This window comes from Sciurus carolinensis, chromosome 9, assembly GCF_902686445.1.
Source record: "Sciurus carolinensis chromosome 9, mSciCar1.2, whole genome shotgun sequence".
Classification (NCBI taxonomy): domain Eukaryota; kingdom Metazoa; phylum Chordata; class Mammalia; order Rodentia; family Sciuridae; genus Sciurus; species Sciurus carolinensis.
In genome coordinates this window covers 138,845,697-138,915,183 of record NC_062221.1, presented here as the reverse complement: position 1 = coordinate 138,915,183, position 69,487 = coordinate 138,845,697, and the positions used below count along the sequence as shown (strand labels likewise).

At 53.4% G+C, this 69,487-nt stretch overlaps 2 protein-coding genes across 5 annotated transcripts; one reads left to right on the top strand and one right to left on the bottom strand.

Moving 5' to 3' along the window:
* Positions 1-31,679: 31,679 nt before the first annotated feature.
* On the bottom strand, positions 31,680-46,949 carry Cryaa (crystallin alpha A). Its single transcript, XM_047564743.1, has 4 exons — positions 46,833-46,949; positions 34,807-35,097; positions 33,418-33,540; positions 31,680-32,396 (listed from the first exon to the last, which is right to left on the bottom strand). The coding sequence occupies exons 1-4, from the start codon at positions 46,944-46,946 to the stop codon at positions 32,187-32,189; spliced, it is 738 nt and encodes a 245-aa protein (XP_047420699.1). The 5' UTR covers positions 46,947-46,949; the 3' UTR covers positions 31,680-32,186.
* An 8,169-nt stretch (positions 46,950-55,118) lies between these two features.
* U2af1 (U2 small nuclear RNA auxiliary factor 1) lies at positions 55,119-67,425 on the top strand. 4 transcript variants are annotated; one of them, XM_047564607.1, is made up of 8 exons: positions 55,119-55,265; positions 58,181-58,268; positions 61,901-61,967; positions 65,200-65,249; positions 65,380-65,478; positions 65,998-66,131; positions 66,229-66,321; positions 67,142-67,425. In XM_047564607.1, the coding sequence occupies exons 1-8, from the start codon at positions 55,222-55,224 to the stop codon at positions 67,281-67,283; spliced, it is 717 nt and encodes a 238-aa protein (XP_047420563.1). In that variant the 5' UTR covers positions 55,119-55,221; the 3' UTR covers positions 67,284-67,425. The 4 variants fall into 4 exon arrangements, with proteins under 4 accessions (XP_047420563.1, XP_047420564.1, XP_047420566.1 ...); XM_047564608.1 differs by lacking the exon at positions 61,901-61,967 and adding an exon at positions 61,005-61,071; XM_047564609.1 differs by lacking the exon at positions 55,119-55,265 and adding an exon at positions 61,005-61,071 and having other exon boundaries at positions 58,216-58,268.
* Positions 67,426-69,487: the final 2,062 nt, after the last annotated feature.

The window sequence follows — 69,487 nt, the reverse complement described above, 5'->3', positions numbered from 1 at the left end:
GCTGGCTGCTGGGCGCTGAGGACAGGAAGGCCAGGGAGCCATGGAGGAAAATGGGCGAGGTAGGAATAGGGCGGCAGGTGCCGGAACGGGAGAAATGTGGCACCCTGAGGAGAGCCGGGAGGCTCTGTGTCCTTCGGCCAGGGCCTGGCCTCTGTCCAGGTCGGAAGCAGACCGGCAGACCCAGGCTGAGGCAGGCAGAGGCTATGGAGGAGGGTGCTACCTGCTAGACGAGGGGTGACCAGGCCCAAGTTCAAGTGGCAAGCGGGCACAGATGGGACAACTGTGGCCAGAACAGGAGCCTGGTCAGAGAGAACGGCGCACAGTGGCTGGGTGTTCACCCTGGCCACCCAGGCCGACGCCTCTCCACGGAGGAGTTTAACATCGAAAGAGGCGCAGACCTGCTCAAGCGCACCTGAACTTCTGGGCATCCTGGAAGAACAGCAGCTTTCAACAGGGTCCGTGGGGGCAGCCATAAGCTCAGGGCTTGGAGGTACAGTGGGGCGGGGGACACAGAGGAAGGTCGCTGCCTCTAGGCAGAAGTCAGGCCCGGCGGCCGTGGGGACTGGTCGAGGGGGCCCAGCCTGGGCCGCGTGAGGCCTCTCTGCCTGTCGCCTCGAGGGGACGTCTTTTTTGCTTTTGAGCTCCACGTTGCCTCTTTAGACATTAAAACCTTCCACAAAGGAAAAGGGAAGGATGGGTTGTTGGTGCAAACACAGCCCTGGTGAGGGGGAACCTGAGACGGGTGTGTGCGCCATCAAGGGACTCCCCACCTCCTGAGCATTGCAGACCTCCTAGGACTAAGTTCACCCCTTCCGCTCAGTTTTCCTGAAGGCATGTTCGTGAGGCGTGTGGGGTTCCAGGGCCTTGAGTCTGTTCCAGACACGACTTTCCACTGCTCCCTGCAGTAGGCTGGCAGCTGGGCCGCTGGCTCCAGACTTGGGTGCATCTCAAAGCTGAGCCCCATGCAGAAGCTCTGCCCGGCTCTGATCCTCTGAACTTGGGGCTTTCTGGTGGAGGGGATGTGGCCTGCTTTGGGCCCATCCTCGGGCGTCCTCGGCTTTGCTGGTAAACGTAGCAGGAATGCCCTCAGACCCGCGGGTTGAGGGGGCTGCGTGGGCTCCCTCCCTCCTGATTTTCTGTCCACTCCTGCTGTCGATGGGAGAGGCGTGTGTCAGTGTCGCACTGAGCGCTGGTGCCTGGCTTCCCCGTTCTTACTATGTTCTTCGTGACTGTGACGGCTCACCGCTGGTGTTCCGGGGGGGACCTAAAAAAAGCTCTACTTGCTGAGTTGGCTGGGAAGCCACACGCCGGCAATTCCGACCTGTCCCTCACTGGTTTCGCTCTACATGACGCCTCTTGCGTGGGTGGAGGGTGGCGGTGGCCTGCGTGGCTCACCAGGAACCACCACTTTTGCTGAGAACGCTGACTCTTCCCTGGGTGGAGAGGCTTGGCCTCTTGTCTTCACTGTCTGTCTCCTTCGCTGCCTCCACCTTGAGGTCAGTTTGACTCAGCTCTGAATCGCTGAGAAGCATTTTCTATGCTAACTTGACCAGGCTGCCTCGTGTGTCCCCGCTTCTCTCCCGGCCCTGCACCTACCAGCTACCATGACCAGAACATCAGCACATGCATGGTGAGGAGAGTCCCTTGAAGATCTCTGCCTACTCCCAGAAAGGACATGAACATTCCTCCCTGTCACTGTGTCACTCCCGTTGTCCCTGCCCCTCATTTGTGACCCTCCATGCCGGGGGCAGATTCCGACTTTGAGCAGAACTCCCTCTTCTCCATTCTTTGGCCACTGAATAAAGCCTTTCTCCCTCCCAGCTTGTCTCCGAATCGGTGCTTTTCTCCCGGGCTGGGCTGCTGGACCAGGGATTGGTCACAGGGCGTGTATATAAATTTAGAGTTGTCACTTCTTCTTGGTAAATCGACTTGTTCTTCACCTCAGTGAGAGGGCCCCTTTGCCTCTGGCAACATCACCCCTTTCCTAAGCCTGTTTTGCTTGGTGGATGCAGCCAGTGTGGCTCTCATGAAAAGTGTCTGCATGGGAATCATTTCTCATCCTTCACTTTGAATTTCTCTGTCTTCTATTTAAATTTCATTTCCTATAATTAGCATAAAATTGGATCTTGCTTTTTAAATGAAATCTGACAATCTCTGATTTTAATTAGAGTGTTTAAACCATTTACGTTTGATGTAATTATCGGTTTGGCTGGGCTAAAATCTACCAAGTGGCTATTTGTTTTCTATTTAGCTCATGTGTTCTTCCCTCTTATTTCTCTTTTCCTGGCTTATTTTAGGTTAAATTTCAATTTTATTTCCACTATTGACTTTTTAACAACACTTATTTTCCTGTTTTCTTAGCAACTGCCCTTGGGTTTACAGTAGGTTTCTAACTTATCACAGCCTACCCTGCAGACTATTAAACCATTCCACACATGATGTCCTTGGCACTATCCTTACGTATACTTGATTTCTATGTAAATATGTTATAAACCCACAATACTTTATTATTACTTTTGCTTTAAAGTGTTTATTAAGGATATTTTTAAAGAAAAAGAAGTCCTCAATATTTGCCATTTTTCTAGTGCTCTTCTCTACTTTCTAAAGTAATTTCTGGAATCACCATCCTTTGGCCTGAAGTCCTTCTAATATTTATTGAAGTACAGGTACACTGGTGAAAAGTTCTTTCAATGGGTGTGTTTGCTGGAAAATCTTTGTTTTAGCTTCCTTATTGAAAAACCATTTTTGTTTTATCTGATGCTTTTGTTTGCTGTCTTTTTCTCTCGGCATTTTAAAACTTCTCCCCCACTGTCCTCCAACTATCACTGTCCTGATGAGAAGTCTGCAGTGATCCTGTTGCTGTTTCCCTGAGTGTAATGTCTCTTCCTCTCTGGCTGCTCCTAAATTTTTCTCTTTTTCAGAGGTTTTCAGCAATTTGATTATGATGTGCTTCAATGTGCTTCTGTTAATGTCTATCCTGTATGAGATTTGTTTCACCTCTTAAATCTGTAGTTTTATACTTTCTGTCAAATGTGGAAGCTTTAAGACCATTATTTTTCTAAAGTTTTTTTCAACTACTGCCTCTCTCTCCCATCTTTCTTTTTTAAGATCCAGTCATGTGCATGTTTGACAACATTCCTGAGGTTCTATTTGGGTTTTTCAGTCTTTATTCTCTATTTCCATCTTGACAAGTTTTATCTCCCTCTTTGAATTTACTGATCTTCTCTTCTGCAGTGTTCAATCTGATGTTCATCGATCAGTGAATTTTTCATTTTGTAAAATTACTTTTCATTCATAGACATTCCATTTGGTTATTTTTAACACCTTGTTTTCTTTCCCCTTTATGTTTGTATGTTCTTTTACAGTCATGAACAGATATGCGACATTTATAATAGTCATTTAAAATTCATCATTCACTGATTCTGTCATTTCTGTCATTTCTGGTTCTGTTTTTATTAATCTTCTGGTTCTGAGACACCACCTCTACTTCTTCATCTGTATTGTAATTTTTTATTGGATGCCAGGCATTTTAAAGGTAACATTAGTAAATGCATAGACTTTTCCTTTCTGCCTTCCTTTAAAGAGTGTTGACATTCATTCCAATGGACGGTAAATTACTCGTCAATGAGGTTGGTCCCTTTGAGGCTTGTTTTCAAGTTTTCCTAAGGTGAATCTGAAGTAGCATTTACTCTGGGGCTGATCTGTCCCTACTGCTAAAGCATGATCCCTTGGGTTCTTTGTTGATTGCCTCCAGAGCTCCAAGAGTTCTCTTGCTGGATAGATGGAATGCGAATGTCTCCTGGCCTGGCGTGAGTTCTGGGACTTATTCAGCTTGCACCTCACTGTTCCTGGTCCAGCTCCTGAGGTTTCCCCACACATGCACAGATCAATACTAAGGAAAGACCGCGTGGGACCTCGCGCTGGGATTTGAATGTCCTCATTTGGATATCTTGCTCTGTCTGGCGCTGCGCCCGCCTCAGCCTCCTGAGGCCCAGTGCTTCCTCCCTGCTCCGGAACATCTGCGTTCTCTGCCTGCACCCCCGCCCTGACTGGAAGTAAAGAAATTGCCTCTGGGAGGAAAACTGTGTTGAATGTACAGCCTGTTTTAGTTGTTTCCTTTCTCTTTGGATCACAGCCCTGCACAGCCTGTCATCCTGATGTCCAAATCCAGTTGTGTCTTATACTTGTTCAATTTTCTAGTTCCTTTGGAAAGGAAAAAAAAATTAACTATCATGAGTTCTGTTCCAGTTACTCCTTCATGGTTGACTGCAAAAATTCTGAAAACTATTTTCTGTGTTTTCACTCCACTTCCCTTCTTTGAGATTCCTTGGAATTGTAACTTGAGCAAGCTCGAACGGATGACTATGCGTTGACTGTAACAGACTCACACTAAGCTCCTGCCAATTCCTGACCCTGAGAAGATTGAGCAGGATAAGTGAGCATGCTGGGCCTGGGGAAGGGGCGGCACAGCTGCAGGTGGTCACCCGGGAGGGGAGGCTGAGCTGGGCTCCAGAGCAGAAAAAACAAGGTGCAGTGTTCCTTGGAATTCTGACTCATTAACATTTACTCCTTCTTTCAAAAACACTGAAAGTAAAATGCTGAATCTGCAAACACAGGACTTTACTTAAAGAGGGTGATGCAGAGTTTCTGGTTGACAACACTTCTGAGCAGAATGATCCGGCCCATGATCAACCAAACATCCACCGCAGTGCATTGCAATCCCAGGGTTAAAGAATTTTCTTCTGCCTTCTTAGGTCCTTGTGAAGCAAATTTCTGTGAAGTTGATTAGATCTGAAGGTAACTATGTTAGTGATTTGCCTATAGCTACAGCCCTTTGTAAAGACAGCTATCCAGCCCACAAACCCTGCCAAGTGAGCAGACCTTGGTTGCTATGTTCTACACCCATCAAGTCCAGCCATCTCAGGCGACTGGACCGTATGGACGTTAGACATGAGCAGCTAATCCATGTGCTTGCCTGGGACCACAGAGAGACCTTTGAAGGGAAGTCCCTTTCCTTAAAGAAATAAACCAATAGACACTACACAAACAAGACATTCAGCAGGTAGAACTGAAACACAAAGATAGGTAAAGGAATAAGTCGTGAGCTCAATGTGGGTCACTGAAGGGACGGGAATGAGAGGTCGCTACAAGTCAGTGAAACCCATGAAGACTGGGAAGAAGCAATCCACAGGTGAGAGAAGGGGAGGTGGTCCAGAGCCTTGCTGCTAGGCCCTTGAGCTCTGAGAGCCAGGCAAGCACCAGAGCACCTCACTGTCGGGGTTCCTATTCGGATTTCTCTGTTTGTTATCTTGTAAGCAAGCCTCACCCCCACCTCTTGAGTCAATGAAGGTCTCTGCTATTTGCAGCCAAAGAAACTTCACACGAAACAAAACGATCACCATCATTTTGCAGTATCTAAGTCTCCACGTGGGTGAACTTACAAAATATGAATCAATTGTCAACACTTGGCAAAGTAAAGGGCCAGGAAGGCTTTGGCAGGAGGCTCAAACTGGTGGCTAAAGGGCTGTATCTGACTTACATGTGTGTTTTGATTAACTTGTGTGGCATTTTTTTAAAAATAGAAGCTAGTAAATCCCAGTATCTTGCTCCTCTTGAAAAATCTAGAAGACGTGGTAAGGCTAGGTTTGCATTTCCCTAACATCAGTCATCTGGAGCTGAGCAGCAGCCCCCCTCCTATGGGATAAGGTCTCTGCAGTGCACACACATCTCCATCAGCCATGGACTGGAACACACACCCATTCACTCCCCAGTGGCTCAATTGTTCTGGCTGCAAAATAACCAGACTGATCCCATGCACTGAAAGTGAGAGAACTTGTGCCCCCCCCCCCCCCCCCCGGGCTCTCCCCAGCTTGCTGAGTGACCTTCAGCAAGTCACCCGACCTCTGTGCCTCAGTGGGAGAAAACCCCCATGCTTCTTGGTCAGGAATAGCTTCTTGCAAGGAGACACCTTCACCACAAGATGTATGTAGATCCACAAATGGCCTGCAACCTCCTGGGACAAAGCTAGACCCAAGCCACCCTGTCCCATTCTTTGCTGCCTGTGCTCACGGATCAATGGAAACAAAATCCTCCATAACCAAACTTGGGTTAAATTTCTCTGTCCTTCCCTGGACCCTGAAATGTGTCCCCCACCCCCAGCCTGAGTCCACAGAGAGTCGCTCAGAAGAAGAGGCCTGAATCACCGCCAAACCTTCCCTCCCTCCTGTCCCAACTCACCCTCACTTCCCACTTCCCAGGCTCCCCAAGGGAGAAAAGGCCCTGCCCTGACCTTTCAGAGCAGGCCTGGCTGCCCCCTCCCTCCTACAGGGGGCTCCGCCCACTTGCAATGACCCTTCCAATACAGTCTCTCCTCACTGAAATCCTGACCTGGTTTGTATGTGACACCTGCTGAGGGCTTCTCTCATCCATGAGACCCTGATCAAGGAGGTGCAAGGCCACAGCGGCCTTGCCCTCCCCACTTCCGTCTTTCTGCAAGCCCTCCGGCCCTCAGCCAGAACGCCTGCCCGCAGGGGCCGCCTCCAGCACACACCTCCCCTGGGCCCCCGACATCCTGCTTTGCTAGTGTTCTCCGCACAAAAGGAGTCCCCTGCCCTTCCCTTGACACACAGCCAGGGATTTGGCAGTGACCAGCGTGTACTTGAACTTCTGATGAAGTCACGCCCACTTGCCCAATCTCCAGTTGCTGACTGTCCCTGTGTTCTGGGCACTAGCCCCCGCTAGCTTCATGCTTGGAGGCTAAACCAAGGCTTGACCCTGTGTGGACCCAAGGGGGAAGATTCCAGAGCTGTCTGCCCGGAGGTCTGGCCACCAGAAATCCCAACTCGCCCCAAGACAAGCGGCCATGGCCCAGAGCTGCGTTTCAAGGTGCTCTTTGGTGTCCGGCCCTGACAAGGCGTGCGAGATACGGTGGCCAGGAGCCTGTTCCAGGGGCTGCATCCCCACCTTGCCCTAAAACCAGATGCTGCTGCCCTCAGGGAGGGAGGGAAACACCAAGTCACAGCCACATGCTGCGGGGTAAACACAGAGGGAACAGTGACCAGAGCGCGGCCCAGGGCCTCTGGCTGGCTGAGGCCAGGAAGCATGCCTGAGCTGTGCAAAGGCACGCCCGTGACAGCCCTCGCCCACTGCTCAGGCCAGGCGCACCGGCACCATGCCCGCACCTGCCACCCGTGCCCCCGGGGAGGCCAGCCTCTGCAAGGAGCAGACCAGAGGGTGTCCCTGTTCTTTCATCCCCTCTATCGAGGGGGCACCCCTGAAGTCCCCCACAGCCACCAGCCACTGTCTGCACTGGGACCTGGGTGTCCCTCACAGTCACGTGCAGCAAGACCTGTGGCTAGTGGGATCCTTTCACTCAACCAAAAGCCAGGGGCTGGGCCTGAGGGGCTAGGAGTGAGGTCCAGGGTGAAGTAGGATCAACGTCACCTCTGTGCTTGGTGCGTCCCTGGCTCTGTCCATGCTGCAGGGCGGGCCACCTCTGCAGGACCCTTCTTGTGGGGAAGGCCCACCCTGTCCTTCTGCCTGATTCCACACACAGGAAGCACACACCCCTTCTGCCTGCTTCAGGGGTCCCTGGGTTCCAGTCGTTTGAGAAGGGGCAACCTTGGATCACCCTGAGGGGTCCAGGGACAGAGGAGGCCCTTTCCAGGGGTCAGGTAGAAGCCAGCACTGCCCTTGGGTGAGGAGGGGTATCATCTGCGAGGACACGCCTACCTCCCGATCTGCAGCATCTGAAAGACTGAGCAGGAGGGCTCTCCCTGGGGAGCAGGAGCCGGGGGACCCCAAGGGCTGTGGGGTGTGGAGAGGCCTGGGCCTGGGGCAGGCTGCACGGTGTGGCCCTGTGTGGCCCTGTGTGCCTGGCGGTTCCTTGGGGCCAGATGGTTCTGAGGTTTGCTGCCGGGAGGGAGAGAAGCCAAGCACAGGGAGCCCGAGACCGCAGCCCTTCCGGGGAGAACTCCACCGCCCAGGGCCTGGCTCGAGGGCAGCTGGACGAGGGGGAGCGAGGCCCCTGGGCCCTTGCTGAAGGCAGGCGGCATGTGTACCCCAGGCCCCTTGTTGTAGTCCTGCCCTCCAGCGTGGCTGGATGTGGAGATGGCCTGTGAGGAGGATGAGGTCACCTGAGCCCCTGAGGGTGGCCCCTCCCCTGCAGCGCCAGCGCCCTCCAAGAGAAGGAGGAGACTTGGGGTGCACATGCTCTTGCTCTTGCCCCATGTGGGGTCCGAGTGAGGAGGTGGCCAGCTGCGAGCCAGGAGAGGCATCCCCAGGGACCAAGTCCGCTGGCTCCTCTGCTGTGGCTCCGGCCTCCACATTGTGAGAAGTACATGTCTGCCACACACTGAAGCCACCAGGCGCGGTCACTTGTTATCACAGCAGGACAGACTGACACTGCAGGTGGGGGCCACGGTGAGGGACCCAGACGCCCAGCAGGACGTGCCCAGGCCACCTCCAGGAGGTGGCCCACCCTGAGGGCAGGCTCTCAGGCGGGGAGGGGACAGGTCCCTCCAAGCCATGCAGAAGGCTCTGCATGTGGCCCAGATGTATGACTGTAAGTGTGTCTGGCGTGTGCTGAGTGTGTGTGAGAACGTGAGCGTGTGTTAGGGTGAGTGTGTGAGTGTGTTGTGAATGTATGTGTTAGTGTGAGAGTGAGTGTGTGGTGTGATGCACAGCTTATGAGTTTGTGTGAGTGTATGAGTGTGTGTGTGTGAGGTGTGTGTGTGTATTTTGTGTGTTTGTGAGTGTGTGAGATTGTGTGTGAATGTGAATGTGAATGAGTGTTACATGTGTGAGTGTGGTTCTGGGTGTGGGGGCGTGAGTTTGAGTAAGTGCACATATGAGTGTGAGTTGTGTGTGTGTGAATTTGTGAGTGTGTGTATGTGCGCAAGTGTGAGTGCGTTTGCACGAGTGTGTGTTAGTGTGTGCATGAGAGTGTGTGTTAGAGTGGGAGTGGAGGGGTGTCAGGTGTGTGTTGGTGTGCGTGAGGGGAGGGCTGTGTCACTGTGCCTGTGGGAGGGAGTGTTGGAGCCAGCGCGCGACCCGGCCTGCTTTCCTTCTCCTCAGAGCAAGACAAAGCCCGCCTGCTGTCTCCGGACAGGGCGGTAGGGGCGTCTGCCCACCCACCCCCCCCCCGCCTCGCCTCCCACTCTGCCCTTCCTGGCAGGGGCTCCACAGCGAGGGGTGCGCTCCCATCCGCAGCCCTCCTCTGCCTGCCTTTGCTGCAGACCCGGTGGAGGCATGGCAGCAGCGGCTCTGGGCTGGCGGCTGCAGGTCCCTGCCCTGCGGGGCAGAATGACTGATGGACAAGGGACCCTGGAGAGACCACAGGGGGAGGACCACTCCAGAGAGCAAAGACGAACACACCCCGCCAGCTGTCTGGCTTGACTCCTTTGCACAAAATCGAGTTGGGTGGCAACTTCACCCCTACGCTGACGGCTGACGCGTTGGTGCGTCCACATGAGCATAGCGCTAATCAGCACTGGGAGGACTGACGCTAAGGACTGGAAGGTGCGAAAGCAAGCGCCGAAGGTGCTGCCAGCACTTTGCAAACATGCAGCTCACTCCCCACCCTGCTTGAGTGCAGCAGAGCCAGGAGGTGGGGAGAGGCGTCTCCTGTCATGGACAGTGGTCCAGGCGGCCATCCCTCCCCAGTCCCAGCACACGTCCTCCTCTGCTGGCCACCCACCCCCTCCACCCGCCTCCTTCCCACCTCCCACCTGCCCCCCTTTCATACGGCGTGACTCCCGTGAAATCAGGGTTCCTGCCAAATCCCTCTCCCTCATCCTTCATGGATCCTGAGCAGGTAAATTCTACTTCAAGCAAAATGACATCAGAAAATTCACGTTTCAAAGAAAAAATCCTTCCATTCACTGCAAGGTCTGGTTAGGAGTCTGGAGCTCCCGTGTCTCAGTTCAGATGCAATTTGATTAAATAGAGTGGGGCAGGGCTCTGGATCTTGCCCATGCACCCCACAGTGGTATCTTGGGTAACACAGGAGTGTGGTCATTGCACTTTATGGGTTGTGGATATTTGTATCCCCTCGGGAACCAGCTCAGCTAGGGCAGGGGACACCTTCAGGTGCAGTGACCCCAGAAGAAAGCAACGAACCCCTGCCCCTCCTTCTGTAGTGGGGGTAAGAGCCCAGCCCAGACCTCTACTGGGAGGATGCAGGGGGAAGGTCCAGACCAGGAATGACCCGGGGCTCAGACATCCATGGGGAGGGGCCGGGCGCCGCGGCAGCCACGCCAGGGCCACGCTGGCATGCGAGTGTTCACAAGAGCGACACCTGGGGCCAGGTAGGGCTGCTCTGCCAGAACGTCCCGGGAGGCAAAACATCCCTAGGGAGAACCGTCTATATAAAGAATGCCTAGAAGTCAAAAGAAGAAAACAAAGATAGAACCACGGGTGAGACTTCATGAGAGAGAACAGGAGAAGCAGGCTGAGCCCCACAAGAATCAGGAAGAGCAGCTCACAAGCTCCACAGCCTTCACACTCATCAGCCACCGGGACAGGCTGAGAGTCCGAGCGGCTGCTGGGAAGCCATCCACAAAGAACTGGTGCTCCAGCTGAGCGTGTGCTACCCTGGAGACCCTGGAAGACACCGCACAAATGCTTAGAGTAGTGTTTCCTTTAATAGCCAAAACCCAGAAACAACCACAGCACCAGCAGGATGGACAGACAGGTGAAGGCACAGTCATACAGTGGAACGTGACACAGGACCCAAAGCCACGCACCTCCCCAGGAGGGCTCTCCTCAGCAAGACCAGGGAGACAGTGCCACTAAGATGCAGCAGGCACATCCCGTGTTCCCAAGCTGCAAAACTGAGCGTCAGGTGGCTTCAGGATGCACCTGGATGTGGAAACACCAAGTAAAGCAGAGGACTTCATCAGGAGAAGCCAGGTGCCTCTCACCTGCAGGGAAGGTCAGGCAGGAGTCCTCGTCTGCTTTGCTGGCTGCCGAATCCCAACACTTAGAGTGTGCCTGGCACAGAGCAAGGACTCACTGCCAACATGTCAAGAGAGTGGGTAGTGAGGAGTGAGTGGGCGGTGAGTGAGTGGGTGAGTGGGTGAGTAGGAGAGTGGGTGGGAGAGTGGGTGAGTGAGTGAGTGAGTGGGTGAGTGGGTGAGTGGGTGAGTGAGTGGGTGAGTGGGTGGGTGAGTGGGTGAGTGAGTGGGTGAGTGGGTGAGTGGGTGGGTGAGTGAGGGGTAAGCGGGTGAATGGGTGAGTGGGTGCGTGTGTAGGAGGGTGGGTGAGTGAGTGGACCTGAACTATGGCAGGCGGGTGGCCTTCCAGGTCCTGAGCACAGACCTATGCTCTAGTGCACAGAGGCTGGACATTGTTTAAGAGGACACTTGTGTTATTTATGCTGTTCTCTATTATGTAGTTTCACAATAAGAAGGCATAATTGTTTTAAACCTCGAAAATGTTTAGAAAACAAAGGTTGGGGTCGTGGCTCAGTGGTAGATTGCTCACCTAGCATGCATGAAGCCCTGGGTTCAATTCTTAGCACCACATAAAAATAAAGGTATTGTGAACATCTACAGCTAAAACAAAAGAAAAAGTATTTAAAAACCAATAGTGAGGGGGGAACGTGTGTGTATACAGTATAGTTTAGAATCACTAAAACATTGTAATTCTAAAGCAAAATAGACAAATAAGTCAGAAGAATATGTGTCGATCAAGAATCATTATTTTCTTTTCTGAAACCCAAAGAGCCCCAGCAGCTGAGCTGGACTCTTGGCCCTATGGAGAGATGGCACAGGCGTGCCAGGTGACTGGCACATGCGCCCTCCACCTGGGGCCAGGCCCTCCGACCTGGCGGTGGCTGGGAGCTTTGCCCCCAAGGGGCTCCCTGCAAGGCAAGACTCCCGCAGGGGCACAGAGCGCTGTGCTCATTAGCACGATCACCAAGGAGGGGGCGCCCAGTAACACTGCTGCTTCGGAAGGAGAGAGGAGGGGACAGAGGGGAGAGCCACTGGAGGGGCCTGCCGCCAGGAACTCCAGTGCACAGGCCAGGACACAGCACGCCCGGTGTCCAAGGGGTCTCTCCCGCCAGTCCTGGTCAGAGTCGTAAACCAGAGCCTGTCAGTTCCCCTGGGGCCCCAGAAGGCAGCCTGGTGGGCAGACACTGCCCTTGACCCAGAGCTGTGCACAGGCTGGGGAGGTGCACCCATGGCCGGAGGCAGGAAACCAAATGGGCAGGAAAGTCACTTTCATTTCCTGGCGGTCGAGGCCTCCCTGTCCTTGTCCCTGCGTCATCCTACCCTTCTGACCAGTCTGCTTCACTTCCACTCCATCCATCCCTTCTGAAAACACGCGGTGGGCACCACCGATTCCACGGCTGATGATGGAGTCGCCCACACCTGAAAGATCACTGCGGCACGGGTTGGCCTGCTCGGAGCCTGCGTCCCTGGGTGAGCGCCTGCGAGCACGGTGCGTGGGTGCAGCTCTGCACGTTTGTGCGCTCGTGTTTATTGCCACACGTGCGTGCGCTGCGCCTGCTTTCCTGGAAATGAGTCCATGTCTCCCGGTCATGTTCTCGGAGGCATCCTTGATCCTCTGACCCCACCTCAGGCCTTTACAACACAGATAAGGAAACCAAGGGCTGAACCGAGGCAGAGCCCCCACCTCCCAGGTCCCGCCCGGGGCGAGGGCGCGGCCCTGTGGCTCAGGAAGCCGCCATCCTTGCCAGTGCACGCAGGAACTGCAGTGGCCGCCTCGTGACCCAGCACGGAAGCGGCCTGTTTGGTTTCCCCTAGAAACCTGCTCTCTGTGTACACACTGCCCAGCAGGACGGTCCCCAGGCTCTGGCCTCCGTGCACTGCAAAGGGCCCCGGGCAGCAGCCCCACGCAGGGTCCTGGCCAGCATGAAAGCACAGAGGAGCTGAGCCCGGGGCTGCTGTGTTCACTGCTCACCCAGCAACTGTGCCAGCGTTGAAGGCCCAGCGGCAGGATGCAGAGCCACCCCCAGAGGGCCGGGAATGGAGCCGCAGGACTGTGACACTCAGGCCTAGGCCAGTGAATGAGTTCTGGGACTTGTCCAGAGCCAGGACACAGGTGCAAGGACCCCGGCTTGGGGCAGTTCACAAAGCATGTACATATGCTTCAACAGACCTTTCACGGAGAACAGAGCTGGCCACCTGATCCCTGAGTGTCGGGTTGCTGGGAGGCTGACCAGTGCCCAGCAGGAGGCAGAGCCCAGGGCCAGCCCAGTCCCCGTAGTTCCAGCTCTCAAAACAGAAGCCGTTTGCTGCGGGTGGAGTGGTGCCAAGGACACCTGCCCCACATGGCACCGCCCCAGCCATGCTCAGGGTCAATAGTTGTGACCCTTGGCCCTCCACCCCCCACACACTGGACACCAGCCAGCGATACAGGAGGATCCCAGAAGGTAGCAGCAGGTTCCAGAGCCCAGAACAGTCCCCCTGCATGTGACTGACCCGACCCGTTTGCTCGACCTTACTGGGCTGCACGGTGGGAGACACCAGGCACCTAAGGTCCTGCGTCACGAGCAGAGCCATAGCCACCACTGCTGGTGCAGCGGGTGCTACTCTCCTGCAGCTGAGCACCAGTCTGACCTTCTGATGCGAGCTACCTCTGCTCCTCTCGGGACTGCAGCACCTTCCCCACCCAGAGATCACCTCGCCGAAGCCAGAGAGTGTGCCCTTGAGCACGTCCCTCTCACTCTGAGGGCAAGGTACTGACAGCCGCCTCTCACTGTAAGCAACACCTGCCACTCAAGTCCTTATTCTCTGCCCAAAAATGACTTCTTCTGAGAGTGACCAGTTGGGTGGACATTGGTGGACTTTTCAGGAATGTCCCGCTCACTGCCAGGTGGTTCTCTCACGCCTCCAGTAGAATGCAGAACAAAAAGTCTCACACAGCACCTTTCCAGTCTGTGTGACTCATTTGTCCTCTTTTTCGATGTCCTTATTCTCTTGACATTGGCTAAAGTTTTTATAAGACTCCTTTATTACATCTACTTTGGAAGTTATATATTTTTTTTTATTATAGCACATACCCGTAACTTAAAATCAAAATATTTTTATCCCCAGAATAACACAAGTACCTGGTCCACTTGAAATTCCACTTGGCCCATATTTCAAATCCACCGTTTTTAAAACCATCTAAAGAAATCCTTAGGAAGAGTCTGCTCGATAAACTCTTGATTTCATGTATCTTAAATGTCTTTATTTTGCTAGCACTCTCAGCTAGTATTTAGGTTGATGGTTTTTCTCTCCACAATTTAAACATAGTGTGTTTCTGTCTTCTGCCTGTATAATTGACAGCAACTATTTCAGCACATAGGTTTTCTTCCATCCCGGGGATTGTAAAAAAAAAAAAAAAAAAAAAAAAAAATCCACAGCCCCCACCCTCCCGGTTCCCCTACTTTAGTAGGACATGAACGGCAAACATGGTCTTCTCAGCACTGGCCAGATGCCAGAATCTCTGCACAGCTCTCCAGTCTTCCAGCAGTGGCTTTCCCAGGGGTTTCTGGAATCTTATCCTGCATGTGCATATTTTAGGGACAAGCCAAGGATTTCAGGGGAGTTTGTGCTAGATCCAGGGGTTCCCCTAGCTACATCTCCCTTTTTTCTGGATTTTCTCCCTAAATTTCCAGATATTCTGGTACCCTGACCTCTGACCTCTCCACCCAAGACTGTTGTGTTGTTTGTGCCACAACCTCCTTGGGCAGCCTCAGGAGGGCCCTGGGAAGAAAGTCCGGTGAACTTATCTCATAGGTCAAGCCCCCAAGGTTTTGTTTGGGTTTTGGGGGTAGTGGGGGGAGTTTCATGGTTTATGTCACTTTCCAATCAATGCCTTTAAATAATTGTTGTTTCTATTTTGTTCAGTTTATAATCAGCAGTTGGTGAAAAATCTGGGGGAAACAAGTGCTTGGTCAAGTTCATTAAACCCAAATGGAACCACTTGGTACATTCAGGCCACAACGAAGGCCTTCCTCTGACACCTTTCTGCCAGTTCTCAGTTGCTTCCCTCTCATTGACCAATGGCTGAAGAGAAGAGTTCATTACCCAGGAAATGAGGAAACAGCATTTGATGTAAAGAAAGCAAGACCACGAGACACAGAACTGCTAAGGTGTATTCCCACTTGACACCACTGGAAGCTTCCAGCACCACCCCTGCCCCGCCCCCAGAGACATGGCGGCTGGCCACACGTGTACAGAACCACAGGAGCCCGGAGCCAGCAGCCGTGGGCCTCAGGTGCAAAGGCAAGTCTGTTCTCTGAAGCAGCAGACGATGGCATTGCTGTGCTGGCTTCTCCTTCCTCTTCGTCCAGGACTTGAGGTCGCGTCTACCCAGGCTCCCAAGCTGTCAAGTTGTCTCTGGCTGTTTGAAGGCTGCGACCTTCCCGTCTGAGCAGGGCCTTGGAGGACAGCTAGCAACGGCAGGCTCTTGAAGCAGGACACACACCTCGGCAGGGAGGAGTCTGCGGCTGGTGTTGCCACTGCTCCAACCTCTACCCACGTGCTGCAGGACCAGACGCAGAAGATGGCCAGATTGTCCAGGGGTACTTGTTAACTAATGACACTGATTTTTGTGTAAGTTTCCACCTGTAAGTTCCATCCCAGGAAAGTAGGTTTCTTGAACTCAGTTACAAGCCTCCACCAGCAAGATGGTTCGCCTTGTCGATGCCCCAGCCCAGCCCGCGGCAGGCACCCAGGTGCAGGCCCAGGCCCACAGGGCTCGCCATCTGTGCCTTCCCAGAGGGACCTGTTCTGGAGGCCCAGCCAACGCAGGCGCGCACACCCATGGACTCCCGGGAAGAGCTGTGAGTCACAGAACCTAGCTCAGTTCTGAAATCAGAGGCACTCATAGTGACGCCACTGTGTGCAGACTGGCCACTGTCCAGCCAGGCCTCCAGACATCGGGACACCTCCCTGAGGCTCAGTCCTTCATAAAGCACAGCCGAAGCTCCTCCAGGACCCAGGTACCAGGGCTTGCAAACAGCAACCTTGAGAGAAAGGAGTAGAAGGAACTGTTGAAACTCAGCAAGGCCTGGAAGAAAATCCTTCTTCTGGCAGAGGAGTCAAGGAAGATGCAGGAGGAGCCCAGGGGAAGGCCAGGCAGTCATGTGCAAGGAGCGCCCTGGGCGGGCAGTCCTCGCCTGACCCACCGCAGCCGCCATCTGCTCTTCCCACCGGACCTGCCTTTGACTTGACTGCACTGTAGTCATAACCCTGGGCAAGGAGATGAAGGCCTGTGCCCGAGGCCAGCTCCACTCACATGCCTGGCCTCATGGCTCCGTGGCTTCTTTCCCAGTTCACCCCACCCATGTGGTCTGTCATGGTCACTGACACCACAGCACCACCCAGGTGCCATTCATAGCTGTAAGACATCACCAACCAGTGCCAGACAGAGCCCGAGGACTGCTCCTTCAAGATGGTGACGGTGATACTGATTCAGGGCCTTCATGGCTTCGTGGCAAGTTCAGCCAAATTGGGCCACCCCTGCCCACTTAAGACATTAGGGTTCTATATCCTTTCTAGGCCAGTCCGAGGCTGCCCAGGGACATCCCCAGCCTTAGATAGACAAACCGTCCAACTTGGTACCCACCCAGTGGTGGGGAAAGCAGCAGGGAAGAATCTATCTTCTCCTGGCTCTTTTAGGCAGGCTCAGAAAACTAGAAGATGTAGCTGAAATGATTCCCCTTTCGAAACCACACTCACGGAGAGCCCACTGACGAAACCTGACTGCCTGGATAATGAGCCGGGCGACGCGCTCCCCTTCCCGCGGAGCCTCACCTCCACCCGCGGGCCTGCTCATTTGCGAAAGCGCCAACTGTATTTGCATGTTTTCCATCTAATTTAGCCTGATCACAATTTAGGGCAGGTGCAACTCCAGCAGGCAGCTTGAGCAGTCAGCCAGGCCCAGCGGGCTGCGTGGGAACCCACTTAAAGGGCCTCTGCCTACCTGCGGTCGGCCCGGAGACACTGAAAACCCAGCTCACACAGGAGGAGCCAGACATGCACTGCGTGGCTGTCCCCCAGGCCTTGTCCATTCAGTGGCCTGGGACCCCCAAGGAGCTAGAAAGGTGCCAAGGGATGCCCTCTGTCCTCTGTGTGCTCAGATTTAGGCACCCGGATGCTGCTGCTGGCCACTAAACTATGGACCCTAAGTGCTGGCTGCCCAGGGCCCTGATCTGGCCCCAGAGCAACCACCGCTCCCTGGGAGCTGTCAGCAGCCTGACACAGCCCTTGGTAGCCTGTGCCCGCTAGTATCAGCACTGACGCAGGCGGGGCGAGCTGAAGTTCAGTGAGCTCCTTGAAGCCCTGAAGAGCCACAGTCAAACAGCATTGGCACCTGCAAACCACCCCAGGACAGCTGCACAACACTCCCACCTGCCCTGTGCCTAACCTTGGAGGCATGGTCCAGGCTGCTGGGGTCACAGCAATCAGAACATCGGAACCAATGGGCCACAGGTGGAAACATCTTCATAGAAGAGGGAAAGGAAAGGGGGGGGACCCGGGGGGACCCACCCTGCCTCGAGAGCAAGTCCCGAGGCACGCATGGGCCACTTCCAGCTCTCAGCTGGTGTTGCAGATGCTCACAGTGAGCAGAGCAAAAGCAGGCCCCCCACCGACAGCCACTGACCCGAGAGTGGACTGACAGGGCCTCTGGGCCCTTGTGGATTCCTTGCCTGGCCAGCCCCTCATTCATTCTTTAGCAAACACACATCACAGGGCAGGTGCCAGGCTGGTCCTGCCCCCGGGATGCCTGCAGTCTAGCCACACACCTCACATGGCCAAGTGCTGTGTGGGGAGCCTGGCAGGAGCCAGGGGCCTCCACTTTATGAAGGTCAGGGAGGCCAGACAGGAAGCAGGAACTGGCCAAGAGAGGAATACGGGAGGGATTCACAGACAAAGCAGGAGTGCCTCTAGAGGGCAAAGCCTGGCACACAGGGGCATAGAGGGCAAAGCCTGGCACACAGGGGCATCCTAAAAGCTTGTCAGTGGGACTGTGGCGAGGGGCTCAGACGGGCAGCTGACACTGGAGAGAAGCAAGGCCAGTACTGCGAGGCCTGGTGGCTGAATGGTGGTGGACACCCCGCAGCCTCCTGGCCTGGCTGCCTGCCTGTGGAGGCCTCTCTAATTGGTCTACAGGTGACCCAGGTTGTGGGGCATTACAGGGTTTGGAGGAACACCCACCCTCAGGGGACCCCAGGGCTCTCACCCAGCCCAGGTGGCCACACCTGATGGAGGCCCCAAGCCATACACCACCCCAACACCTCCAAGGCCCCCTTCCCTAGGTATAGGGACACCAAGGTCAAGAGCGCTAGAAAGGCGGGCCTAGGGCTGGGACCTATGGGCAGGCAATGGGACATTCCATTTCACAGCTCTGAGGGAGGTTCCAGACCCAGGCGGCCCGGGTCAGGAGGGTGGGGCGGGGGTCCTTGTGAGTGCCTGTGCGCAGACACATGTGGGCCGGAGCCCGTTTCTGGGTGTGTGAGGTTTCTGAGAGGGCGAGCTCACTTACGTGAGCGTGTGTGCTTGTCAACGTGCATGTTATGCGTGTGAGTGCAAAAGCGTGTGAGTGAGCACGTGGGCAGGTAGGCCTTGGCCCTGGGCAGCCCTACCTGAGAGGAAGTGGGGGGTGAGTACAGGAGGAGACGCTTCTCTCTGACGCTCACTGAGGACTCTGCCAGCAGGCGGCACTTGCTGCTCAGCAAGGTGCTTCCTTGCACGATCCCTTGTCCTGAAGCAGCTCTGGGGCAGAGGGTCTCCTGGAATGCTGGGCCTTGGGTGTCCCCTCAGCCATCCCCATTCACAGAGGAGCCGACTTGGGGGGTTTAGTGACAGCTTGGTGGAGCCAATCGTGGTGGACCTCTGGACCTTCTGACCGACCCTTGAGGGGAGCACCTGGCCACAGGCTCCCCACTCACTGGCCCAGGACCTCAGGCCCAAGCGTCTGCTCTTCCCCAGCTCTTCTGCGCAGGGTCTCGGGGATGTTGGTTCCACGTGGAGGAGGTGGTTTTTCAGGGAGGCCCAGTCCAGGGAGGACAGGCTGCCAGCCAAGGCCTGATGCTGTCCAGGGCCATCCTGAGAGAAGGGCCCTGAGGCCAAAGACAGAGCTCCCTCCCACACTCAGAAGGAGGCTGCAGCTGGCCCATAGCTCCCCTCTGCCACCTATGGAAACCTCAGGAGCCCCGAGCAAAGAACTCGGGTCACATTTCCCTTAGCAAAACTCACCAGGAGCTGGTTGCACGGCTCACACAACCCATCTTCAAAACCTCCCTGTGCCTCAGGACCCCTCTCTGAATGTCAGAGGTACTCGCCTCCAAGGGTGGTGGGAAACTTGAATAAGGCAACACTGTTGCCCAGGACCCTGCACCATACCAGACAGGAGCAGGGCTCAGCAGCTGCCGAGTCCTCCTTCCTTCACGCACAGAAATGCACGAAGGTTCAGGGGGACCCAGGAGCTGTGGATGCTCCATGTGAAAACCACGCTAAGCCACTCTCAGCACAAAGTTTGCACATTCTGCACTGCTGCCCGTGGGCTGTGTGCACACGTGTGTGCTCATAGGTGCAGAGATGCAGGTGGTGCACACTCGTGCATAAACACGTATATGTTCAGAGTGACACACGTGTACATGCACACGTTCAGGATCCCCGTCACCAGGGACTGTACCACCGTAGCCAGCAGGTGCATGTGTCCATGGCCTGTGGGTCCCTTTCATCCCCTGCTTCATTGAGCCAAAGGCAGATCCGTGACGACTCTGCGGAGCAACACTGCAAGGACCTTGGTGACCGGGGCTTGGGTGAATGGGATGACCTCTCTCTCTCTGCACAGAGCCCTCCTCCTTTTCATCTGCAGCACGCACTGCGCACAGGCACAGGGCAGGGTGTGCGCCTTGTCTGGCTCTGCTGGCAGGAGGTGGAGGACAGGCACAGGTGGAAAGATGGAGTCTGCAGGACCTGTCGGAAGCGGGTCCCAACCCAGCACTCCCTCTTGGGCCTTGGATTATGGGCATCTACACCTGGGGCTGACGGGGAGGCGGTGGGGGGCAGGGGGTCCTAGAACAAGTGCAGGACAGAACAGGAAAGGCCACCCTCTGAGAGGTGAGGACACAGTCCCAGGAGATCCAAGCCTGGTCCCTAGAGTGACCCCTTGTCTGCCTGCACTCTCCCCTTTCCTCTTCTGGGAGGACACAAGAACACACGTTCCCCCCCCACCCATCTTAATTGATCACTCGCAGCCTGCTGAGTCCCATCTGGTCCCCAGCAGCCCTATGATTGGGTACTGTAGCTCCTGCTACACAGACAAGAAACAGAGCATCTAGGCAACTTGGCCTTGTCCCAGCAGGGGAGCGGGAGGAGGGATGAAGTCACCCATCCTTGAACCACAGTTATTCATGTCGGTGTCACATGACATTCAACAGCACACGTTTGAGTCACAGCGTGGGCACCGACGAGCTGTCGGTGTGGTGGGGAGCGCCCTTTCTCCAGGGTGAGGTCATGACCTTAGCCAGGAGGGGGACCAGGCAAAACCGGGAAGGGGCTGTCTCCCGCCTGGCGGTGACAGGAGGCCTCCAAGAGCGGGAAGGTTGCAGAGATGCCGGGGACAGGGCAGCCGCGGGGAGGCTCTAGATATCGGGCGTCGCGCTGAGGAGCCCTGGATGCGGGGATTCGGACCGGGCTGGGCTCCCCAGGGCGGTGCCATCATCGCGAGAGCTGCCAGGCGGTCGCACCCTGCTACCCTGCCCTCCGCTCCCCTCCCCACCGCTCCCGGGCTGCAGGATGGGTCTGTCGTGGGCCCCGGCGCCTCCCCGGCCGCAGCCCACCTTCGTGCGCAAGCCCCAGCTCCGCTGACGCCCGCCGGCCCGCCCGCGCACCCGGCGGGGAGGAGGGAGTGGGAGCCCGCCTGGCTCGCGAGGGGACCGGGGCAGGAGGGTAGAAGGCGCCCGCTCTCGGCGGCGCGAAGTAGGGCGGCGGTGCAACCTTGGGCAGCGGCGACCTTGGCGTTGCCGGGAGCCTGCAGGCAGCGCGGGGCCTCCCGAACCTCCCAGTGCCCACCCGCCCCGACCTCGGGGCGGGGCCCAGGGAAAGGCGGGTCCGAGGCCCCGCGGAGGTGAGGGCGGCCCCGCCCCGCCCCTTTGCTGGCCGCCCCGCCCTCCCTCGGCCCGCGCGGCGGGTTCGCCTCTGAGCCTCTGCTTACCCGGCTGGGAAATGGCAAGGGGTGCACTTTACATCCTGCTTCCCAGAGCTGGCTGAGGTTAGGTAAGCCCCGCAAGGGTGGACGCCTGGAATCCCGGCGACTGGAGAGGCCGAGGCAGATCTCCAGGTCCAGCCAGTACTGGGGATGTGCTGTGTGGTAGAGCGCCCCGCGGTTGAAGCTGGGTCTCACTGGGACTAGCACGTTCCCTCCCCGGCTCCTGACATTGCTTCTGCCATGGGTACAGAGCCTTCTGTCCTGGTCTGGTCTGCCCCAGCTCAGCTTCCAGGTGCCCTGTAACCCCCCGCCCCTATAACGGTAACCCCGAGTCTGCACCCTTCGGGCCTCCATTCCAGCCCAGGCTTTGCTGTGCTGGCCTGGCCTCCCAGGGGAGACCAGGACCCTGAAGCCCTCTGCTGAGAACAGGGAGGACAAGGAGCAGATCTCACTGGCTGGGAGGCCCATGCATGGGTGCTTTCTCCTCAGAGTCAGACAGGCCAGAAAGGGCGACCGGCCCAGGCTAGGGAGGACTCTGGTTCCTTTAATAGACCTGCCCAGCATTTGTAGGTGCTGAGAGTTCTCCTGCACCCAGATCTGGATTGGGATCTTCTAGCCATGATGGGTTCTGGGGCTTCACCCTGGTCTCTGAAGTGGAACCTTGCTAGTTCTTGAGGACCACTCCATCCCTGGGTGAAGGATGCTCTTCAAGGTCAGTGGTCAGCCACCATTTTACAGATGTGGAAACAGGTCACATGCCCAAAGCTCCAAGCTCCTGGGACTCTGCCCAGGCCCCTGAAGGCCACCACACTTCCCAGGAGGGACCCTGGCTCTCCTGCTTCCCTGTGCCTTCACTGTGGAGTCCATTGCTGCCTCCAGACCCCACCTCTTCTGCTGAATGGCCGACAACACAGACTGACCCAGCCACCCACCATTCCTGATCCACTCAGGGGCAATGAGGAGCCCAGGGCAGCCTCCACGTGGAGCTGCTGACTAAGGGTCCCCATTCCCCGCCACGAGGTACAAAGTTCAGTTGCATGGACATGAGGTCAGGGGGCTGAGGAGGAAGGTGAGTCTGGAGTGTGCAGCTGCCTGCCACAGGAAATGTGCTGGCTGCCTGTGGCGGTCCTCTCCCAGGTCAGGAAGGTCATGGAAACCACGCTTTCTGGCAGCTTCCCTCTTGGATCCCCTTCTGGGACAGGCATTGGAGAGGAAGACGCTGGAGGAGGGATGAAGCAAAGCCCCCTGCCCTGCACCAGTCCCTCCAGCTCCAGGGAGTCCTTGGACTGTTCCTAACTGGCAGCCTTGGGGCACTTGGGGCCATTCCTCACTGTGGGCAAGTAGCTCCCACATGCAAACCGGCCTGCCACCCCACGGGAAGGGCCTCAGGGATTTCTCTCCAAGGCCAGGCTGAGACCATCCAGTAGCACCAAGTTCAAAGAGGGTAAGACCCACACGGGAGGCTGGGCCCAGGGACAGGGAGTCAGAAAGAACATCATGGTCTTCAGCCCAGGAGCAGAAATGGGCACAAGGCGACAAGTGCTGGAGGCAGGCAGGGGAGACCAAGTTAGCCTGTCCCTCCACGAGCCTGGGTCTGCCTGGTAAACCAGCCAGCCTAGCAGAACAGTCCTAGCTACCTCTGCGTCACCCATGGCGGTGTGTCCCCAGGAGTCACCAGCCACTCCCCACGAGCCTACAGTCAGGGAAGACGCTCGTGACTCACACAGAGGGCAGGCCCAGGCAGTGCAGCGAGGAAGGGAGCAGACAGGAAGAGGGAGCTGCAGGCGGGAGCACTGCAGGCCCCGGTCAGCGCGTGGCCTGCGCTTGGTGGCTATGTCCAGGCCTCTCTGGTCCCTCAGAGAGGCAGGTCCCTCCCCAGGCCCTAATCCTTCTGGCACAGTGGGGACAGCCACAGGGGAGGTGTGGCCGTGGTAGCCATGGAGCTGCCCGCCGTCTGTGCCGGCCTTGCCCAGCTGTCACAGCTGTCCCGCACAGAGGGCATGTGCTGGGGGTGCTGCGAGGCCTGCATTGGCCCCCTGTCTCCATGCCCAGCTCTGTTCATCTCCCACCCAGGACACCTTGGGGGCTTGGGCTGTATTTTCTCATTCTTGTCACCTGCAAAACTCAAGGACACCTGTCCCCATCCTAGAGGTAGGGGTCTGTGTCCCTGCTCTGCCAGTGGGGTCGAGGCTGGTGGGGCCTCAGGTGGAAGGCTCGGGCGTCCCTCTGTCGTGTGCTGTGGGGACCCTGCTCAGCTGCCGCCCCCCGCTGCAGGGAGCCTGTGCTCCCTCCACTCACTCTCCCCACTGGCCGCCCACCCGCCCGCCAGCAGCTTCCCCGTGAAGGAAGCGAGGCTCTGGTTGACGATGTGCACACTTGTGTATTAGCTGGAAATCCTCCTCCATTAGCCTCCAACTCTGGGGACCAGTTAGTTGGCCCTGAATTGCCTTCTTGAGTGAGAGAGGTGTTCCAGCAGGTGTCCTTCGGACAGGGGAGGGGCTGGGCCTGGAGCTTAGCAAGTAGGGCCCTGGGCAATTTTGAGGAAAGAGACCGCTCTGCCCAGTGGGGTATGGGCCCTGGGTGTAGACAGGCTGTGATCTGGCACCCCATCCTCCAGCACAGTCCTCACATCACAGAACACCTCCTGGCCCCTCACAGACCCACTCCCCACCTCACCAGGCCAGGCCAGTCAATCCTGGTCTTGGGTGGGACCCAGGCCCCACCTTGCAGTGGTTCAGGGTGCTAGCAGTGCAGAGCCAGGGGTGGGAGAGCAAGAGGGGAACGGAGCCCAGGGAACAGAGGTGGTCCTGACCCTCACCGCAGGAGGCTGTGGGGACTCAGTCTGGGTCTCCCCACCTCCACTGGCAGTCACAGCTCGCCATCATGGCCACTGGGCTGCTGTGGCCCTGCCCCCAGAGTTTTCTGCCACAGCTTGTTACAAGGACTGTTCCTGAGGTGCCCGTCACCCCATCAGTGAATCCCCCCACCCTGTGCCCTGCGGAAGTGGATTTGAGGGGCTCCTGTGCCTGGTTCAGGCAGATCCGCCCCACACCCCCTAACTGTGGACTGCGCATATGTCCCTGGACACACCAGCTCACCCAGGAACCACACCCTGTGGGCCCCGGCCCACCTCCTTCTCCATTCTCCCCTCCAGCCCCAGTCCTTCTCTCACACTCTCCCTCCTCCTGGTGCCCAGCGCCTGCCCAAGGCTTCTCTGCACATGGCCTTGGGGCAGAGGCCCTGTGCAAGGTTCCAGGTCCTGACGTCTTCCTGGAAGGGCCAGGCCCGACCCATGACGCAGCACCTCTGTCCCCCAGAGGCCCCCGCACCATTTCCTGGTTCCGGGCATAAGTGTTTGGGGCCCTGAGGGTGGCAGCACCCTGGCCCAGGTCAGTGGCTGCCCCCGGAGTCTGTTAATAGGTGACTCATTGGTGGACACTAGCAGGGGTCATCTGTGGGCGGGCACTGTGGATTTCCATAGAAACATCTAGAACAAAAACAGACTTTTGAACATTAGAATGCAGGCTCAGCTCTCAGGAGTCAGAGGGGTGGCCCCTGCATGACAGCCTCAAGAGCTGTGTCCACACCCAGCTCTTAAAGGGAGTGCGGGAGGGCAGGCTGTAGGGGTTCTGTGGGTTTTTTTCCCCATCGAATGCTTTATAAGCCACTCACTTTAATTTACTGAAAATCAATTAATCATAGAATTTCTCGTGAAGGACCTTAGGAAACTTGCCCTTCACTTCAAGGTCTTGGTGCCTGTCCCAGTTTGGCCAGCTGGTGTCTGAGCCAGGGCTCTCCCCAGGCCTCCTGCCTCTGGCCCTGCACATTTCTGGGCCTCAGTTTCTCCATCTTTCCTACCTCAGGGGCTTCTTGAGCTTAACATGCACAGTGGTATACATGAACCGTCCCCAAGGCAAAATCAGGATAACCAGGGATGTCCTCAGTACTTGCTGTGGGTGGTTCAGTGTCCCCAAGATGCATCTCCTTCTAAACCTCAGAGCCTGGACGGTAACTGCATGTGTGGAAAGAGTCGTTACTGACATAATTAAGGATCAGGTGAGATCACCTTGGGTTAGGGAAGCCCTTCATCCAGAGACTGAGTCCTAATAAGAAGAGAGGACTTGGCAGCCAGGGACAGGGCTCATGAGCACGGAGACCCTGGGGGAAAGCAAGCAGACGGAGCCAAGCTTGGAGCCCTGCTTCCACAAACCAGGTCACCAGGACCTGGGAGAAGCAGGAAGAGTCACCCTTGGTCCCTCTGGAGGGAACGGGTCCCTGCAGGCACCTTGATTTTGGACCTCTGCTCTCCTGATAAGTTTCTGTTCTAAGCCACCAGCCTGTGAGCGCGTGTCACAGCAGCCCCAAGACACTCGCTGCACTGCAGGCCCCAGGCTGGCCCTCGCTGGGCCGCGTTTCACAGCAGCAAGGGCAGGGCCGGGTCCAGAGAGGGAGCAGGCGGGCTCGGAGGAGATGGCTGGAATTCCTCCCGGCACCCGCGGAGGCCGCGAGTCCTCAGATCTCATACATCTCTGGGGAACAGGAGAGAACAGCAGCGCCTGGAGGGTCCCCTCAGGGCCCCCTCTGGAGCACAGGCACAGCCCTGAACACTGACACCCCCAACATTCTTGCTGGTGACAGACATAAGCCAGCCTGGAGCTCCTCGAGAACGGCCTCTCCCCTCTCCACCATCTGGAGGAGGCTGACAGGTCCACTGAGGTGCCTCAGTCTCCCTGCAGACTCGGATGGAGTTCGGGCCATCCTGTCTTCCCACCTGGCCCTACAGGTCTGACCTACCCTCCTGCCACGGCACCCTCCACCTCTTGGGTCTAAAATGCAGTGGGAGCTGTAGACAGAGGCCACAGGCTCTGCAGATGCTCTTCACTGGTTTCCTGCTCCCGGGGAGGCCAAGACAAGGCGCTCGCAGGCTCAGGCAGAGAGCAGGGAGCACCCTACTCCTCGCCGCCCTTCTTCCTGGTCACCTTGGGGTGCCCTTAAGTATGAGGCAGAGACTTTTCCTCAAGGCAGAGAAACAGGAGGGCAGCGTGTGTGTGGCTGTGTCTTTAAAGTACAAATCAGACAGGGCAGCCAGCGTAGCACAGGGCAGGGACCACCTGGAGCTGCCTAGGTCCAGCATGGGAGTGTGCCTGTGTGTCTGCACGTGCTCAGGTGCTGTGTGTGCACCGGCTCCCCTGTGTTGTGTGTGTGTGCTGTGCACGTGTGCTTGTGTGCCTGTGTGTGTCTGCACGTGCTCAGGTGCTGTATATGCACCGGCTCCCCTGTGTTGTGTGTCTGTGCTGTGCACGTGTGCTTGTGAGCATGTGTGTGTCTTCATGGGTACACATATCTTTTGTTCTGCTCTATTCTAATGATGGTGACCTGCACACATGGGTTTGGGGTCTGTCTACCTCTTAGCAAGCTCGGTTCTTGGTCAGGGGTCTTGGAGGAAACCCTGGTCGTGGGGATCCCTTCTGTTGGCCAGCAACACTAACACTGAAGGAGACCTCAAGCAGCTGCAGCTTGTGGCCAAGGCACCCCTTCCCTGTGCCCCCAGGCTGAGCTGGGCTTCCCTTTCCATGTGCCCACTCCCATCCTGAAGGCAAGGAGCATTCTGGGGGACAGACGCTGCCTTGCACAAAGAAGGCTGCCTGCCCTTGGAGCGTGTCTTTGTCCCCAACCTTCACGGCTCCCTGGCTGCCTTTTCCTTTCAAACTGGGGCCTCTGACAAGGGACCACAGTACGGGTGGCACCGTGGTAGCCCTTCCCACCCCCACAGGCCTCTGTGACTGGCAGGCAGGAAGACGCTGCACTGCCTGTCTTCCTAGGAAGAGCTGACCCGCTGGGACCTGGCTGGCTGACGTCACTGAGTCTGGGAGGAGCCCCCGCCAGGGCCTGGCCCAGCATGGTGCTGACCTGCCTGCAGCCTTTTCCAAATGATTTGACAAACAAGCAAATGAAACCAAAAAATGCTTGTTGTACGGGACCACTACTGGCTCCTCACAGCTTTTCTGTGTCCCTGGTTTGGGCTCCCCTGCAGGACACAAGCTCCCAGGTCAGGGTGGGTCTCCTACAGCTCTGTGCACACAGCCCAGAGGCTCCCAGGGCCAGGCCCTGCAGATGTTTGTTGCGGCTGCTTCCCTGTTGTCTGTACCCATGAAGGTGACCTCTAAGACTGATGCTCCGCTAGTCTGCCCAAGATCCTGGTGCCCAAGCGAAACCTCTGCTGCCACCTGGTGGCACTTCTGAGATACATTTCTGGTCAGAATCTGGCGCTGGTGCTCCCTTGATATTTAGTCCACCACCATCCCTTAATGGGTAAGGATGCAAACTAATGCTCACAGGAGCTGTTAAATCTGCCCATGGTCACGCAGCATGTACCAGGAGAACAGGCCTAGCACCTGTCTACGTCGGAGCCTCCCAGCTTCCAGGGTACATGTAATAATCTTCCACCTAGGGTTGAGTCCTGGCTTTGAGGTCAAACAGACAGGTGTGGACAGCCAATGCCCTCACCATCTGGGGGCCCCAAGCAAGTGACTCCAAGCCAGATTCTCCACCTAACGGAACTGGGATTATAGGTTGCTGTGCAGGTGACATGAAGACTCCCAGTCACCAGTGTGGGGGGCACCATACCTGGCACAGTAGGTACTTTAATGCTTTTGCCACTGTTGTGCTGATGACAGTGGTTATGGTGATGATGATGGTCAAGGTGATGGTGGTCATGGTGCTGCTGCTGCTGCTGAAGGGGGTCATGGTAATGGGGGGTTATGGTGACAGTGATGCTGATGTGATGGTAATGATGATGGTGGTGATGATGGTGATGATGGTGATGATGGTCATGGTAATGATGATGGTGGTGATGTGATGGTGATGATGATGGTGGTGATGTGATGGTGATGATGATGGTGGTGATGTGATGGTGATGATGGTGATGATGGTGATAATAATGATGATGGTGGTGATGTAATGGTAATGATGATGGTGATGATGGTGATAATGATGACGGTGGTGATGTGATGGTGATGATGGTGGTGGGAATGATGATGGTGGTGATGTGATGGTAATGATGATGGTGGTGAGGTGGTGGTAATGATGGTGGTGATGATGGTGATAATAATGATGGTGGTGGTGATGTGATGGTGATGATGGTGGTGGTGATGTGATGGTGATGATGATGGTGGTGATGTGATGGTAATGATGGTGGTGATGATGGTGATAATAATGATGATGGTGGTGATGTGATGGTGATGATGGTGGTGGGAATGATGATGGTGGTGATGTGATGGTAATGATGGTGGTGATGATGGTGATAGTAATGATGGTGGTGATGGTGGTGATAATAATGATGGTGGTGGTGATGTGATGGTGATGATGGTGGTGGTGATGTGATGGTGATGATGATGGTGGTGCGGTGGTGGTAATGATATGGTGGTGATGATGGTGATAATAATGATGATGGTGGTGATGTGATGGTGATGATGGTGGTGGGAATGATGATGGTGGTGATGGTGATAGTAATGATGATGGTGACGTGATGGTAATGATAATGGTGGTGAGGTGGTGGTAATGATGGTGATGGTGATGGTGATTGTGCTGATGGTTTTGGGTTATGGTGGTGGTGGTCATGGTGGCAGTGATGGTGCTGAGGTGAGGGTGATGATGATGATGGTGATAGTAAGGATGATGTGCTGCTGCTGGTGATAGTGGTGATAGAAAGCTCCTGAGCCTGGACCCATTGATATGATGTGGGGGACCAGAGGTTTCAGGATTTTGTCATTTGCTGCCCCAGGGCTTGGATACATCCCTGACTGACCCTGTGTCTTGTGTGGACCTGTGGTGATATTGCTGCTCTCCAAGGCTTCTGTGAGAGGGGGTCCGGCTGGTGTCTGTTGGAGTCTTGTGACCTTGGTGAGAGTGAAACCACCACGGGTCAGTACAGGCAGACTATTCAGACCCAAGCCCTTGGTGAGGAGGAGCATTGGGCCACAACCAGCCCAGACAGGAAGGGGCAGCCCAGGCCACAGGTCTGGTGCTCCTTGGCCTCAGGGGGACTCCAAGGCCTCTCCAAAGGGTACCAGTGGGCCTCCCTGCCCCAGAATCCCAGGCACCTTGGAAGCTGTAAAGCAGCCTTATGTGTCCCCAAGTTTAAGAAACAGGGAGCATCAAAGGCTCAGTGGGGAGGGCCAGTCACTCCGCCACATCTCCCGAGCCCAGATTTCCCGGGCCTGCCTGAACCCCTGGGGCTGAAAGAGTGCCTGTGGGAGCAGAGGGCTCAAGGAAGCCTGCCAGGTCTCCAGGCCTTGCTCTGCCTGAAGACCCAGCCCAAGGCATCTTGAGGCCAGTCCCTCCTGGGCCTCTCTCCTTGGCTTCAGAGGCTGTCTTCTCCCAGGTCCTCTCAGGTGGTCCTCTGGTGTCTGTGTCCTGACCTGGTGAGGACACAGCCATGCTAGACCAGGCCACGCTGTGGACCTCATGCTGCAGAGCGTAGCTCTGCATGCAGTGACATTCAGAGGGCTGGGGGTTAGGACTTCAGCACCAAGTTTGGAGGGTCACGGTGTCACCCATAGCAAGGTCCAAGCAAGAACTGCAGATGCAGGACAGTACAGTCCCCTGGTGGCAGCCAGACCGAGGAGGTTGTCACCTGCCAGAGGTCAGAAGGAACCAGTCTCTACAAGGGTGCCCTGGGAGGGTGAGGGGGTACAAGGTCAAAGGCTGACCCAGGCAGCAGGGGTCCTGGAGTCTAGATTTTCCAGCCTAAGCCCCAAAACATGGTCGCCATTTTCACCTACCACAGGGCACCCCCTCTGTGCAGAACAGCTGGGGTGCTGTGGGAAGGGCAGGGAAGGAGGGCCTGGGTGTGTCTTCCAGGGAAGCCTTCTGTACATGAGGCCCAGCCAGAGCAACAGGACACATGTGTTCCAGGAGGCGAGGGCGGCGTGTGTGTGTGTGCTGTGTGGTGTGTACGTGTGTATATGTGTGTGATGTGGCGTGGAGCTTATGTGTGAGCGGTGTGAGGTAGGTGTGTATTGTGATGTATGTAAAGTGTATGTGCGATAAGTGTTATGTATATATGTGTGTGTGTGGCTCAAGGGGTGTGGTGTGTGGCATCTGTGGTCTGTGGTGCCTGTGAACATGTGGCTTGTGTGTGAGATGCATGTTGTATGTGCATACTGTATGTATGGTATGTGTGCACGTATGTGGGTGTGTGTGTAGAATGTGGAGTATGTTTGTGTGATTGCTGTGTGGGTGCATGTGTGCTATACAGGCATGGCTGGTGTCTGGTCTGTGGCATGTGTGTGTGTGGTGTCTGGTGCATGCCTGTGGTGTGCATGTGTGGTGCATGCCTGTGGTGTGTGTGTGCATGTGTGGTGCTCTTTGTGGCGTGTGTGTGTGGCGTCTGGTGCATGCCTGTGGTGTGTGTGTGCATGTGTGGTGCTCTTTGTGGCGTGTGTGTGTGGCGTCTGGTGCATGCCTGTGGTGTGTGTGTGTGTGTGGTGCTCTCTGTGGCGTGTGTGTGTGTGTGTGTGGCATCTGGTGCATGCCTGTGGTGTTTGTGTGCGTGTGTGGTGCTCTCTGTGGCGTGCGTGTGTGTGTGTATGGTGCATGCCTGTGGTGTGTGTGTGCATGTGTGGTGCATGCCTATGGTGTGCGTGTGTGGTGCATGCCTGCAGTGTGTGCATGTGTGGTGCATGCCTGTGGTGTGTGTGTGTGTGTGTGTGTCTCTCCATGGTGTGTGTGATTCTTGGCTCTAACTTGCGATGCCAGCGAGCTCTCCTGCTTCTGCCTGTTGACCAGTGGTCACTCAGAAGTCTCCCACATCCGTTTCCTCCCAGGAAGAGGGTGCTGGCGCCATCATGTGTCCATCCTGCTGGGCCCCTTCATGGTCTCAGAGCCCTGTGCTCCGCCTCTCAGGCACAGGGGCCTCTGCGTGCCTGCATGCCCTGGCGACCCTGGCGCACTTCTCGAGGACCCCACCTGGCCTCCAGCCTCACTGCCCGCAGCCTGTTAGGAGCCCCTGGCTCACCCTCATGGAAGGCTGCGGCTCTCTGAATGAGTCCCCTCCCCACCTGGGGGGTCTGGGCAGGGGCCGAGATGCTCTGGGTGGAGGGGAGGTGAAGCCAGGACGCTGCTGGCGCCTGGAGCCCTGAGGGTGGTGTCTGCCCCAGACAAGCCACGCTTCCAATGCAGGACCAGGACCTGCGGCCGCTGGAAGTAGGCTGTGCCTCTCACGAGGTGACAGGACTGGAGAAGCTGGGAGGCGGGCAGAGCCCGGGCAGGCTGGAGAGGGGCTGCCCCCACTCCTCTGTTCCCACAGAGCCCGTGGGGAGACAGGCCCCTGGGCGTAGGGGAGAAGGGACTCTGGAGGCTCCTGGTGGGGCCGGCAGGACCAGGAGCCTCCGTTCCTCCCCCAGGTGCGGCCCCACCCAGCCCTCCAGGTCGCCCACTGCGGACAGCATGACCACCAGACAGCAAGTTGCTGTGCCACCTGTCTTTATTGGCTGCCCTGGGCTGCGTTCTCATGGGTGACCGGAGTCCCCAGGAGTGGATTACACAGAGGAAGGTTGCAGGAAGACGGGCTGAGAGAGGCAGGCTGCCAGAGCCGGGCGCGGGGCCCACAGCACCCAGGGCACCACAGGGAAGCGGCCGGGTCGCTGGGGGGCCGCCAGTGTGCGGATCCATCCAGAGGGCGGGGCAAGGGCACTCTCGGGGCTGGCCACCCCCCCGCCCCCGAGCAGAGCTGATTCGCCCCTGTCCCCTGGAAGGACACGGCTCCATCTAGAGAAGTGTGTGACGCAGCCACACCCCAGCTGGCCGGTGTTGGGCCTGGGACATCCCGAGGTCACGGCACTGCAGGCCACGGCTCCGAACTCCGGGCCACTCTCTCAAACCCTCATTCCCTCTGAGAAGACGGAGGGGAATGAAGAAAAGGGAAGGAAAGGAAGGCAGACGCCTTTTCTGTGGTACCCCAGCTTGAGGGGTCAGGCGCTGAGGGGGGCAGCCGAGCCGAGGCCTGCTTAGGACGAGGGGGCCGAGCTGGGCTTCTCCTCCCGGGACACAGGAATGGCTCGCTCACTGTGGCCAGCATCCAGGCCAGACTGGACCTTGGGGCCCGAGAATGTCAGCATGCCATCTGCGGACAGGGAGCAGGACAGGGCCGACTGGTCCACGTTGGAGGGCAGCCGGTAGCGGCGGTGGAACTCACGGGAAATGTAGCCGTGGTCATCCTGGGACAGGCCAGAGAAGGGCACGGTCAGAAGTGGCAGGGCAGCTGGACCCCATGAGGTAGCCAGGCTGTGGTGTCCCCACAGGGGCCGGGCTGGAGGGCCAGAGTGCCACTGCCCGACCTCCAGGGATGTGTGGACTCACGTCCGGGCTCTCCCAGCCCTGGAATGTCAGCGCGGCCTCTTGGCCCCCTGGCCTCCCAGAGACCTTTGCTGAGAGCTGAGCACAGCAGCGAGGACTGCCCAGGGGCCCTCTGCCCTGGCGTTGGCCCCTAAATGGGATGCCTCATGCCACTGGCCCTGCCTGTCCATCAGGTTTTCCCCTGAACTGTGACCCATGAGGACAGCTCAGGCCCGGGTCTCTCACTCCCACCTGACAGGGTTGGAAAGCCTGCAGAAAGCTCTTGTTTCTGGATGTCCTAACCCCCAGACTCAGCTCCCTGGGCCCAACTTCTTCCTCCTCAGGTGCAAAGACCCAAGAACTGAGAACCGGAGGAGTGACTAGACCATGATCAGGGCCTTTCCCTCGCCAGGCTGGAGAGGGGCAGCAGACAGGGAGCCCCAGGAGTCTCCACGTGAGCAGGAGTGTGCAGTGGGGTGGGTGACCGCAGGGCAGGAGCCCCCGCTGCCCACCTGGTACTGGCAGTGGGATCTGGCAAGTAGGGGACCTCCTCAGGTCCCAGCCCTGCCATGGCTAACTTGAGATACTAGGGCCCCTGTGGAAAGGGCAGCTGAGAGCTGACATCCCTAAAGGCCCGCTGTACTGTCCTCACGGGCTCGCCCTCCAAAGGGAGGCTGTGTGTGGAAACATGCTGGCTCAGAGGCACCCGCCATGGGCTCTGCCCTTTCCTGGGGTCTTTTCTAGTCCCATCCTCTCTTTTGGAAGATCTGAGCAGCCCCTGACAGCTGGGAGCAGGCCCAAGGTGAGGACTCAAGCTGGATCCTCAGGCCCTGCCCGCGGGCTCGGGGCCCCTGGGAGAGGCTGTGAGCAGGCTCCGGGGCCGGGCTCGGGGGCCGGGCTCACCTGCCTCTCGTTGTGCTTGCCGTGGATCTCCACGAAGTCCTCCAGCACCTTCACCGTGAGGTCCTCGGGAGAGAAGTGCTTCACGTCCAGGAAGATGACAAACTTGTCCCTGTCGGATCGGACCTGAAACCCAAACCCTCATGTGGAGCTCCCCAGAGGGCCACCAGCTCCAGGATGGAGTGGGGAGACCACCGGGAGAGCTGGGCAGCTCTGGCGGCGACCATCGGAGCACTGAGCGCCTCCCCCTGCACGGGCAGCGGACAGTGGGGGGGCGGGCAGGACTGCGGCACCTGTGCCGAGGGCGGCCACAGCCACGCCTTTGACCTCAGACCCTGGGGCTAAAAGGTGCTTGAAGATGCCTGGGCGATGCTGGGTGGGCTGGCCAGTCCCTGAGGGGCTCGCCAGCTGGCTACGGGTTCTGGCGGGCTGGCTGGCTGTGGCTAATTGACCGTGCTGGTTATGTTTGGGGTGGCTTGTTATCGGTTGACTGGTTACTTGATGGTCAGGGGCCCCTTAGGGTTAGAGAGCTGGTGGATCATGGGTTGGCATTTGGAATAAAAGTGCTGCCCCAGCTTCACCTGGGCTCCATAGCAGCCCCAGGAGCCCGTCCTCCAGGTCCACATGCTGCTGACCGCCTGCAGGGCGCCTGGGGCTGCCGCTCACAAAGCCCTCTGTCCCCTGCCCTCCCTCCCCGCCTGGCTCCTCCTTTGCACCTTTCTGCTCCTGGGCGAGGCGGGTAGAGCCTCGGCTCTGGAGGCTGCCTGCCTCTAAGCAGTGGGGAAGCTCTCCTTCTGGCCTGGCATCCCCCCCAGCTCAGGGCAGGGAGGGACGTGGCCTCGGGGCCTTTCCCGGGGCATGGCTGGAGCACTGGGTCAGCGGGTGAGACCCAGGTCTCTGCGGCTTTGCCGGCAGCAAAGGGCTCCTGCTCCGCTAAAAGGAAGCCCTTCTCTCTGGGCCTCAGGCAGCTCAACCCTCCCGCACCCAGCAGGGCCAGTGTGAGAACAACCAGACCCGGAAAGCTCACACGGCCCTCCGACTTGCCTTGGCGGGGTTGTTCTTGGGGTTTCCAGCATGTGGTTGGTGCATTACAAACCACATATGGGTCATGAGCTGATGGGAGGAAAAGACAGCGGTTGGGCTGGGTCGGCTGCCTACTCTGCCCCTCCCCAGTGCTGAGGGAGGCTCTGGCAGCTGGCATGTGGCCCCCACCCAGCTCTGAAGTTGACGAGGCGGGGCAGGCAGGACGGTGGCCTACAGCCACCATCACCTGCTCAGAGCAAGATGGCACGCCAGGGGCAGCAGTGGCCCCTGGGGAGTCCCTAGCAGTCCTCTGCCCAGGTCGGGCCCCCCTCTGACCAGCAAGGAGAAACCAGAGCCCCAGGGCCTTACCTCAGAGATGCCTGAGTCCAGCACCGTGCGGAAGAGGGACTGGCGGTAGTAGGGGCTGATGGTGGAAGACAGGAAGGGCAGCAGGTCATACTCGAAGAGGCCCTCGCCGAAGAACTGGTCGAACAGCCGGCTGGGATAGAAGGGTCCCAGCGCGCGCTTGAACCAGGGGTGCTGGATGGTGACGTCCATGATCTGCTTCGGCACTGCGGGGACCGGAGGCGGCAACGGGGCAGGACAGGGCCTCTGGGCAGCGCAGTGGGGAGCCGGGGCGCCAGCCCTCCCTATATACGCCTGGACAGAATGGAGGCATTAAGGGATTTCTCTGGAAATGCCTGAGCTCAGGAGAGAGGATGCAGAGTCAGCAGAGCCCGGCCGGGTTGGGCGCCTGCGTCCCGGCCCCAGAGGCACACACAGGGGCCTGCACTGTCTGGGTGCCTTGGGGCCCCAAGGAATCATCTCCCATGCTCGCCACAGGCAGACGGTGAGAAGACCATGTGCGTGGGTCAGGGGCAGCGCTAATTCTTGGTACACCTTTGTCCTGACTGGTCCTCCGGGTCACCCTTGGAGGGGGAGCTCATAGCTCTGCTTTATAGAAAGGAAACGGAGACACAGAGGTTAGACAAGCAGTCCCCAGATCTCACAGCTCCTGGGGGACAGCACCTTTCTCCAAAGCAGAATTACTTCTATTGCTTCGTACCGGTCACAAAGATGACGCATCCTCACAAAAATCTCAGGGAGGACATAAAATAGAGAAGGCTAACAAGCCTTCCTGGTTCCAGCATGAGCCCCATTTAGCTTCTGGCTCAGCCGGGGAGGCCTGTGAGCTTCCTACAGGCGGCCTGCTTGAGGTAATGAAAAGGGGAACCAGGCTGCCTCCCTCACCCCAGAGGACACGGTCCCCAGCCAAGCCTCGAGCCTCAGCATGACCACACCATGGTTGTTTAATTGCCCAACATCACAGTCACTGGTCACAGGGTCCTGCTCTTGTCCAGGCCTGGAGAGTACTCTGCTCCTGCCCATGGCCCTGTCCAGTGACTCCCACTTTTAATGCTTCTAGAAGTTTCCGGTAACTTGACCTTGGGCAGCACTATACTAACCCCTGCAGCATAGGACGATGTCTGTTCCCACAACCCTGGGCTGGCTCTTGGCATGCAGGACCCAGGCTGTGAGAAGCTGCTAGTTCCTCTTTGTGCCTCTGGGTCCCCAGCCCAGCTTCTAATCAACAGCCAGCCGTGTTGTGGAACACTCAGGGGTCTCTGCAAACTCATCTCTGGCCCACAGAGTTGAAATCGGTGCTGCAGGTGTGGGCCCGGGGCCTCCCCCACACAGCACGCCTGTCACCAGTGGTTCTCAGTGTCAGGTCCTTCCCCTGCAGTTCTGAGCCTCAGCTATGTGCAAGGCACAGTCGGTGATAAAGGCCCTTAAAAGTCGCCCTTGAAGTGACCGCTTTTGCCCTGCAAGTTTACAGTTCCAGAAGAGCGACCTGCTAGGGTTTAGGCAAGGGTGACTGCCGGGGTGCAGACAATATGCGCTGCCTGCTCCAGGTGCAGAGGGCGGGGGCGAGGGGTGGGGTCCAGATGGAAGCTGACAGAGTCCTCCGGGGAGAGCCGTGGGGTCAGGCCCAGGTCAGTGCTGGGCAGAGCCACCCCACAGCTCCAGGCAGGGACAGAAGTGTCTACCCCCTTTCCATTTAAACTTGCTCCTCGCAGATGTTTTGTACTCATTTTGATCTTTTAAACTTTGCCTTCAGGCAGGACTCACTGCGACAGCTACGGCGTGTGGCACCTCCCCCACACTGGGCACAGGGGGAGCCTGTCACTCTACCTGCCTGCGCTGGGGCCGTAGGCAGGGATGGAGCCAGGTGCCCCTGGGCCTGGGCCTGGGCCTGGGCCTCAGTCCATGGGCCGCATGGTTCAGCTGCTGAGGATAAGGCCAGGTCCTCGGTCTCGGGTGCTCACACCCCTGTTCTCCCACCCCTGTGGGCTGGGAGTCCCCGGGGACCTTGGGGCTTGGAGGCACAGGCCACAGGGTTGGCATTCAGGGTGAGCCAGGGCCTGGGTCTGCACAACTGAACCGTGAAGATCTGGATGGGTGGAGCTATGGGACCAGGGCCCTCAGGGCTCACGCCACACCTGAACTTCAGGCTGGTGAGCGAGCTATGGCCACTACAGGAAGCGCCACAAACCTGGTGGCTTAAAACACACAACTGTATCATCTCGAGGTTCCAGAGGCAGGAAGTCTGAAACGAGTCTTGCTGAACTAGTCAAGGTGCTGGCCTGGCTGCTGCCTTTGGGGGGCTCTGAGGAGAACGGTTTCCTGCCCTCCAACTTCTGACTGATGGCTCTTCCAGCACCTCCAAGGGAGGTGTGGGTGGTTTGGTCTCACATTACCCCTCTGGTCCTCACTTTCCTGCCCCCCACCCTGAAGAAGAACCAGTAATCGCCTTGTGCCCCCTGGAGAGCCAGGATCATCTCCCCAAGGCCAGCAGTCAGGGAAACTTAATCCCCCTGCAGGTAAGGTGATGGACTCCAGCTAGGGAACCGCCACGGGGCAGCCTTGTTTCACCTGCTGCCAAGGGAAAAGCATGGTGTGTGGGCCCAGGACGGCTTCTGACCCTGGTGTCCCTGGAGCACAGACTGGTGGGCTACCACTAAGCAGGAGGACCTGGGCCCATGAGAGGCCAGTGATGAGGGTCACCACCAACTCACATTGCCCAAGCCTCTGACTGTGCTCAACCTGAATCAGTCCACTGTCAAGGGCTCCCTGTTCACCTCTGGCCCGCCGACTTCTCCAAGGCCAGGCCTGGGTCCTGCTGGCCAGGGTTTGCTCCTTGAGAACATCTTCCTTCCTGGACAGACACTGGCTGAGTCCTGTCCATGCTACACATTGTCAAGCAAAGCGCCTGCTCTGTGGAGCAGATAGTCTAGTGGGTGAGACAAACAAGCAGGTGACATGCAGGGCTCAGCAGGCAGCAGGAGCAGGGTGGAGCCCTTGGGGCTCTTCCAACAGACATGCTTGCAGTCTTCCCACCCACCCTGGGTCTGGCCAGGCCCCTTGCCATGGACCTGGGTTCCTTCTAGAGATCACGGCCAAGATGCCAGCTACTTGGGGTGCTGAGTGTCCCCTGAGGCCCTTGTGTTAAAGCCTTGGTCTCCAGGGAGATGGTGGAACCTTGTGGGGTCTTTAGGTCACCGAAGGGGCCTGGGGAACCACGTTCCTTCCGCTTCCTCCTGCTTGCTGGGTCATAAGGCGAGTTGTACCACGCACCCACCAGGGGTGCTCCCCCTCCAGAGGCCTGAAGCTATGAGGCCACTCATCCTAGACGGGACCCTCCAGAACCATGAGCCAAATAAACCTTTCCAAGTCACTTGCCTTGCAATGTTGCTATAGTGACAGAAAGCCCCCGAACACAGCGTCACTTCAAAGCCACCGTGTAAGGCAGGCAGCAGGTGGACATTGCCAGTGGCTGTGAGCCCTAGCACTAGTGTGCCATGTCTGGAGGAAGAAAGAGCAGTAAAGGGAACTGAAAGCCATGTGCTGTCCATCTAGACAGCACAGGCCAGTCCCCGCCTCCACGGGGCAAGCTCTGCAACCCCCACACTCAGCACTGGAGGCACATCCTCCAGAGCGCTGTGAACGCTGACGCAGCAAACGCTGCGAAGACCAAACACCGTCGCAGGGGAGAGCTGAGGCCAGGCTCCCGCCCAGGCCCTGACCCATCGAGACCTAGCCTGTTTCATGTGTCTCTAATGACACCTGATTTCTTACGTATTGCTGATTCATTAATATTGAATTTGCCCCCAACAGCCCTATGATGCAGCCCAACAAGACTTCTTGGATGCACTTCTTTCCTCTGTGAGAAACATCACGGCCTCCTCGTGTACAGGACACTGGACAGCACTTCAGCTCTGCTCTTGGGGCATTGAAACAGCAAAATCATCAACAGCAGACAAGCAAACACAAAAACACAAACACACAGCACTAAAGACACCTCACAAGGGCGAGAGCTGACTTGTCAGCCTCAGCCGGAAGCCCCAGTCCTGGAGGACACTGCCACTCCACACACATCTGCACACGTCTGCGCACGTCTGCACACATCTACACACGTCTGCACACGTCTACGCACGTCTGCACACGTCTACGCACGTCTGCACACGTCTACGCACGTCTACGCACGTCTGCACACGTCTACGCACGTTTGCACACATCTGTGCACGTCTACACACGTCTGCACACGTCTGAGGAAGGCAACAGGCGCTCTGCGGGCGTCCATCTTGGCGTGGCAGTGTCACTTGAGCAAGCAGGCACCTCAGACTGAACTGAGTCCCCAAAATTCTCATGCTGATGTCCTCACTCCAGGACCTCAGAAGGTGACACAGGCTTTGAAGGGGCAACTGAGGTAAGATGATGTCGTGTGTTGGAGCCTAATCCAATCTGTGTCCTCACAGAGGACGTTTGGACACACCCAGAGACACTGGGAATGTGGGAACTCAGGTAAAGACCATGTTCTTCAGCAAGCCACGCAGAGGGGCCTCAGGAGGATCCCGCCCTGTTGACATCTTCACCTTGGAATTTTAGCCTCCGGAACCATAAGAAATAAATTTCTGCATAAGCCGCGCAGTCTATGGTACACTGGGCGCCCCTCATCTAAGGTTTTCTTCCTGTCAGTTCAATTACTTGCAGTCAGCCATAGTCCAAAAATATTAAGTGAAAATTCCAGAAATAAAAAATTCATGAATTTTAAAATGCACTCTGTTCTGAATAGCACGAGGAAACCTCTCCTTGTCCTGCTTCATCCGCCTGGGACAGGAGTCATCTCTTTGTCCAGTGTATCCGTGTTTTATATGCTACCTGCCCGTTAGTCACTTAGCCATCCACTATTAGACTGACCGTCTGTACTGAGGGGCTGTGTTCAAGTGACTCTTATTCTACTGAATAATGGTCCTAAAGTGAGAGAGTGGTGATACTGGCAATTCAGATATTACCAAGAGAAGCCACGAGGTTCTTCCTTTTGGTGAAAAAGTGAAAGTTCTCAACTAATAAGGAAAGAAAAAACTAGAATGCAGTGAGAATGAATCTATGGGAAATTGTGATGAAGGAAAAGGAAATGGTGCTGTCACACCTCCAACTTGGAGACTCAGGGCGTGGTGCCCCTTAGGCAGTTAGGATGGAGAAGGCCTTGGTGGCAGGGCTGGGCTCCCCATGGCGCCAGTCCTCCGCTGGGTCTGGGAATCTCCTGTGGGTAAGGAGAGCCACAGCACCTTGCCCAGCAGCCCCGGAGACGGGCGGGATGCTAAACCCAGTAGCGGGATGAACCCGTGCACAGCGATGAGCGAGCATGTCCGTGGGGCCCTCATCAGCGCCTGGAGGTGGGCGTGGGAGGGGGGAGGTGGGAACTGGTCAGCCTGGGGGTGGCAGGGGTCCCGGCCACAGAGGAGGAGAGGGATTTCAGATAAGCAGTGGCGGCCCAGGGCGGGGAGCAGCTGGATGAGCCCTGGGCCCCAGGGACCCTGGTGTTTCCACTTTGGTGTGGGACTTGACGCCGAGTGGCAGGCACGGGGCTCCCGTGGTGTGAGCGACGTCCGAGGCACGCCGCTGGACACACACGCCTCCTTTAATGCACCATGGGCTGCCCGAGGAGCAGGTCGGGGCCGCCACGCCGGGGCAGGACTGGCACACGGCACCCCGCAGAGGGCGCCCCGCAGAGGGCCGAGTGTCCGGGACCTGGCCTCCCAGGGAGGGCGCCAGGACAGGGCCCACGCTCCTGGCCCAGGGTGGGAGGAGCCAGAGGCCTGGGAACCAGGCAGCAGGCGCGTGTCCGGGAAGCACCCCACTGAATGTGTGTGTGTGGTGTGTGTATCTGTGTGTGGCATATGTAGTGTGTGTGTAGTGTGTCATGTGGTATGTGTGTCTACGGTGTGTGTGGTAGTATGTGTTTGTCTGTGCTCGTGGCAGATGTGGTGTCTGTGTATGGAATCGTGTCTATGACGTGTGTGTGGTTGTGTGCATGCATATGCTGTGTGTGATGTGTGATGTGGTTGTGTGTGTTTGTGGTGTGTGCTGTGTGTGTGGCTGTGTGTGGTTGTGCTCTGTGTGTGGGTGTGTGTATGATGTGCTGTGTGTGTGGTTGTGTGTGTTTGTGGTGTGTGCTCTGTGTGTGTTTGTGGAATGTGCTGCATGCATGGTTGTGTGTGGTTATGTGTATGATGTGCTCTGTGTGTGGTTGTGTGTATGCTGTGCTGTGTGTGTGGTTGTGTGTGGTTGTGTGTATGCATGTGCTCTGTGTGGCTATGTGTGTTTGTGGTGTGTGCTGTGTGTTTGTGTGGTTGTGTGTAACTGTGCTGTGTGTGTGGCTGTGTGTGACTGTCTGGTGGACAGCAGCCACGACCTGAGGCCCCTTCTCAGCCGCCTGGGGACCCGTGGCCCTGCACAGGCGGGAGGGCGCTGAGTGGCCGCTGTCTCCGCATTGTTCCTGAGGCTTTCTCCTGGCCTCAGCATTTGGGATCCCCGCGCCAGCGCGGCGCCAGCCCCCCCAGACAAAGGCCACACTAACTTTAGGCAGAGGATTCCCAGAGCCAGCAGTCTGCTGTGCGGCCACAAAGCCCGGCACTCCGATTTTCCACTCCAGGGCCCCGGCTCACGCACAAATCCCACCACGCAGGGCGAGGGGCATTGTTGTGTCCAGCAGGAATGCGGCCGGCTAAGCCCTGGCTCCAGCGCCTCACGGTCAGCGGGTCAGATAGGACCTGGGATGTCGGTCGCAGACCCACCACACCCTGCAAAGGAGTGAGGGGCCGGTGCAGCTCGCCAGCCCCTCAGGAATGCCACCACTGGGCTGGGCACCAGGGGAGACCCCACAGAGCGTTGGAAGGTGGCACCAGGGGATGTGGCCCTTGTTTGGGGATTCAGAGAGAAACGTCCCCACCCTCTCCCCCTGCCAGCAAGCATGAGGTCACAGGTGGGCCACAGACACACTGGCTTCCACCGTCCCACCCACTAGCCCACACTCAGTGTCGGGAACAGTTTTGCCGTGGAAGTAAAGTGCCGTCTTGTTGGGCTTATTTTTATTACCAAATGTTCCCACATTCTCAAAAGAAAGAGAAAACCAGAGCTCAAGGACGCGTCCCAGAAGCCTCCAGAAGTGGATTCGACAGTCCCGAGGCTTCCTGCCCAGTGCAGCCGGTCTCCCCCACATGCTGACGGACGTTGAAGCAAAGCCCAGGCCGGCCGCTGTCCCCACAGGCTTGAAGTCTTCTCTGGACGGGATGCACACGACTGCATACCAACACAATTCCACGTCACAGTTGCCAAGATCAGTAAGAGCTTGGTGTCGCCTAACCCTGTCGCCAGCTCAACCCTCTCCGCCATTTCAAATGCCTGCCTTTCCAGCCAGACGCCCCTGTGCCGTGGTCTGCAAGCCCTGTTCTCGTGCTTTTCTGCATGGCCGAGAGGTGGCCGTGCTGCTTCTCCGGTCGGCTTAGCACAGGGTGTGAGTTGATTTTCTCATGTGCGACTGATCTTGCATTCAAGTGACCAGCCCAGCTTAATTGTCGTCAGTCCAGGCGGTCCCAGAGCGGAGCCTGGGACAAGGTTTGGGTGTTGACCCTTCTCTGGGAGGTCGGAAGCCGACGGGAGGGCGAGGCGAGGCGAGGAAGCTGGGTGTGCACAGAGCTGCCCGGCCACTCCACGGGGTGCTGCCGGCTACAACCGGGCCGCTTCCTCACAGCAGATCTGGGTGACAGCCACAGGGCATAACCTCTGCCCTTCTGCTTCTCCCCTGGGCCTCAGACCCTGGGACCCAGGCAGGTCAGCTGTGGCTGTGCTGGGCCAGCAGGTGTTCGGTGGACTGCGGGTGCAGCCGGTTCCGGGGTGCTCCGGAGTTGCACCGGGCTCGGGTGGAATTGGCCTGTGACTTTTCTTTCCGACTGGCCTCCCTGGCCTTGGTGCAATGTGTGACAGCTTCCTCAAGTGGGAACAGGGAGGGGGAGCGTTTTCTGTTTTCCTTTTCTTCCGAAGAGTTTCTGTGTAACTACTCTCACCTGTTAGTAAAACTCACCTGTCAACTGCTGGGCCTGTGGCTCTGTACTTGGAAACATTTTATCTACTGGTTTCTTCTTTTCTTTTGATGGTTAGAGGACTCCTACCTCTCTTTCTACTGAGTCCATGTTGGCAGTTTTCCTCATTTTCCTTCAATCCTGCCTTGTGTGAGTTTGCAGGTGCAGTGGCCCGGGCGGGGCTGCTGACCCTGGCTCACTGAGTGCCCGTGGGCACCGGTGAGTGTGCTCCTGCCGCGCTGTCTCCACCTTTTTCTGTGACTAATCTGGGGAGGGCTATTAATTTTACTAGATTTTCCAAGAATTTCTATTTCATTCATTTCTGCCCGCGTGTTGATGCTTCCTTTCTTCTGTTTCCCAGATTCACTGCTAACTTTCTTAGCTTTTATGTGGTGACTTTGCCTTTCGATTTCGCCTTTTCTCCATCTCTCATGTTGGCATGGAAGACGCGAGCTTTCCTTTCTCACGGAAGCTGACCCACAGGGCCTGGGGGTTGAGCTCAGGCATGTCGTGCTCGCTGTGAGTGCTGCTGGTCCACACAGAAGCCGCGTCACCACCTGGTCAACGCTTCAGCACAGCGTGAGACCGAATGGATACGCGCCACGTCTGTCCCCACCCAAGTGGCAACAGGGCTCATGTCCTGGGCTTCTACTTCAGAGGTGCCCAAAATTCCTGGGGGAAATGATCTGAAGGAGTTTAGAACCTTTAAAACTGAACACCAAGGAAACCAGGCCCCTGGAGCTCAAGCAGTCTCATGGACACGCGACACGCCTAACAACACATGTCCACAAGGCTGAGCCCACTTCTCCCCACAAAGCTGCCCAGTCAGGTTGGTCACGGTCCCCGTGTGCAGAGGCAGCAGCTGAGGCTCTGACGGAGCAACGGTAGGACATTCCTGGGAACTGGGGCCCACCTAGCACCTGGATGTCCTGCCTATGGGCTCTGCATAAATATCTTCCTTTGCCTTCCTGCAAAAACCGCACCCTGCTGCCAGTCCCGCAAGCGAGATCACAGACCCCTGGCCCTCCCCACCTCTTCCTTCTCCTCAGTCGCCTCAGCAAGTGACCTTAGTTACTGCAGCCTGGAAGTGCGTGAGCCATGATTCCCAGGCCAAGGGCCGAGCCTGGTAGTGGAATGCGTGTGCACACAGGTGTTGGTGACAAGGAAACACACCCAGGGACCAGTGTGCTCCGTTCCCAGGACTCAACAGCTGACTTGCTGACAAGGCTGCACTCAGCTCCAGGGGGTGAGGGCAGGGGCTGGTTTGCCTTTGCTTTCTGAGCAGCGTGGGCCAGCTTTTCCCACCAGAGCCTGCCGGAAGCCTGCTGGGAGGAGCCGGGTTGAAGCCTGGCCCTCGAGGAGCTGTCAGAGGGGGAGTACAGGAGCCACAGCCCTGTGGTCACACACCTTCCTGCCGTGCTCACACGGCGTTTGGGCTCCGGCTCTGGCCAGCCAAGTCCTAGCCCCAAGGGCTCCTGATAGGCTGCAACAGGAGGACCACAAGCATCCATGGTGGATTCTCAACAAAAGGTTGAATCCAAAGGTATAGAAAGCTAGCTAAACTTTACAAGAAATGCTGCAGGCAAAGGAACAGACTGAAGGACCCCAGGCAGCCAGCAGACACAGCCAGAACAGCAGTGGCCGCTGTCAGTGCCACAGACCTCCCTGTGCACAAGAATTTCAGGGGATCTCCTTAAAATGCAGCTCTTGAGTCAAGGGGTCTGGGTCAGGCCAAGATTCTGTGTCTTAAAAGCCCTTGGGTGATCCCAATGCTGGGGTCAGTTGATCACCATACTCAGGGAGGGCCAGTGGGACCACTGACCCAAACCCTCCAACGAGTTCCAAGTATGGGGAGAGAAGGGGCGAGCCACCTGCCAAGCCTAATTACCAAATGCCTGCCGTGGTCCTGCTTTAAGCTAACTCACCGGGCAAAGGCATTTCGGAAAGAACTGGGAGAATTTGGCCACAGACTATAAGTTCTTTGTAAGTTACTGCTAGTTCTGTCAGCTGTGGTGATGGCATGGTTGTTTAGATGATTCTGTAAGAAACCTTACTCTCTAGAGGAATCTCTGAAGCAGGTGGGGTGGAATGGCATAAAGTCCAGAGTGCAGTTTAAAGTGCTTCGAGGTGGGCATGAGATAACAGGACAAGGACCACTGAGTGTGCATGGTGGCTGGACAGGGCATCACTGTGTTATCTGCTCCTCATGGAATTGAGTTTTGGTCTCAAAAAGGTGAGACTGCACCATACAAGACACTTACAACCAGTCTCTTTTCTATCCCCCCATTTCCTGAATGTCAGTGCATCAGCCTCTGTATTGGGGTTCCTCCAGGCCCACTAGATTAGACAACCAAATACATATGCCGCTGTTTCATGTATGTTTTAAAGAAATTGCAAGTAGCAGCCCCTGGTCCTGTTTCTGTGGCACCTACAATGTCATGCTTAAAGTGAGAGGTGTCACATTAGGGCTTGGAATCTGCAAGTCCGCTAAGTCTGTCTTCCAGACTTACTTGTTCTCCTCTTGTAGGACCTAGGAAGCCAGGCTCACCCCTAGAGTAGCCCTGGATAATTACCTCAGCTGCAGGAGGGAGAAACTGGCCCCAGTCTTCCTGCCACCTCAAAACAGGAGCTTAGCGCCCTCTAGTGGCCACTGCCAAGCAAGCGGGGGCTTCTGGTTCCAGGATGAGAGACAGTTCTTTCAAAGATGTAACCCCAAGGACAGTAAGCCTTAAATTGGCAAATTCTACCCACAACTATTGCCTCATAAATACACCCACAACCCTCCCACCGCTCATAAGACTTGGAGTATCTGAAATCAGCTTTCAACAGCCACTGAACTAAAATGATGTCAAGACATAGGGTTACCCAACTACAAAAGCATGTTCCAGCTGAGGCAGCAACTCCCCTTCTGGAAATGTATCCTACAAGGACATGGTGCAGGTAATGGGCATAAGGCTGCTTACTGCAGCTGTGTTTGTGTTTGCAGAAAGCAGACACTATTTGGATATGTGCTTGGTTTGGATATGAGGCGTCCCCAAAGTTCCCATGTTAATGCCAGAATGGTCAGAGGTGAAGAGATTAGAACATGAGAGCTGCCAACTGGTAAGTCCATCCTAATTTGAACAGACTGGGTGGTAATTGTAGGGGCGTAGCTAGAGGGGGTGGGGGTCAGCAGGGTCATGCCCAGAAGGGTGCATCTTCCCTACAACCCCTTCCCCTTCTCTGTTTCCCAACTCTCTTATCCTGAGCAGCACTCTTCTGCCATGTCTTTATACTGTGGTGTTTGGCCTTATCTTGGGCCCAGAACAAGGGGGTCACCAACCCTGAACTGAACCTCTCCGCCAGCCCCAAGTAAACTTCCTCCTCTAAGTTGTTCTGGTCAGGTATTTTGGTTACGGCAACAAAAAGCTGACTATAACATAATGTTTTGGGGGCTCTGGGGGACAACTCACATCCAAAGCATAACATTCCACCTGTTGCCACAGAGCTCATGTCCATCTCACAATACCAGATGCATTTAGTCCATCTGCAAGAGTACCCATAGTCTTAATAGTTCCAGCATTGCCCCAAAGTCCAAGTTCAAAGGCAACGACTCAAGGCAAACTTTTACTTGTGAGATCCTGTAAAATTTTTTTAATACCATATATCCAAAATGCAGTGACAGAAAGTACACATTCCCCATTCCAAAGAGGAGGAATAGGGGCATAGACAGAAGGGGTGGGGCCACACAAGACCAAAACCAGCCAGGCAAACAAGTCCCGTCGCTCCACATTTGGCATCTGGGGCACATGGCACCAAGGTGTGCTCTCCAAGGGACCTGGGCAGTCCTGACCCTTTGTCCTTGCTAGTTGCAGCCCATATGGCCTGTCTCCTAGCCTGGCAGCTTTCCTTGGTAGACAGTCCATGACACCGACATCTCTTAATCTGGGGAGCCCCCCCTACAGCTTTGGTTTCCTTCTCACAGTTTCCTACCTCACCCTCTCCGGGGCGGCCCACAGGGACTCCAATCCCACTCTCCTGCGTCTGGACTCCCAGGCCTTCCTCTGAAACAGTGGCGACAGACTCCATGACCCCTGACTCCAGCATCCTGCATTTCTGCAGAACTAGCATTACATGGATGATTCTGAGGTCTGCCACCATGGGACAGAAGCCAGACCCCCTGGGACCATGGCTGCAGCAGGCTCCGAATGCCTGAGCAGTGGAGCATGGCGAAACACTTCCCAGAGAAGCAGCTTCCTGCCCCCTGGGCGAGCAGGGTGCCACGGGGTCTGCTAGAGGACTTTCACTTTGACACCATAGAGCCTACAGTGGGGGTCACCTTGCAAATTCCTGAGATGCCCTCAAGGCATTTTCCCTATCATCCCAGTGAAAACGACTTAGCTTCTCTTTAGAGAACAACAACCATAACTTCCTTGGCCCAATTTTACATAAGCTTCTCTGATCAAACTGCAAAATTTAAAATCTTTCCTCTGCTTTCAGCTCCTGATTCTCACAGTAAACCTGGCTAAAAGCTGCCAGTAATACTCATGCCACCACCTGAATGCTGTGCAGCCTTGGAATTTCCTCTATCAGATTAATAAGTCTATCGCTTTTAAATTTGGCCTCACACCACGTCTCAGGACATGGGGAGAATGTAGACAAGTTCTTTGCCACAATGTGATGCTTATGGTCTCTAGTCCCCTTCCCAAGGGTTCCCCTCTGAGCACGGTCTTTACTGTCCACGTTTCCATCAGCATCTGGTCTTCTAAGCTTCTGCCAGAATTGTCCATTAAGCTCCGCTTACAACATTCTAAGACCTCTCTAGCCTGTACCTCCAAACTTTCCAATTTGCTCCCACAAACCAGTTCCGAAGACTCCTGAATCGCATGGTCGGGTTTGCCACAGTAATGGTCCCACTCCTGGTACCAATTTCTGTTACTCAGGTTTTCATTGCTATGACTAAAATACCCAACAAGAACAACTTTGAGGAGAAAAGTTTATTTTGAGTCATGGTGTCAGAGGTTTCAGTTTTTGGTGGGTCAACTCCATTGCTCTGGGCTGGAGGTGAGGCAGACCATCGTGGTGGAAGGATATGGCAAAGGGGAGCTGCTCAGTTCACGGTGGCCACAGGAGGCAGACGGAGAGAGGGGAGGAGCCAGGCAGAAAGCAATCCCCAAGGCATGCACCAGTGACCCGCTTCCTCTGACCACACCCCACCTGCCTACACAGATCCCCCAGGAATCAATTCAGTGGATTAATCCATCAAGTGAATCAACCCACCGATCAGGTTACAGCTCTCATAATCTAATCATTTCACCTCCTGTGTTAACTCAGAAGTTTGGAGAGGACACCTCATTTCCCAACCATAACACTAGATGTGCACTATCAGCAGAGATAAGGCCACTAGATTCTGCTGCATGGAATATTCTACAACAGTTTAAAGACAAAGTCCACAAATTCATGTTCACAACAGTATTATCTGCAAGAACCAAAAGACTGAAATTACCTAAATGTCCATCAGTGGATGACTGTATAAACCAAGTGTGGTCTATACAAACAGTGGAATATTATTCAACCTTAAAAACAAGGAAATCATGACACAGGTTACACATGGATGAAGCTTAAGGACCTTTTCCTCAGTGAAATAAGCCAGACACACCAGACAAACACTGCAAAATCCCTCTTATGTGAAGAACTTAAAAGAATTCAAATCCATAGGCAAAGATTCAAAACGTAGCTGCAGGGGCTAGGGGAACTGTGAGTTGGTGTTTACTGGGGACGGAGTTCCAGGGTCACGAAATGAATTGCTCGGGAGGTGGGCGGTGGCGATGGCTGCACAGCAGTGTGAATGTGCTCATTGCTTCTGAAGGATATGTTCCAAGTTGACAGTACTGTGCAGGCATGGTGGCACGGGTACAAACACAGCCACTCGGAAGTTAGGGCAGAGGGTCACGGGTTGAGGCCAGCCCCAGCAACTTAGTGAGACCCTGTCTCAAACCATGGATGTAGCTCAGTGACTATACACCCCTGGATTCAATCCCCAGTATCCCCTACCAAAAATTGTGAGTTTTGCAAATTTTATGTTATATATATTTTTCCACAATAAAAAAGTGAGGACATTCTTTACCTTATGATGTATATACATAAAACTAAGGTAGAGAACAATGTGCATGATATGCTAACATCTGTGCCCAAATAGGAAACACACAAATAGTGCTGATAACTACACAAACTCTGGGTCCTGCATGAAACTGGTAGCACTGGCCACTCTTGCTGCATGGGGGACTGTGGGAGGCTGGACACAGGGCTGGCAGGGACCTCCTCTGTTTTGGATTTCAACCCATGAGAATGTACTAATCACATGTAAAGTAAGACACCAAAATAAAAATACAAAGAAGACATTTATGGAATGCTATAATGTGGGTCACCTGTGTGTGCTGATCACCATTGCCCTGCTGGAATAAAGTCACTAATCATTCCAACCCCATCGGTGCCTTAGCCCATTTTCTGCAGCTATAACAGAATTCCAGAGATTGGGGGATTTTAAAGAACAGGGATTTGTTTGGTCCACGGTTCTGAAGGCTGGAAGTACAAGAGCACAGTGGTAGCATCTGGTAAGGGCCTTGGAGCTGCCTCATCCCATGGTGGAATGCAGAAGGGAAAGAGAGGGTGAGAGTGAGACAGAGGCCAAACTTCCTTCCTTCAGGAAATTCCTCCCACAATAACTAGCCCACTCCCAGGATAACAGCATCCTCCACTTACAAAGGCAGAACGCTAGTGACCTACTCAACGCACTCAACTCTGAAGGGCCTCTCCTCTCAACACACTGCACTGGGGGCTGCGCTTCTAACGCATGAGCTTTGCACATTAAGACCACAGCGACTCGCCGGGCAGGAGGCAAGTTCAAAGCCAGTCTCAGCAACTTAGAAAAGCCCTAAGAAACTTAGTGAGACCCTGATCAAAACAAAAACATTTTTTAAAAAGGACTGAGGATGTGGCTCAGTAGTTAAGTCCCTCTGGTTCAATCCCTGGTACCAAAGAAGAAAAAATAAATCCCAGCAACTAGCTTACACTGACCCCAAGACCAAGAAGGAACCACTGCCAGACCATCTTGGTTGCTGAGGTCCTCTGAGCACCCAGGCTCCTGTCCACAGCCTGAGCACAACCTGAGCTCAGCTCATTCCAATTCCTATTTGTCTTCCCTCTTCTCCTGGACAGGGACTGGCCTTACCCCCTGGAACCCCCAGCCCCTGAGAGGCACGTGCTCCAAGAGGTGCTCCTGAGCACACGATGAAGAGGAAAACCAACCAAGAGGTGCTCCTGAGCACATGATGAAGAGGAAAACCAAAAGCCGAGCGACTGGAGCTCCCGGGACCCACGCCCGCAGTTTCATCCCGCAGTGCACTGACTCATGAAACCCAAGTCACTCGCTCGCCTGCCCAGGATGCGCGTGCTTGGTTCATTAGTGGGTGCGTAGCGATCTCTGCCCTTTCTCCCACATCATCAGAGTACATCTTCTTCCACAGAGGAAGACAAGCCCCCCCTCTTTAGCCTGCAAGACTCTCCTTGTAGGATGTGTGTCCACCAGCATGTGCGCACACCCTTTTTTCCCTTCTCCTTTGCACATAAAATGAGAAAGAGCTGACACAGTGAGACAGCTGTGCAGCAGAAAACAACTCTGGCCAGCAGAAGCATGCGGGGACCAAGCAGCCTCTCTGCCACCAAGAGGTCATCCTTACCCCGGTGGGAGAACCCTTGACTGACAGCAGAATCCAGCTGGCTTTGGATGCCAGCTCTGCCAGCTCTGGGGAACTTTAGCACCTGAGCCACTTCCCTCTATGCCCTTAGCTCTGGCCTAGCTGACATACACAGCAGTTACAGGTGGCAGGGATGGAGCCCTGCCACCATTACAGTGATGGAGCTAGTCTTCAGTCCAGTTTGAAAAGCCTCCTCGCCAGGTGGTTGGTGCACTGACAGCTGGGCACCCTCATGCATCTGCAGTCAGTGGCAGGTGGGCCTGTGGCCATGGGCAGCCTCGGTGCAGGAGGCCCTCATGGGCAAACGAACGCCTGGTCCCAGCCCCTTGGACAGCAGCTGGCAGTTCTGAGAGAAGAAGAGCACAGTACTTCGGCAGCCCAGGGTCAGAATCGCCACCAGTCACGTTTACTGCACTCCACCATAAAGCAATTCTCCTGGACATTGCCCAGCCCAAAGAGGGGGAAAAGACCCCCCACACACCAGGAAAGTGCAAAGTCATATTTCCAAGGAGCAAGGACATGGCAAGAGGGCAATTAGAGCCACAAAGAAAATATTCAAATACCCTGTCCAGAGCTAAATGAACAAATAGGAGCAGACACTACTACCGTTGTAGCTCAACGGTAGGCATTGGCCTGTCGGGTACAAGGCCGGGGTTCAATCCTCAGTACTCGGGGGGATAAAAAGGAGAAAATACATATTGCATGACCCTCTTCTGGGGCCTAGGTCAGAACCCCCAAATTAAATACATTAACATTTCTGCAACCAAATTCATCACTGCTCGGTGGGATAAACAGTACTACAACTTATTTCTAACTGATTTATATAGGTTAAAAAGTAATTCATAAATACCAGATAACTACATACTATAAATATTCTAGTACTTCTTATTCCAGAGGAAAAGGCTCAGGAAAGCTTCAAATATACACAGGTTCGAGTGAAGCTAAATTCCTGTGTGTATCCTTGCAGTGAGCCACGTCTGGTCTGGCTGCTCGGGGGTCTTGGGAAGGGCTGGCAGTGTCAAATGCTGCGGTTGGGTTTGGAGGTGGCACTGAACGAGCCGAGGTGGAGCCACAAGTCCTGACACAGTACTGTGTAGATGGTACTTCTCAGCACAAAGACCCAGTCACCAGGACCACCACGGAGCCATATCCTTTACCCAGCAATCTCCAGATCACCAAGAAGTGTCCTTGAAACTAGTAATGAGCAGGTGTGTATAACGACCATATGGTTCGCGGGGATCCCAGTCATCCACAATGTCTCTACCACCTCCACCCCCATTCTAGAAACTTCTCCATCAAGGGAAGAAGGTTCAAGAGAGTTTCGTGTCTGTTTTTGGTGTTTCCTCCTGATTTACATCTGTGGTTGATAAACTTCAGGGGGTCAACAAAGAGGTCTGCTGTTGCCGCCTTCTGCCACTGGATGGTTCAGTTTTAAGAGTTGTTTGAGGTCAAAGGCCAAGCACTCTGGCAGGGTTCCGCACACTGCCCAGGCACCTGTGAACGGGGAGTCTTGGAGCATCCTTATCCCTACCCCTCCTCCCCCGGGCTGGGGGTGCCAAGCAGGTTCTCTTCCCCTGAGCTACACCCGGTCCCAAAGTGACAGCCTAGTCACGGAAGCCTGTGGGAAGCCCAGGTCTCCGTTAGTGGCAGGAACCCCACCCCCAAAAAAGCATCCACGGAGTATAAAACTCCTTCACAAATGAGAAGTACGTGCCAGAAACACGACCATTTGAAAGCCGTTCAGGAGGGCCGCAGAACGGCGGTGCAGGAGTCAGGCGGCTGCTCTGCTCCCAGGCCAGCTTATCTGCACTGACCGGGACATGGTGGGACCAGGCAGGCAGTTCTCAGGTTCCCCGCAGGTGTCCATCTGCATCACAGGGAAAGGGCGCCCACCCACAGCTCCCTCACCAGCAGGTCTGCCTTCCTGGAAACGCATCCAAACTGCCTCCTCAGCTCCGGGCACTCGTTCAACTATAGTTTTCCTGGGACAGGATTTCAGGAAATCCATCTGTGGACTTTTCAGCTGCTCCCTGATGAGAAGCTTTGGGCGACCTGGCTATGCAGACTGTTTCACACCTGGGCGCTTCTTGAATATTCATGCCCACCTTTAGAGCCTGCTCCTCCTGCCAGTCCAGCTTGTCTCAGGACCAACCCCTCCTTAGTGTATGTGGCCTCTCCATCGCTAGCTCCGCCCAGTCCACACCTGGCAAAGCCCCTCACACATAGGGTTCTGTTTCTGTGGTTCTCGGTCATCAGCGTTGTGGTGACCCTCAACTGCTTGTCCTCTCGTTTCCTAAGTCAGAGGGGCTTCCCAACGGCACTGCCACTTTCTGCCCCACTGGAAGGACAGTGCTTCTACGTGTCCTGCTCACAGTGTGCAACGGGGTGCACTGAACTCTTCTAAGTATTCAAAGTGGAATTAAAATCACAAAAGCATGAGTAAGGGTTTTTTTTCTCATTAAAACATGCATATTTAAAATACACTGTCATACTAAAACACAGCAGAGGCACTGGGATGCTACCAACACCTTACGGTAGGTCAGATTTGCAGCAAACTGAATTTTGGAATAAAATTTACGGCAGGGGGCAACTTTCTGCTTCCAGAGCTTTCTTTATTTTGGAATTGCAGAGAAGGGTCCATACACCTCTTCTACCAGGAATCAGAATAAAAAGAACCAGGGTCCTCAAGCACCCACAGTCCACAGTCCAGGAGGAGAGAGGTGTCAATGTGCAGCAGAGCTCTGTTCACCCATGACAGAGGGCTGTAGTTTAGAAACACCTGTTGCGTGCCCAGCTAGAAACACCCATGGCAGGTGCAGCTGACCCCCAGCCCCACCCCAACAGGGAAGATCACAGCCAAGGACACAAGAGCTGGATGGGGCAAAGCAAGCTTAACCCCTGCAAGTAAGCACGGAAGGTTGTGAGAACCCAAATGAGTCACTGGCCTGAGAGGTTCCCAGGGAGACCTCAGGCCAAAGTGACTTGTTGAAAAGAGGCAGGCAGTATAAAGATGTGCAGGTGAGCAGCACAGAAAAACGGGCAACAGGGCCTGCGTGCTCAGGGATGGGAGCCATTAGGGCCCCCAGCAGGAAGTATGGCATCAGATCTGTATTCTCCCCAATCTTCCATTAGCTAGACAGACTGTCACCTGGAAAGGGGCGAAACAGTGCAGCCACTGCTGTTGTGTCCCAGGTGTATGGAGGAACACCCCAGAGGACAGCAGGGGCAGAGGTGGCTGTGAGAGCCAGATAGCCAGGCCAGCTGAAGGGTTAGACGCTGGAGGAGAAGGTCTGGCAGTGGGAGGAGAAGAAAATGAAATCAGGGAGAGCCAAGTTGAGTTCGAGGTGTCCAGCAGATCTGTCTAGATCTGTCTTCTCAGGGTGTCTGTGCACCTGCCATAAACAGACCCCAAATGTCATATGGACAGATTCAAGGCCAGATGGGTGGCAGGAAAGACAGACAAATGAATGGGTGGACAGACAGGTGGGTGGGAGGGACAATTTGATGGATGGACAGATGAAGGGAGGGAAGGACAGACGCATGGGTAGATGGTGCTGGTGGCCCTGGTCTAGTCATCTTACCTGGTTCTAGTAACCAGATTACCTCCTGTGGGAAACTTCTATTTCAGTTCAGTTCCCGTGCACAGACCTGACCCTGCCTTCTTCCAGGGACTCCACCAGAGACCCCCACACCAGCTTCCAGCTCCCCAGGAGTCCTCCTTCCTACACGGTGTCCTGCTGCTACCCCCACTGGATACGCACCACCTGTTGGACTGGCATCTGCCTTTCACTTCTCTGTCCTCACACTGGGCCACTGCTCTTCTGAGAGGTGTGCACTTTGCTGGAGTAGCCCTTCCCTGGGTTGGGGGCAGCTGTGTTATACTTTGCCCTCACAGGTAAGATCAATAACCCAGTTGACCCATGTCCGGCCCCGCAGCCAGACTCTCTTACTCCTCAGTGACAGAAGGAAGAAGGCCTGGAAATTAGGTGACTTGTAGGTGAGACGGTGACTGGAAATCAGGCGTTAAAGTACAGAAAGGAGGAACAGAATCCCTCCGACTGAAGGGTTCCAACCTCTGCCCTGGCGGTCTGAAAAGGTGTCCCAGAGGCAGGTCACTGGTCTTCCAGCCACACCCAGCAAGACTGGGGTCTGGGTGCCCACCTGGCTAGAGTGAAGGGCAGGGCAGAGGGCTGGGGGTCCTGCCACGGGAGTGAGGAGAGTGGGGAAGGGCCGGGGTTCCAGCCCACAGGAGTGCAGGGTGTGGGGCGAGGGCGGACGGTGGGCCCGGTCCGGGAAGCGGAAGGCGAGCTGAGCACGGTGCTCCAAGACGGAAGCGACTTTTGCAGAAGCCGCTCAGCGCGGGTAACGCGGCGCGGCGCGCAGGCCCGGCCCAGACAGAGCGCGGGCGTGAGGGGCGCAGGGCGCCGGCAGGGGGCGCGCGAGCGCCCGGGGCGAGAGTCAAAGTCTGCGCCTGCGCCGGGTCCCGCCCACGTACGGGCAGCGCCTTCTCCGATTGGGCAGCGCCGCCACGTCGGGCGGGAGCGTCGTCGCGTCCGGTGACGTCTCCCGCGGGCGTCGGCAGGGTCGACGGCGTCGGCAGCCGTGTCGGCGGCGGCGGGTGGGAAATGGCGGAGTACCTGGCCTCCATTTTCGGCACCGAGAAAGACAAGTGAGTGAGGGCCGCCCTCCGCGCTCGGGCTGGGCGCGGGCAGGGCGCGGGTAGGGCGCGGGGCCGGGCGGCGGGCAGGGCGCGGCGGGCGGGAGCGCGGCCTTCCGGCCTCGCGCGCCTGGGCCGCCGCCTCGTGGACCGCGCAGCGGGCGGGTGGGGCGCGCCGCGGCCTGGACGCCCGGCTCCCGCCTGCCCTGGCCGCCGACGGGGCCGGACCCGGCCGGCGCCGACTGGCTTCCTCCAACTTCTAGCCTGCGGCGCGCCGGCGCCGGCCCCAGCCTCGCCAGCGTCCGGTCGCCGGGTCGCCCGGGGCCGCGGTGGTCGGGGCAGGTCCGCGGAGCCCTCCTCCTGCCCGCCCCACCATGGCGGGCGGGCGGCGCGGACCCTCAAGTGGGAAAGCGTCGCCAGACTGCGGATTAGCTGCGCCGCGGCGACGGACGGACCCCGCTGTAGGAGCACTCGGAGTTGGCCTGGACTCGGGCAGAGGGTGTTGGGGGCTGCGGGGTTCTTTTGGTTTTTTTTTTTTTTTTTTTTCCCTTTCTGTAAAGGTTGCATGCCTTCCCTCATCAGTTACTAGGTAAAAAGTGAGAAGTTTAATTTCGATTGTGTTTAATTGCCGCGTTGGCACGTATTCATTTCCAGTGTGTTGGCTGAAGTTTAGGGTAAAGAGAATGACTTCAGACGCTTTGAAGGATAATTCCTACTTTGAAAACCTAAAGCCTAAGCGTCTGGCGTAACCTACTCCCAGTAAGTGGTAACCGTCTTGGCATTCTTGAGCGCCATTCAAAGCTTATGCAAACATCTGTTTTTAATGGTAAGCCCCTAAATTTGTCATAGATAATATTTTTGATGCCACTTTTTCAAACACTGTTGAAATGTTTCTGTTTTCCAGGCTGGAGGCTGCCCTGTCAAATGTCTTCTTTACACAGGATAGAATCTCCTGTGTTGTCTGGGAGAGGGGATGTATTTCTTTCTAGAAATCTCATGCCAAAATCAGCAGTCATAGTCACTGGAGAAGCATACATTGGGTATCAGCTATGAGACATAGCTGGGAACTCCAAGATACCTAAAATTTGGGTCTTGTCCTTAGGGTGGGAGGAAGTGTGTGTCTGTCAAGATTAAGTAAAGTAAAATACATTAAGATATTTGAAACCCTGAGAAAGAGTCTGTACCCTAAATGCTGTGAGGTCACAGAGTAGGTGGTTTGGGAAGCAGGCCTAATATGTCCGTGGTGGTGGGTAGGTGTCTCTGTAGGCTGCAGGATCAGGGACGTCGGTTCACCCTTTCATGTGTATTTTTCTGTGTGCTGTCACTGTCTTGTAAAAGGCTGTCTTGGGTAGTTTCTTCACTATTTGACCACACCACTCACTCTAAAGGCTTGTTACTCCAGTAACAATTTTACATTCCTGCTTTAGGCATATTTTGGCCTGTTAAGGCAGAGCCACACGTGTCGTGATTCTAATTAAGAAAGTTGATTATCTAGGTCACTTGTGTTCTCATTTCAGGAGTTGTGTGGGGCTTAGCTTCCAGGAAACAAGATCAACTCCTAAAAAATGAAGACCTTGGTTACTATTAACTTTTTTTTTTTTTCTTTTTTAGTGTAAGCTAGAAGTAAGATGTGAGATTCTACCAATTTACAAAATATATATGTAACTGTGCATGTTAAATTATAGCCATTTTCTAGCTCCAGGCATAAATTAGCCTTTCTAGTGGTTTGTTTGTGGTAATAAATCATCTTCATTTCGGTGTTTTAATAAGCAAATCACTAAAGTTATCCCCAAAAAAAAAAAAAAAAAAGTTCTGATTGATTTACTAAGCTCTAAGTAAGTGGCTGAAATGAAGACCCATCACTGGAAGTACAGGAACAAGGGTTGTTTTGCCTATATTGGATTATTGAATATTGATTGTTCGAGCAGTGATTTTGCCCATTCTGAGATATTTATTATAAGTAAGCTCTTCATTTTCATTAGACTCTCTTAATATGTTATTGTGTAATCAAGTTAGGTTATCTAAAGCAAGACTTGCTTACAAGTTTGAGAACTATATGTAATAATTATTATCCTTTCCTGATAAATTTACGAACTTTCCCATCTTTATTGCTGTCTGATAATGGCTAATCAGTCTTCATGGCCCATGTTTCATTGAAGTTAAGGCCATTAGTCATGATTCTGGATTGACTTCCTAAACACGTGTCCCTTGCTAAAAAGTTGAATCTACAGGGTAGCACTTTCACTCTTTCATATGGATCCACCACACCACCTAGCATTGCTGGTGCGCAAGTGCTGGTTTTGATTTGATCTGGATAATCAACATATTTGCAGCAGAGACGGAGGTGATCTTAGGTAGTTTCTAAGACATGCTGGATCCCTCCAGTACCCTGTTTATTTCAGACTTCTTTGAAAATTTCCTCTTTGTCTGATATTATGAGTTTTAAGAGAAGCTGAAATTTGTTTTGTTTTCCTTAATGATAGCACTAGTGAACTCTGTGTATGAAGCACATATATGTTGCATCTGATTCTCAGAACAGTGTCAGGTTGGCTCTCAGATGGCCTCTGAGTCCTGCAGACATGGGGAACTTCTTCAAGCTAGGCAGCTGATAAGAGTCTCTCTCCTCCCTACGCTCTGCTAGTGTCCTCCAGAGAGAATTTCATCTTGGAAAAATAGAACAGATAGGGTTTAATTCAGTTTAGACTAAATACTTGGTTTAAATAAGAAAACCAGAAGAGCAAAAGTGTACACTAAAAGTGGAAGGAAGGGATCCTAAAACATTGCAAGGAAGAGGAAGGTGCTACCCAGAAATCTGCCTGTGCTTTTGTGAAGTGAAAGGAAAGTAGTTGGATGGTGTATGTCATGTTAATGACATTTCCTTTCGTTATTGTCACAGTAAAATAATCAGCTCTTATTTTCCCTTGCAGAGTCAACTGCTCATTTTATTTCAAAATTGGAGCATGTCGTCATGGAGACAGATGCTCTCGGTTGCACAATAAACCAACCTTTAGCCAGGTTTGTTTGTTTTTCTTTTCTGTTTTCATGTAAATTTACCAAAACTTGTATTTTTCAGAGGCAATTAATGATTTCCACATATTAAGCAAGTCTTTCTCTAGTTTTACTTTATATTTTGTGTTCATGTGTTCTTTTGTTTAAATGAGAATGAAGCAGGTGAACCACCCATTGTGGGAGGTCCCTTCTTATTCTTGTTATTAGAGAAGCTTTTTAAAAATAAATGTTTCTGTGTTGGCTGTGACTGATGTTCACTGCCCTGTTGTCCTCTCCCCCGATAGACGTAGTGTTGGTGAGGAAAATGCCAGCCTTGACTGCACCTCTTTCCCAGCCTGAGGTGGGTGCAGAGTGAGCTTTCTGCTCTTTGCTCTCTCCAGACAGTAGAGTGATGGAGCCATTAGACAAGGGATGCTGGCATGATTGTCTGTCAGCAGGCCTGTCACACTTTGCTGCTGGATTCCTCTAGTGCCCCAGAGATGTTCCCACTTCTGTACCCCAAGTTGAGCAAGCAGCAAGTTGCACCATGTCATGGAAACATTAAGATGAAACTTGACAGTAGAAGATAAGCATACCTTGTCCGTAGCTGAGTTCAGTTCAATCCAAAATTGTAGGTTTTTTGTGGTGATGGTTTTTTTGTTTTGTTTTGTTTTTGATAGTTTTTGGTTTTGGCAGATTGAAGAAAAGGCAAGGGTCAGTGCCCTACAAGGACTTACTGATGGATTGAAAGGAGAAAGCACTTCTAATAGGAGTAGGAAGTGTCATTGACCTCTGGCTCTTTGGTAGCTGTAGTGCATATCTCTCAGAAGCTGCTGAACTTATCCTTGAATACACAGCTTTCTGTCCACATTTTATCCTCACAGACTGGACATGTTTTCTATAAGAGTTTAAGACAATCAGCCAGTTGGTAGAAGTGAGTTGGAAGAGAGATGTTGGCATTTTAAATCTCTGGGAAAACGCTATTACATAATATTTTTTAATAGGGAAGAGCATGATGCCTTTTCCACGCAGTATTCCTGATGACTACATGGTTAACATAACAAAAATCTACTCTTTAATAACAGAACATGTCCATTTCTTTTAGTGAATTTCAGAATATCAGAGAACTTGCTTTAAGCTTTCTATTGTGTAATTGTATTTTCATTTGAATTATTAGCTAAATCTTCCTAACTAAACCAGTGGCTATAGATTGTGCAATGACTGAGCATCTTTGACATCTATCCCCATTTTTGATTCTGGGGGAAGTGCTTACAGGCAAATCAGGTATCCAGCTGTTTTCTGTAAGAGTGCCCTTTAACTGAGCCAGAGCACTTGATTTTTTTCTTTCCGAATCATGGATCTCCTCAGGAGATAAAATGTGAAGTTGATTTGAATATTGTGGATTAGAACATGGTGGTGCTTCCATTAAGATTTGATGGGGTCAGCAGTATGAGGTCAGTATCTTGTTTTGGTTTGGTTTGTTAGTTGGAGGTAAGCCTAGTTGCCCCCAGTTTTAATGGAACCACTTTACCCCTTTATGCCAAGTTTCTTGGCAGCAGACAGCCACTGACAAGTTGCCTGAGGGAGCCCTGCAGTGAGTTTTATTATTGAGTCGTCAGGCTCTGTTTAGCTTGTCATCAGTCCTCACACCCAGGGATACCAGTGGGAAACTGAGTAGACCCAATTTTGGGAAACCTCCAAGGCCCAAGAGGAGTTGACTCAGTAGCCCCTGGTGGGTAGGGAGGGTGCAGGGCCCTGAGTGAAGGTGGCTGTTTATTCTCATGGTTCAGTGTGTGCATTCTGGGGCTCAGTCCTTTCTCCAGGTGGGTTCCAGCAACAGGCCTACCAAGGAGCTTCCCGTGGTACCATGCCTCTTTAAAGGTAGCTCAGAGTAGAACTGACTGGGTCTGTAAAATACTTGAAAACTGCTTTCTTCACATCCCTATTATTAAGACTGAATATTTATTTTTCTAAATCATGCAGTGTGTTGGTTCAGCTTGTAAATCTCTAGCATAATTCAGGGTGGGTTTCTTTGTAAGCTTCTTACAGTGATGTGGACAAGATTCATGTAATATATTAGCTTACTAACTCAAACATGGTTTGTTTTTTCAGACAACTTGATTTTAAGAAGAACGGTACAGTGTAAGGTTTCAAGTCTGCCTGATCCAGTTTTAAAGCACAAGGGCTAAAAGGATTTTTTTCCTTAAAAGAAGGATCGGAAAAGAGCAAATGTTTTAACTATTGTATTATGTAAACAGAGATCCCACCAAGAAAGTGTAAATAAGAGTCAGGTATCCATGACAACTTGGTGTGCCTGTTTTGCTAAGACCAGAGAACTTGATGTACTGCATAAAGTTGAGTTATGCATTTGGTTGAGAAAAATAATTTTGTGTGGGGAATATGATTATAATGTGAGTTTTTTGACATCTTCGTGTCTGCTGACTTGAAGTACAAGAAAATGTTAGTGTTCTATTATTTATCTTGTATTAAAGCACCATTTATTATTTATTATTGATAATGGGGACCACAAAACAACAGTTACAGTTTCTTCTTGGTTGCTGGCTGACTTGACCCAAGTCACTGCTCAAACTCTGTTTTCATAATATGATGGTTTTGGTGTACTCTGCACAAGACAGTGTCTGACTTGCGGGAAAAAACAACAACAAACGTTTAGCCATTTGCAAACAAATTGTCTCTTTGCAATTGTCTAATATATGCACAGCAGCCAGTAGAATTCCCCTTTTTATTTTTTTTTCCCCGCAGACCATCTTGATTCAAAACATCTATCGTAATCCCCAAAACAGTGCACAGACGGCTGACGGCTCACACTGTAAGTCCCACAGTTGGAGAAATTTTTTTAAAACGATGGTGTTCAAGAGCCCACTCTTAATTGAGACATAATGTTGGCTCTGAGCTGCTGACATAGAGCTGTTGCAAACAGGACAAGGTGCTGGAACAGCGTGGCGCACACAGCCAGAACTTGATATGGGCCATGTTCAGGAGGCTCTCTTAGGAAGGGTCACTGGCGGCCTCTTCCATTGACTGACATCTGTCTGGAGAGCGTCCGTCCATGTGAAATGGGTTTTAACGTTAATAGCCGGTCACTGGTCTTCACAGTGACTGAACCCCTGGCCTTTATTAAGTTCTTTCTGTAAAATTTAAAATGCTAGGAATGTTGAGGAATCAATAAGGTAAGTTGCCCAATATGTGTGGGTTCTATTTCACCATTATAATTTTTCCTCTAGGAAGTGGAGATTTCATGACATGTAATTATTGTATTTCTCTAATTCAGCAATTTTTTCACCCATTTATAGTGACACTTTTCCTTTTCAGTTTGTTAAGCTTTCTGTCACATCTAAGGACAGTGGTAGTCACCTGACAAGCCATTTGCATTCTTACCTGGATTGGAATTTTAAAGTGAAGAGTTTTACATTCTGTAAACAGAAGTACAGTATTGGCATCTCATGAGATCTCTGTTGCACTGCAGTGTTAGGGTAGATCAAGACAGCCACCAACTAAGGGAACATCTCTGCTTCTGAAGAAAATAACCTCCTCTTTTTTCAGCACTGACTCTCAACTGAAGCGATCGCCAAAGGCAACCGGTTAAGTGTTTACATTTAATTTTCCGTAATATAAAGTTGTTGCGTTTTGTATTTCAGACCATTGCCCTCTTGAACATTTACCGTAACCCTCAAAACTCTTCCCAGTCTGCTGACGGTTTGCGCTGTAAGTTCATACAAGTTCCTTCCCTGGTTCCCTGGGCTTGCGTGTCAGAGCTCAGTGCCCACTCCATCTGGTCTGCTGTGCTAGTGTCGAGGACCACGTTCACTAGAGGTGGCAGGAGCGTGTCCCACTGATCCCGTGGAAGCCGCTGTTGGAGATCTGAACTCCTGCCCTTTGTGCCAGGGCAACAGTGACTGGAAAGGGCGCCCTTTGAAACAGTTCGGACCTGCTGCTCTTCCTTCCTCACTTGTACTGTCATCCCGGGTGATACTCTGGGATTGAGTTCAAGTTCTGTTCTTCCTTCTTAAGAGCAGCAGTATCTGAATGTTTCTCACTTTCTGAACTATCAAAAAACAAATTGATTTGAATTTTTTTAGATTTTGTTTCTCATTAGCCTTTTCACTCAAACTACATTTGGAGGTCTTGCTTTTAATTGCAAGAGCTTGTTCTGTATTACCCAGTGAAGGTCTGCAGCTTGTGTGGACCTCTGAGTTTTCCTCCCACACCTGTACTCCGTTCAGATATAGGTGCAAGACACTGTTTTGGGCCACCTGCTTTGCCTAGATAAAATCTCCAACCTCGGGAGTTAAGTGCTGCTTTTGGGAAGTAGAGGGCACTTGGTGGGGAAGCAGGTCTAAACTGGCATTCAGTAAACATTACCAATTTCTTCCTGTATTGGGAAATATAAATTTAGGCTTTTGAATATTTATGTGTTTTTTTTTTGTTTTTGTTTTTAAGAGAACAGGATATAGATTAGTGTAGTCGGAAAATGAAAATTAAATCTTTTGTAACTGTCTAGCGGTAGAATCATTGGAATTTAGTCATTTACGGGTAAATTGAAATGACCCCCTGGACTCACATTAGAGTAAGGAGTCCAAACCAAAGGACAAACCTCTAACTAATTCATTTTAAAGTGATAAAAATTAATAAAGCTCTTTGGATAGCCATAGTCCTAAATCGAGTACACCCTTAAACCTGAATCCCTCCATTTCTAGGGTAACCTACCCTGGGCAAATGGTCCCGGGGGTGGGGGGCCGTTGCCCACTGGAGCTGGCCCCCCAAGTAGGGGTGCCTTGGTGCACCTTTTCATGTGGGGTGGAATTTTCTTGTAAACTTCCTGCTGAAACGCTAAATGTTTTTGTGTGCTCATACTCACCTTATAGAGATTTCTCTCCCTGAATCTGATAGTAGCAAGATTTACTTGGTAATCCTTGGTTTAAAATACCTGGTGTTTTGTTTTGGGGTTGTTTGCTTTTTTAAAGAAATAAGGTTATCAGTAGGTGGAGGGAAATGTTTAAGTATGGACTTACTAAATAATTTTTGTTAACCCTGGGGTGAAGATAAATGAGAAGTAGATGACTGAGTAACAGTAATAAATCTGTGCCCTGGTGGTTCACCTGGGGACTGTGTATGCTTCGCTGATCATGGTGTTGCAGTAGTTTTCTTCGTGTCTTTACTTGCAATTCAGAGTGCTTTTATTTTGCATATGCTATACACTGAAAGTTTAGCTGTTACTAAATGTTCCAATTCTGGGGTTCGTCCAGGTTGTACAAATTAAATGAAATTTCTGATTTTGCGTTTTATAAAGAAAATCAGTTCTAAATGAAATCACTGGCTCTGCCCTTTCATAGGTAGGAAAATCAGCTTCATGTGCAGTAATTGAAGTTAAACATGAGTCCCAGTTTTTGAGTGATACTCTCCTAAGAAAACTATTTTCCAAATTTGTATTGTTTAAAATATATTGGGTCATTTACATAGTTTCCATTTGGTTGGTATGTACTGATCTCTGCCTTTCAAGTTATTTTGACTGACTAAAAAATTCTAAGCAAAATGATTATAGCCAGTAGTTCAAAAAGGCCACCACAAAAATTTCTCAGAGCTGCTAAAACTTTGAGTATGTAAATATTTTTTTCCTTTTCATGTTCTTTCTGACGTGGAAAAGAAAATCAACTGTAAATAATGTTAAACTCCACCCCTGGAATGGACTTCTGGCTTTCTGCTATATTGAATTCCACTCAGGGCCCAGGTGCTCCTGACAGCTGGGTTGGGCCTTTTGTGGTTCCAGTGGCAGTCTGTCAGAAATATTAGCTGTTGCCTAACACATTACTTCAGTTTTGGATTCTAGGGCAAACTGAGTTCTGGGAAATTCGAAAATAACTAAAACACAGCCCTTGTTAGTTTAGAAAGAGCACTTAAATCATTCTCAGAATCAGAAAAAACAAGTTAGCTCTTACCTTTGAGAATAAAAAGGGTTTTGAGTAAGCTCAAAGGCAGCCCAGCCTGCAGTCGCACACCCCAGTCACAGATGCCCTCACTTGGGCTGCACCAAGTGAGGTAGCTAGTTTTGTCAGCTAACCTCTCATCCAGGAGTGTGACCTGTGGAAGGTAACAATTGGAGACCCAGCCAGCCCAGCCTGGAAGCCGGCTGGGCCTTTGGCCCTGACCTACTGTTTGGAACATGACTTCATTGCCAGCTTTGTGATTTCTCAAATTTAGATTGCAAGGACTCTAGAATTCTAGAATAGTAAAATTTGGTAGCAAAAATGATGATGGGAATAGAATGTAAATTTGCAACATTATCCATGCCATGGATGTGATTTCACTTAGTGCATGTGAATTGTGAAGGGTGAACTTGATAAAAATAGTTTGGGGGTCTAAAAGGAAAATGCTTTCTTCAGTAAAAGCATCATGACTTTACCCTTACTTGGGGCATCCAAAATACTGAAGCCGTATCTGGTAATTGATCCTGCTGAGTCTCTGATCGCTTGGGTTTTAATCGCATCAGAAAGAACTTTCTAGCCTTCTGTGACTGGCAATGTGTAGAAGAAACTAGTTAGGCACATAAGCTCTTAATCATTTGCCCTGATTTCGCTTTCATTTTAATAAAGGAAAAGTAGTGTGCTTACTTGGCCTCTATTCTAAATCTTACAAGGAAGAAATTTTTTTTTTTTATTTTAAAGACTTAATTTGAGAATCAACCTTTCCCTCACACTTTCTGAAAATGCGGCCCTTTTGATGCTGATTAAAACTGGTTGTGATTTTAGTAGCCAAAATTGAGACTGTCGGGCATTCACAATCTCAGCACGCTCTAAGTCACTGGCAAGCGGTGCTCCTGTAGCGTGCAGCGCTGGCCTGCTGTTCCTCTAGACAATCGTGTGTGTCACTGTAGCAGTTGAGTTTTAAAGACAGCTCTGGGCGGCTGCCTTCTGACCAGCGAGACCTCTCTTGTTTGCAGGTGCCGTGAGCGATGTGGAGATGCAGGAGCATTACGACGAGTTCTTTGAGGTGAGACCACAGACTGCCTGCACACCTCTTCACCGGGCCTGCTTGGAGCCCCCTAAACATACATGAGGACAGATAGTGATACTGGGCTTGACTGTGTCACAGTCCTTAAACCACTGTGTTCTCCCTTCAGGAGGTTTTTACAGAGATGGAGGAGAAGTACGGGGAGGTCGAGGAGATGAACGTCTGTGACAACCTGGGCGATCACCTAGTGGGGAATGTGTATGTCAAGGTAGGACACTGGTTGGCTGGCTAAGCCCGGTGACCGAGGATTATTGCCCTTTGAGCTGCTGACCTTAAAATTATGAATGTGGGGACTTGGGAATTTTAATGTGGTAACTCAGCACTCCTAACCATGGCTCTGATACCAGTGGCCGCCAGCCTGCATCTGTCAGGGAGGAAGGACAGTGCACCATGGTTGTCCTCACTGTGGCAAGGGATGTAGTTGTGGGTTAGAGCTATTTTGACTAGGGGCAAGGTTACGTTCTTCCTTTTTGTTTATTAAAACACATTGCCTACTCAGTCACATTTGCTCTTAGCCAGTTGAATTTGAAAATGAGCACAACATTTGGAATGGTCTTGGGCTATAATGAAATTAATTGTAAAGTAACAAGAGTTGGCTTACTTCTCAGTTGTCCCGCACCACCATCCATCCATGTTAGAAGTTTCGCTTCAGTGTGTAACATGTAGTGGAATCGATGAATGAAAATGTGTTCCCAAGAGGTGAGTGGCAAGCATTTTATCTTTCCAGTTTCGCCGTGAAGAAGATGCGGAGAAGGCTGTCATTGACCTGAATAACCGCTGGTTTAACGGACAGCCAATCCATGCTGAGCTCTCTCCGGTGACCGACTTCAGGGAAGCCTGCTGCCGCCAGTACGAGATGGGGTGAGTACAGGGCAGACCACAGGTAGGCGAGCCACACGTGGGCTAAGTGCACTCCAGCCTGCTCAGTGTATGATGCGCTTCTGGCTTTGACCCTCAGAGAGTGCACACGAGGAGGCTTCTGCAACTTCATGCATCTCAAGCCGATTTCCAGAGAGCTGCGGCGGGAGCTGTATGGGCGCCGTCGCAAGAAGTGAGTACTCCACAGTACATGCACTGCAGGACCTAATTGCCCCCAAAACTAAACAAACTCCATTTTATCCTTTAAAAGGCATCGTGTGTGTGTTTAAATGTAAAATGTGCTTTTGGGAGAATATCCATGATCTTATTTCTCAAGTGGAAATCAAAACTTAGTAACCAAGCAAGGGAACATTAAGTGGGAAATCATTGATATTTGGTGTGTGCACCAGTTTGCTCTCTAGTTAGGTATTGTAGCTTCTTTTAAATACTGCATGCCCATTGGAGTTCCTTTTCATTGGTTTTGGGGTTGCTTGGTGGGGGTGTCAGTGGTCTCCTCTGTTTGGACTACTGACAGAATTGGGTATAGCATTTATGTTGCCAGCAGAGAAAGTTAAGTCGTTAGGGGAGAATAGACTAGACTGAGTTACACTACTGGTTAGGTTGAGTTCTGATCTTAGTTGGGTTCTCATCCCTCTCTTATTAAACATATGTCAAGAAATAGAGTAGTGGGGATCCTCTGTCATGCCAGCCACAGGAAGCGTGGAGAAAAGAACCCTGCTCTCCCTGACCCCCACGCCACCCAGATAGGCCCGATGGGCTCAGCAAAGGGCCTGGTCAGAGTTGGGTCAGGATCATATACTTTCCCATGGTCATTTGAGTTGTTTCTATAAGATGTAGGATGTGGACGATGTTATACTTATTGATTGTAAGGTGCACATTTTTGTCCCAAGACTGTCATCTGAGGCATCCCCCCATCCCCGTGTAGGGCTGTTGGCTCCCGGAGTTCTCAGGAGTGTTGGTGCTGACACCTGCGTTCTTTCCCTTGACTGCAGGCACAGGTCCAGGTCCCGATCCCGGGAGCGGCGCTCTCGGTCTAGAGACCGTGGTCGTGGCGGTGGAGGCGGCGGAGGAGGTGGGGGCCGGGAGCGTGACAGGAGGCGGTCGAGAGATCGTGAAAGATCTGGGCGATTCTGAGCCATGCCATTTTTACCGTATGTCTGCTAGAAAGTGTTGTAGTTGATTGATCAAACCAGTTCATAATGGGAATTTTTTTTAAAAAACAACAAAAAAAAAACACAAAGATGGGTTTCTGAATAAAATTTGTAGTGATACAGTATTCCTGGTGTAACTTTTTTCTTTTGGAACGTCTTTAAATTTTCTTTAAAAATCTGCCAGTGATCCATCCTCAAGGTAAAGATTAATGTCCACATCTTGCTTTGGGTATAAATAAAAGTATATTTTATATTTTGCTTATGAAATAAAACCTACCAGGTGAGAAGTACGTGCAGGAAAAAGTCAACTCCAGTTATGTGCCTATTAAGCGACCCAGAATTCCTCCTCCTGCCTGACGGTGAAGCCTTAGCATCCAGAGCCGCCCCTTGCAGCACATTCTGGGGCCAGAAGACAAGGTCGTTCTCTTATCCGTGAGTGTTCCAGTTTTACTTAAAGAGCAACAGTGCATTTTTTGAAACAGTGGCAGGTAAAACACACACATGCTCTTGTGTGGAAATGGAGCAAGACAAGAATGTGACCTGTTTTGTTCACGTCTGGTCTGTGTTGAAATTGAGTTTTGGATCTTCATGGTGTAGGCGGGGAGCAGGGGCAGTGATAGCCTCGGTGAAGTAGGGGGTCAACATTCTCGTCCCTGTACTCCCCGTGTCCTGGAATGTCAGAACAGGAATTTCAGTTGGTCTAATGTTTGGTTGAAGTTGTGTAGATTCTTATTTCTTCAGTTGACCGGAAAGAGACAAGGTGGCAGATATTGTACTTTATGCCTAATAACTACCTGGAATTGGCTTTTCCTCCATTTTAAACATCTATTTAAAATGGAAATGGAAAATGCCATTAGAAATGTTTTCAGTGACTGGGGCTGGGGCTCAGTGGTAGAGCGTAGCATGTGTGAAGCACTGGGTTCCATCCTCAGCACTGCATATAATAAAATGAAGGTCCTTCAACAACTAAAAGAATATTTTTTTAAAAAAAAGTTTTTTCAGACGTTGTTGAAGATGATCTCAGAGTAAAACAGGAGTCCCACCTACCACCTGCCTCCCCCTGCCCCAGTGCACTTCTGGAAGAGACTGCCCACAGACATCAGAACACCTGTTGCTGCTGCTGCTGCTGCTGCTGCTGTGTTCTTGTTCAGTTGGTGAGGTGCAGCCAAACAGTGTAAGCTGGCACAGTTAATGCCAGAGGCAAATGGAGCAGTCACTTCTATACTCCTCAGTTCAGGCTTGCTGGTTTGCCAAAAGGAAATAAAACTACAAATGATTTACTTTACACAGTCACAATCCAAAACACAGGGAACAAGAGTTTTACAATTTCCATTGCGTGGTCCTTTGGGATGAGTCTTACATACCAAAGTGTTGTGTAGGAGTCTCCCTTTCACGGCTACTCTTAAGTTCCACTTGAGTACACTTTTTCCCAAGCAGGAAGTCCCTTTGTGTAAATTCCCCAGAGATGTGCTCAGCAGAGGGTTTCCAACCTTCAATTTACACATTGAGATTTTCTAACTTGATTTCATCTATTTCTCCATAGTTTTGTGAAAGAATATATTTTGATTTTTTATTCTGGGAATGAGGCTTCTTGGGCTTGTATCGTGTGCATAAGGATTTGTCACCACCCATGAGGAAGGCACAGACCTTGAGTAGGTTCAGCCTGCTTTCTGAGCAACTCACTCCCTCTTGACTCCAGTTGTTTGGCAGTCACGGGCTTGCCAGCACCATCAGGGTATGGCGACATCCTAGGTACATGTCAAAAGTGGTACATAGCAAGTCAGCACTTTGAATATTCCAGCTGACAATGCAGGGGAAAATAGCAAGGGCCTTGCTATGGTTTATGTGTCCCCCATGGGCCTGTTGTGATTGAAGGCTTAGTCCTCAGGGTGGCACTGTTGGGAGGTGGTAAAACCTTTGGGAGGATGGCATCTGGTGGGAATTCCTTGGGTAATTGGGTGTGCCCTTTGAGGGGATTGTGGGAGCCTAGTTTTTCTCTGACGTCCTGTTTGGCGGTGTAAGTTTTTACACACACACACACGTACCTGCCAAGATGTGCTGAAGCTGAGAACTGAGCAATGTCAGCACCATGCCCTGAACCTCCAAAACAGAACTAAAATATTTTTCTTTTTAAAGTTAGCTGCCTTGGGTATTTTATTATAGTGAACAGAACTGTAATACAGGCTT

Bases quoted from the DNA above. Each gene is read 5' to 3' on its own strand.
- Cryaa (XM_047564743.1), bottom strand. From the start codon at position 46,946: ATGCTGGAGTCAGGGGTCATGGAGTCTGTCGCCACTGTTTCAGAGGAA. The intron at 35,098-46,832 runs GTAGGAAACTGT...CATTCTGTCCAG, and splicing joins GCCGCCCCGGAGAGGGTGAG to GCGTATATAGGGAGGGCTGG. The intron at 32,397-33,417 runs GTGAGCCCGGCC...GGCCTGTCCCAG, and splicing joins GCAAGCACAACGAGAGGCAG to GATGACCACGGCTACATTTC.
- U2af1 (XM_047564607.1), top strand. From the start codon at position 55,222: ATGGCGGAGTACCTGGCCTCCATTTTCGGCACCGAGAAAGACAA. The intron at 58,269-61,900 runs GTTTGTTTGTTT...TTTGTATTTCAG, and splicing joins ATAAACCAACCTTTAGCCAG to ACCATTGCCCTCTTGAACAT. The intron at 66,322-67,141 runs GTGAGTACTCCA...CCTTGACTGCAG, and splicing joins TATGGGCGCCGTCGCAAGAA to GCACAGGTCCAGGTCCCGAT.